At 43.5% G+C, this 72089-nt stretch overlaps 2 protein-coding genes across 2 annotated transcripts in view; one reads left to right on the top strand and one right to left on the bottom strand.

The window, feature by feature from the left end:
* Positions 1-35609: 35609 nt before the first annotated feature.
* Positions 35610-38977, bottom strand: LOC114560664 (putative ATP-dependent DNA helicase Q1). Its single transcript, XM_028586198.1, has 3 exons — positions 38672-38977; positions 38235-38314; positions 35610-38127 (listed from the first exon to the last, which is right to left on the bottom strand). Exons 1-3 carry the CDS (start codon positions 38830-38832, stop codon positions 36914-36916), a joined length of 1455 nt encoding a protein of 484 aa, XP_028441999.1. The 5' UTR covers positions 38833-38977; the 3' UTR covers positions 35610-36913.
* Positions 38978-58073: 19096 nt separating this feature from the next.
* LOC114560159 (alpha-parvin) overlaps positions 58074-72089 on the top strand; it is a 24477-nt gene continuing 10461 nt past the window's right edge. Inside the window, exons 1-5 of the mRNA XM_028585319.1 lie at positions 58074-58591; positions 62888-62977; positions 65517-65587; positions 67396-67498; positions 67767-67907. Of these exons, the coding sequence (XP_028441120.1) occupies positions 58441-58591; positions 62888-62977; positions 65517-65587; positions 67396-67498; positions 67767-67907 (556 nt within the window). The 5' untranslated portion in view covers positions 58074-58440. The remainder of the gene's footprint in view (positions 58592-62887; positions 62978-65516; positions 65588-67395; positions 67499-67766; positions 67908-72089) is intronic.

The raw sequence follows: 72089 nt of genomic DNA, 5'->3' as shown, positions 1-72089 counted from the left end.
ATGCCTGTACTTTGTTACTTTTACTTGAGTAATGAAGTTAAATCAGTACTTCTACTTTTACAAGAGTATTTAGTATCTACTACTATAAAGTATCTGTACTTCTACTACTTGAGTACAGGAAGTAAGTACTTTTGCCATCTCTGATATACTGTAGGCCTAGGTGGTAAATCCATGACATTCTACGATTATCAGATTTAGTAAAGATATTAATGTTTTACATTACTGCCTCCACTGTGCTTGACAGGTGGCATTAAGCATCAGTGTAGCATCTTAGGTGGTAAAATGGGAAATTTGTATAGAGTGAAAAGGGGTCTTGAAGAAGGAAGGCTCGCATACCCACACTATGCAATACCCAGTGGACGGCACTTGATTGGGGGATGGGAAATGGAGGAAACTTGATATACGAACCCTGCACCCATCCCATGATATGATTGTTTGACTGTTTTCCAGATAGTCATCAAAATACTGCAGGGCGAATGTCTGTCTAGACCAGAGGAGGCATCCCATTTTAAATATCAATGACCTGCACAATCAATGACCTGTCCGTCATGCTCGTGGCTTGACATGCTCGTATCTTGTGCTGTAATCCCCACGCTAGTGTGTGTGTGGAGTTTTGAATGGCCTTTTGCTGACAATCCTCTCCAGGCTGCGGTCATCCCTGCTGCTTGTGCACCTTTTTCATCCACACTTTTCCCTTCCACTTAACTTTCTATTAATGTGCTTTGATACAGCACTTTGAGAACATCCAACTTCTTTTGCAATTACCTTTTGAGGCTTTCCCTCCTTGAGGAGGGTGTCAATGATGGTTTTCTGCATAACTGTCAGGTCAGCAGTCTTCCCCATTATTGTGAATTCTACTGAACCAGACTGAGAGACCATTTAAAGGCTCAGGAACCCTTTGCAGGTGTTTTGGATTAATTAGCTGATTACAATATTGAACCTTTTCACAATATTCAAATTTTTTGGAATTTGGGGTTTTCATAAACTGTAAGCCATAATCCTCAAAATTATAACAAATAAGAGCTTGAAATATCTCGCTTTGCATGTAATGAGTTTATATAATTGATTAGTTTCACCTTTTAAGTTGAATTACTGAAATAAATGAACTTTTGCACGATATTCTAATTTTTCAAGTTTCACCTGTATGATATCGTTTCAAAATTGGAAATCGAATGAACAATAAAGTACAGAGGCCCAATTACAGTAACTACATGAAAACTTCATTGTTGTTGCATGAAATGTCGTTTGTGTTTAGCCTACATCATCAGTTTCTATCATCTAATGTGAAACAAGAGGCTATATCAGCTTCGCTACCAGGCTGTTGAGGAGTGACGTAAGCAAAAACAAATGGCTGACTTGGATGTGGGCGTGGGCTGCAGTGAGACGTACTTGTCAAAATTGGCAGTGGACAACAACACACAGGCCAAAATAAAAACAGACATTCCGCCGGAATGGAAATTTCGAAGGACAAAATACTGGCTTTAGCATTGTTGTCAGAGAAGATATTTCCACTTAGCATGTTTCTTTAATATCTGACATGTTGTGGTCAGTTTTTTGATTTAATACAGTAAATATATCACATATTGAAGCTAGCAAGTTTGCTAGCTTTAATATGTAACAGGTTTACCCTGCAGAGCCATTAACGTCACACGGAGAAAACGTGAGTGATGTCATATGTTGTTTTACCCATAGACTATGGACCTTTTTCACAGCAGACATTTTGACTTGTCATAGAAGGAAAAGCACAGCTGAAATTGATAACCTTAACGATGGCTCAATTCCATCAAGTGTCCCAGTAAACTATTTCAGTGAGTCAGCATGCACAATACCAGGGCCTCTCCTAAGTGGAATGCAGCCATCATTAATGAATTTGAATACACCTGTGCTTTTGCTACTTGTCAACATGTCTGCCGTGAAAAAGGTCTATTAACGGTCTATCATGGTTTAACCAGAGCCGTATATTAGAGAGAGTTTGGCCAACTAGGGAATCGAATGTTCTGACCTATCCCGTTATGCGATTGGTTCCGAGGTGGTCACGTGTTTCGTGGACTCTATGTTGGATACCAACATTCATCTGATTCCCATTGACATAGTGCAGGGAATAGTGGAAACATTTAATAACTTATTTAAAAAATGACATAAATCACTAAAAATGCCCAACTGTTGCACTTCTGGCTGTGATGAAACACCGGGAAGTGGCAAAAGATTTCACAAGTTCCCCCGTGAACCAATAAGGCAAAAAGCGTGGGAGCTGAAGGTGAAAAGAGCAAACTGGAGGGCAAATGACTACTCATTATTGTGTGAGGTAAATGTAAATTTCTCTCTTCGACTTATGATGACTTACAAATTACATAGGACAAATATAGTAATGCCATCGTTAATGTGTACCATGCTGTCAAAAAGGTTTTAACACTGCTTTAGAAATGAATGAAGTTTGAAGTTAGCCATGCCTTATGCTAGCATTAGCTTTTTTGCTAGCACTCCATGTACCTAAATAATTCAGATCTTGCCATAGTCATGACTTGAATTTAAGCTAGTCTGACTTCAATTGTCATCTGTAACTCAGATGTAATATACTGTGACCACGCAGGCATGTCATTTATGTTGATTAAGATCACCAAATATTATATACATAACTTTGCCTTGGTTATTACTAAGTTATCATTGCTAGTGTAATAACGTTCAGGGCTGTAGTAACGGACGCTTTTTCTTGTCTCGGACTCACTGGTATTTGGACTTGGACTTGTCTCGGTCTCTGCCACTGGTCTTGCCAAATATGACTTTTGGTCTTGCCCGAGTGCCGGTATCTTTATTATGTTTTATAATATTAGAGGGAAATTGAAACACAGCTTGGACGGGATGTTGTTCGGCTTTTTACAAGTTTAGACAACTAGCTAACACTACACCGACGTTTGCTAACGTTAGCGCAACAGCGTTAGCCTAGCCTGCTAGGTAAATATTACGACTGCCATCGGAGTTTCCTATATCACATAAGACATGTGGCGTTAGTGCTCCTTTTGTACCATCATTTTATTGAATTAAATATTAAGCTTTGCTCCTATGAGATGGGTGGGTTTTTGTTATGTTACACACAAAGCTAACTGGCTATAGTCAAAGAGTATTAAGTACCAAGAGGCAAAACTCTGTTGCAGTTTTGACAACAACCGCTAGATGGCGCTGCGGTCATGCTTTTGCCATTTTGGACTGATACAGAGACGGTTGCTAGGCAATGCTTTACCGTTACAATGTAATAAAATGTAACAACAACTAATACTATGTCTGGAAATAATTGGAAACAAGCAAAACATCAGTTCTGCCATCAACTGCAACAACTACCAGTGTACAACCAATCAACTAGCATTTCATAGATTCCGCAAAGATCCAGAGAGGTAAAGTAGAAAAGTGAGCCAAATGTTAACAGGTGCTGTAACGTTAATGTAAGCTATGCCATAACCGCAGTAACAGTTAGCTAACGTTACGCATTTGGTCAAAATTGAGTCAAGACTCAAAATGGGCTTTTTAAATGGCAAATTACCAGTGAAATATGAACACTTAACCTGGCAAATGACCACTTTATTAGTTAATTGTTATCATTAGATTAACGTTAACGTTACTAAGTAGTGCTAGGTAACATTAGCCACTAGCAAACATTTTAGCCTACCTGCTCCCTTGCAATATCCACTCTGACAACCTTATGATTATCCAATTTATGATCCCATTGATGTTTCTTCAGCTCCAGTAAAGTTAAAGTTAACGTTAACGACAGTTAGTTAGGTGCACCTCCGGAAAGTGAAATTAATGAAATTATGTACAACATTTTGAAGGTGTGCCAGATGGGTGCAGAACCTGAGGAATGCTACCTTGACAGGGATAAGCTCCCAGCAGCTCCATCAGAGCTACAGGGTGTGCAGTGCACATTTCCAACCCACCCAGTTTAAAAGGCCATCAGATGTGTATGTATATTTGAGAATATATAGTAATAGTATATAATAATAGAATACTCATATTGGAAATGTATTTTATAAACATCAAAAATGTTATTATAAAAACAGCCATGCAGGATTGAACTGGAATGCAGTGCCCACTATGGTTAATGCCCCTAACCCACCGCCACCACTTGACATGGAGCAAAAGAGAAAACCACCAAAGACATGCCAGGAGTTGCCACCAAAGAAACGTAAGAGTCTATATTATGTTACAAGTTGACTTATTCTCAGTCTTAATGTCTATCAAATAGTATCAACACCTTGTTCTGCTGTTGAATGATTTAATGTTTTTTTTTGCTGTAAAATGATTCACTTATAATCTAAATTACAAATGTGCTTTTTTTTTTTTTTTTTTTTACAGGGAAACAGATTCACACCACTGATCCATTTTTTGAGGAACGTAGCTTGCCTGATGATGATGCTGTCGCAGGTCCTTCGTCACCACCATCATCACCAAATAATAATGCTATCGCAGGACCTTTATTACCACCACCAATGCAACCAGACCTGACAGCCGCTATTAAAAAACATGCTATGAATATCAGATCTCTGAAGTCACAGATATGCAAGCTGAAGGCAAAAGTAAGGGACCTCACTCGCAAGAAGACCAGCAAGACGGGTTTGATGAATGAACTGAAGAGACTGTTACTAGCCAAGTCCTAGGCTTTTTTCAGCACTCAGTTACGGATGTGCCAGCGCAAGGCTAATGGTTTTCGTTAAAGACAAAGCCTTTTTCTTGTCTCTCCTGCATGCCAGTCCTAAGTGTTATCGGCTACTTCGCAAAGTCTTTTCGATGCCATCTGACCGCACACTGCAGAAGGTCATTAAGTCTCTTGATTTCAAACCTGGTTTTAATCAAAGTATTCTGTCCACCATAAAGAAGGCAATGGAGACCATGACACCCATGGATAAGGTATGTGCCATCATCACCGATGAGTTGTCCCTCAAACAGGCAGTCCATTATGATGAGCCTGCAGATAGAATTAAAGGCTTTGAGGATCTTGGAAAAAGTCATTGTGTCAAGGTTTCAGGGAATGTAGGACCCAAGTGCAGAGACGGCAGACACACGAGTAAGCTCAAGGATTTACTAATCCAACAAACAAAACGTGTCCTGGAACAGCAGGCAAAATACAAAAACAGGAACAGGCAGAATCCCAAAAAGCAGGGACAGGCAGAATCCCAAAACAGGAATAGCAGGGAACAGGAATAACGAGGAAAACTGGTGGACTAACACATGGACCTTCAAAACAGAAATAATGACTACTGCAACTCCCTGCTGCTGCTGATTGGCCTGCCTGCATGTGACATCCGGCCCCTGCAGCTCATTCAGACTGCATGTGACATCCGGCCCCAGCAGCTCGACTTGTCTTCCACCTCCCCAAGTGGTGTCCTCACACTACACCACTCCTCCGCTCTCTTCACTGGTTACCAATTGCTGCCCGCATCTGCTTCCAGGGCATGGTCAAACCCTATACCCCAACCCGCCTGCTCCGCTCTGCATTAGCCAACCTGCTTGCTGCCCCCTCACAGCGAGGAAGAACTAATCACTCAACGAAATCCCGACTGTTTGCTGTCCTGGCTCTGAAATGGTGGAATGAGCTCCCTATTGACATCAGGATGGCCGAAAACCTGTGCATCTTCCGCCGAAGGCTAAAAACACATCTCTTCTGTCTACACCTCGGATAATGAAGGGGAGAAAGAAAAAAAAAAAAAGATATATATACATTACTGGTCAAAAGTTTTAGAACACCCCAATTTTTCCAGGTTTTTATTGAAATTCATGCAGTTCAATGTCTTATTGTACTCTGAAATAAAGAATAGAACAAATGAACAATTTAAGTTAAAAAACAAATCATGGAATCAATTTGTAAACCAAAATGTATTCTAAATTTTTTACTCGTCAAAGTAGCCCCCTTTGGCAGATATAACAGCTGAACACACTCGTGGCATTCTTTCTACAATGGAAATCAAATATTCTTCAGAAAGTTCTTCCCAACTCTGTTGCAGAAGTTCCCATAAATGTGTGGCACTTGTAGGTTGCTTTGCTTTCACTTTTCTGTCCAGTTCATCCCAAACCAGCTCAATGGGGTTTAAGGAGGACAAAACAGGACAGGAGGACAAGTGAGGGCTGTGACCGGTTGCAAGAGAGTTGTGTTTTTAGTCTTCCTAGTAATATTTTTTGTATTGCTGTGCAGAAAGGACCAGTTGGATTTTAAATAAATTATTGAAGAAACCATCCTATGGAGGCTAAGTTTTTTTAATAGTGGAAATGCCTTGTGCTGCTGGTAAAAAAGGACCTCATACCACTCCGTGACATTACCTATTTAAAGCTAATGTAGCTAAGATTGAACGCACTTAATTGTAAGTCGCTTTGGATAAAAGCGTCAGCTAAATGACATGTAATGTAATGACCTGACAACAGACAAGGAAAACACAGAGACTAAATACAAGAGGTAACGAGCAAACAAGGGACAGGTGATACAACAGGTGAAACACATAAGACAATCACAAGAGCGGGAAAACTAAAGACAGGAAGAAAAACTAGACAAGACAAGGGAGAAAACAGATTTCAAAATATAACAGGAAACCGAAACATACAACCATGACAGTAGTACCCCCCCTCAAGGGACGGATCCCAGACGTCCAAAACAAACTGAACAAAAAAGACAACCGGAGGAGGGATGAACAGAGGAACAAAAACTCAAACAGGGCTAGGGAACTGAGGATAGTGGGGACAATGGGACAGAAAAGCAGGGCTGCGGACAGAAGCGAAGATGGAGTCCCTCTGGCGGCCGAACAGGCTGTTGCGGATACTCAGGCGGCCGGCGGCAAAGGCAAAAGCCATCTGGCGGCTGAACAGGACGTCGAGGCTTCTCAGGCGGCTGGTGGCGAAGGCGGGGCCTCTTTGGAGGTTGAGCAGGTTGGTGAAGGTGGAGCCCCTCTGGGTCCCCTCAAAAGACTGCTTGTAGTCGGGGATATCTGCTGAACGGGTAGCTGATGAGCTGACAGACAGAAGGTCAGGGGAGCTGCTAGTTGCTGTACTGGGCTCCTTCCTTCCAGCTGGAAGGCTGGCTGCTTTGTCAGGAATAGAGTCCTTAAACCAGGGCTTTTCTGACATCTTATCTTGAGCAAACAACAAGATTGCCTCCTTCTGGCAATCACTGTCAGCCTCCTTCCACATAGTCTTCAGCTCTATCAGGTCAAACATTAAATCACACAGTTCAACAGACACAGTCTCTGCCTCTCCTCTAGGTGGAGTAATGTCAGGTCTTGGAGAAGCAGGCAAAGGGGCAGACCGGGAAACCGGCAGGCTGGTGGGTGAGTCATTAAGAAAACAATCTAATCTTTTCTTGATAACATCAAGGGGGAGAACAAAATGGCTCACCCAAGGTCTCTCATCAAACCACTGCTGCTGCGAGGAAATCCTCTCCAGGATAGGAGCACGCAGCTGTGGCCTAGATCTCAAAAGTTCAGCCACAGTCCAGTCAAACTGCGACACCCTCTCATTGAAGAGACGCCTCTCTGCTGGGTCCATGACTGGTCAGGTCATTCTGTCAAGGTTTCAGGGAATGTAGGACCTAGGGATGGCTGACGCAAAACTGACGTTCCGAAGCTTTGTCGAGAACCCGAAGCGCAGATGTTTCGAAACACTGATCCAAAGCGTGATTCAAAACACCCATGTCACGTGACTACGGCTAAATGAAGCTTCGGAGTGTTTCACAAGTGTTTCGACAGGTGGCTTGGTCTGCCGAATCAGAGTTTGATTGACAGGGAACAGACCACATAATCACACATCTGTATAAAAGTGAAGTCAATACATCTTGACCTCTTGGGTTTGATTTTGAGATAGCAGATTTTTGGTGATAAAGTGACATTTATAGTGCGATTTGTTTAGTTATATTTAGGCTTACATTTAAATTTACACATTGACTGATAGGCTAGAGACAGAGTATACATACAGTGACACATTGATTGATTGATAGATAGATAGATATGGAAGCTCCGTTTTCCTTTTCATTCAGAGCCACAAATGTCAACATCAGGCCCGTCATAATCAACATCAACACCAGTAGAAACACAGGACAGTTTATGGAATGATCGTATCCGTAAAACCCAGATGATACACAATGCTACAGCTGATGCCACAGTGGAAGTGAAAAAATACCTCAACTATGCATTTTTTGCCCAGAACTCATGATCCCCTGACTTACTGGAAAGAGAGAGCAGTAATCTTTCCTCATTTGTATGTCCTTGCTAAAAGATATCTTTGCATGCCAGCAACAAGTGTCCCTTGTGAGAGGATTTTTTCAAAGGCTGGAGAAATTATCTGTAAAAAAAGAAGTAGGCTAAGTCCTTCCACAGCAGAGAAATTAATATTTTTGAATAAAAATCTATAAAAAAGTGAGACATTGTGGCTTGATTTCTTTTATTAATATTCATTTTTCATGACCAAAATAACATTATGCACAGTGAGTAGCCTACAGGCTTCACATATTAGAAAAATACATTAATACATTTTTTTTTTAATGGCTCGTTGTCAAGGTTGTTTCAGATCAACACCTGCAAGTGACCACTAGGTGTCATCGTTGAGACGGGTGTCGGATTGTTTCGAAGCCTCGACACAATATGGCACATTTGCTTCAACTGTTTCATTGTTTCACGAAGCCTCGATCTGCCCACCACTAGTAGGACCCAAGTGCAGAGATGGCAGACACACGAGTAAGCTCAAGGATTTACTTTAATGAAATCCAACAAACAAAAGGTGTCCTGGAACAACACAGAGACTGAATACAAGAGGTAACGAGCAAACAAGGGACAGGTGATACAACAGGTGAAATACATAAGACAATCACAAGGGCGGGAAAACTAAAGACAGGAAGTAAAACTAGACAAGTGAGAAAACACATTTCAAAATAAAACAGGAAACAGAAACATACAACCATGACAATTGCAGTCCATTTGTCCATATGCTTCAGCATTTATGGTAAGAGGCCTTTTCCGGAAGTGGAAGCAACTGTTTGGATATTGCTTCACAAGTGGGCCCATACCACGTTCCTGGCTTGAGTCCTTGCTGCTTGAGGGAATTTGTGAGCTGAGGAAGGTAGGAATGGAGTGCATAGTCATCTGTGACCAGGGTGCTGTAATCGTGCAATGCTTGCTCACCTTGGCGTGACAAAGGAGCAGCCATACTTTTAGGTAGATAATATCAAAGTATTTTGCCTGTGGGATCCACCTCATTTGATAGAAAACATACGCAACAACTGGCACAACCACGGCTTTGCATTGGATGGACATGAAATCACCTGGGCTGTTCTGGAAGATCTATATGCTTGCTTGTGTTGCAGTCTCACAAAGGAGCATGTTTATCTCCCTCCTTTTGCCTCCATGAGAGTAAAGTTCACTACACAGGTCTTGAGTCACTCAGTTGCTGTAGGAATCAAGACACTGGCACAGATAAAGCGGCTCAAAGACCAACCACCGAGAAACTACATGGCAGCTGCCAAATTCTGCGAGAACTTTGATGGCCTCTTCAACTGCTTCAACTCCCAGCACCTCAAGGATTCTCGCAAGCTTAAAAGTCTGCAGTCTCTGATGTATCCACACATTTTCCATTCTTTGATCAATGTATGGAGTGGCTCCCCCGTCTGAGGCTTATTGGTGCTCCCCCCGGAACCAAGCAGCTCCCATGTGTGGAAGGACGGCAACATAACATCTTGTGCCTCAAAATGCCCTAGATGGATATCCGTGAACGTCATCAGGGGCCTATTGCACAAAAGTAGAATAAAGAAATCCAGGATAAATGAAAAAGCACAGCTTGACTTAGTGTGATCCACTCATCGCGGCTTAATCCATTGCACGTTTGCCGAGCCAGGATAAGTAGGTGAAGCTATGTCAAGCCAGGTGTACATAGCTGGGATAAGTGCACGTTCACGGATTTCTTAAACAGACCACGGTATCGATCACAGATTTACTGATGCAGAAATGGAAAAGTGTGTAGCAGCAGCTTTTAATGGAAATTTACGAGGAGGTGAAACATATAATATGCAAAAAGGGAAATACGGCTGTTATCAAACGGAAAAAAAAGCCCGACAGACAATAGCGGACCGACTGAATACGTATGGATTTAAAAAAAATCTACTTACTCACTCCACGTTTTAATTGCTTTAATATGCATGTTTTATGTGTTGGTTTTATTTATGTTTTTATGCGCTAAATGTGCTGGTTTTAGTGTAAAGTGTCTTTGAGTAGCCTGTAAAGCACTAAAAAAAAAAATCTTGTTCCTGGGAAATTTATAAGGACTAGGCTTAATTTCAAAGCTTATTCATAATGCGAGAATATGTTTTACAACCATATGCACAAATCTCCATAAGCTATGTCTAATTCTAAATATCTTTCTACAGTTAATGTTCATACAGAACAAGCATGACTGGACAAAAACTAGAAAAAGAAGTGACTTCAATACACACTGTAAGCATATCTGTAAAACAATGTAGCCTGTTATTATTCATGTTTTTTTTCTCACTCCCAAGCTCCAAGATGACAAGTGACAGCACCAAAATAAAATGATTAAGAAGCTTTGTGGCATTCCAACACATTCTCACTCCCATTTGGTAAAAAAGGACGTTTGATCAGGTGCCATTGTCGTTGTTATTGATGCAAAAAGTCTGCTTTAAGAGTCCGCTGCACGGTGTGGGAGGATCCCCCTGCCTCCCCGCGTTGCACGGGCGGGGGCACATTTCACGGGGACAGCAGCGAAGGAAAAGCCCATTTCCTCCGTATCGTCCCACTTTTTACCATTACCATCTCAACAACTGCAGTAGTAGGATTTAAATCAAACTCGTGACAGCAATAGTGACAAGTAATGCATGTTAATAAAATGAAGCAGAACACATTCAGAAGACAACGGAATAACTGTTAAACACGTTTATTTCAGATCAGAGTGTCAGCTGATTTAACACATCAGACTCCAGGATTAATCTTAGCCTGCCTGTAAGCCTGCTCTGGACCAGGCTAGCTGCAAAGAATAAATCGCCATGGTTACTTGGCTGGGTTTAATTCAACCTGCTTTTGTGCAACCAAGTCAAAGCTAAATTCATCCAGGATAACCTGAATATCCCGGCTTAATCCCTTATCCTGGTTTTGTGCAATACCCCTCAGGTGTCTTACCTGTTGCCCAATCGGCGGAATCAAGACTGCCTTGAAGATGCATACACATCCATTAGAGGTATAAATTCAATGTTGTACTCAATATATACTATATTCAATTTCAATTCAATTTTATTTATAGTATCAAATCATAACAAGAGTTATCTCAAGACAAACTTTACAGATAGAGTAGGTCTAGACCACACTCTATAATTTACAAAGCCCCAACAATTCCAGTAATTCCCCCAAGAGCAAGCATTAGCAGTGGCTGTTGCGACAGTGGCAGTGGAAGAAACTTCGGCAGACGCAGACTCTTGGTAGGCGGTGTCTGACGGGGCTGGTTGGGGGTGTGATGAACAGTGGCAATAATAGTCATAATAAAGATAATGGAATAGTAACTACAATGGTAGTTGTAGTAGTTAACGTCATAGCAGGGCACAGCAGGGTGTTACAGGATGTAGCGTGGCACAGCAGAGCGTGGGTGGACGCAGCACGAGACAGCAGGACGCAGCCGGACACAGCAGGGCATCGCAGTGCGTAGCAGGGTGTAGCAGGACCACAGCGACAGCTGCACCCAGGACCCAGATGTAACACCGGTATCACACCACTTACTGCACCACTGGACCAGTTCTAGGTTCTAAGGAGTGGGCAGCAAAACAATAATTACACCAGAGATCGTTGCTTTAAATACAAAAGGCCGGCAATTTACTGAATGCAAAACACACATAAAATACAGTACACAAAAAAAAATACCTTGCAGGTTCCTAATAAGTATAATAAATGAAAAAGGTATTTCACTCTTTTTTCTTTAGTTCACCTAAGTTATTTTAGTAAAGCTAATCTAAGTTAGACCAGTTTTTTTCCTAGGTTGCACCTATTTTAGGATTCCTATTTTTCTTCTTGAGGTAACTTTTTTTTTCTCTCTTTTACGGGTAAGAGAATACCTTCTGTTACACAATCAAATCAAAGTGGACCACAATCATTTCAAATCACATTCAAAAACATGAACTCAATATGAAAATAAAAGTATGACACCTTAAATTCAAGTTCAAGTTCAAATGTGAGTTTAATTATTCAGTTCAATGAAGAGTTTCAGTTCGATTCAGTCCAAAAATAATAATTCAATCAGTTTCCAGTTCAGTTCAAAACCAATTCCTGATACTCCTACCACTCTGGCAGCGAGTCACCATACGCAGGAGATTTCCTCACTGATGCGATGGAGAAGATGAGTTCAAGGTCTGGGTCTGGCTCGCAATCTTGAATCCCGTCTGTGCATGTGCACGCCCGCACACTGCAGACCAATCCTCGCTCCGACTGAGCTTCAAACCAAGCAAAAAAACTGACCTGTGTAACAGGTCATAAGCACAATAAATCTCTTTGAATCCTCAAATTACACAAATAAATGTTTCACAGTCTGAGTTGTAACGTTACTGCTACGGTGTTTTTTCACCTCAAAAATGGCGGCGGAGCGGTCTCTTAACTCACTTATTTCTCATTCATCTTTCATTTACACAGCATACATTCACTTTTATAACATTCACAGTCTTCATAAACCCAAAATATTAACTGGTAAACAGTTTATGACGAAGCATTACCTTGTAAACACCTACATTTTTTGCGTTAGCTCTCCGCCAGAAAAAAAAAGGTACAACACTGCAAAAATGCAAGAAAACAACAAAACTCACCAAAACCGGTGTGGCTTAGTTCTCATTAAATCCCCGTCAGTTCCCGACCAGGTAAATCATGTTTTTCAACTGCAAAATCTACTTTTTCACTCTTTTCTCTGCTCATTAACCACCGCTCGTTCTCTCCATAGACAGTATATCCATCCATCCATCCATCCATCCATCTTCGTCCGCTTATCCGGTGTCGGGTCGCGGGGGGAGCAGCTCCAGCAGGGGACCCCAAACTTCCCTTTCCCGAGCCACATTAACCAGCTCCGACTGGGGATCGAGCGTTCCCAGGCCAGGTTGGAGATATAATCCCTCCACCTAGTCCTGGGTCTTCCCCGAGGCCTCCTCCCAGCTGGACATGCCTGGAACACCTCCCTAGGGAGGCGCCCAGGGGGCATCCTTACCAGATACCCGAACCACCTCAACTGGCTCCTTTCGACGCAAAGGAGCAGTGGCTCTACTCCGAGCTCCTCACGGATGACTGAGCTTCTCACCCTATCTCTAAGGGAGACGCCAGCCACCCTCCTGAGGAAACCCATTTCGGCCGCTTGTACCCTGGATCTCGTTCTTTCGGTCATGACCCAGCCTTCATGACCATAGGTGAGGGTAGGAACGAAAACTGACCGGTAGATCGAGAGCTTTGCCTTCTGGCTCAGCTCTCTTTTCGTCACAACGGTGCGATAGATTGAATGCAATACCGCACCCGCTGCGCCGATTCTCCGACCAATCTCCCGCTCCATTGTCCCCTCACTCGCGAACAAAACCCCAAGGTACTTGAACTCCTTCACTTGGGGTAAGGACTCATTCCCTACCTGGAGAAGGCATTCCATCGGTTTCCTGCTGAGAACCATGGCCTCCGATTTAGAGGTGCTGATCCTCATCCCAACCGCTTCTTCACACTCGGTTGCGAACCGATCCAGTGAGTGCTGAAGGTCGCAGGCCGATGATGCCATCAGGACCACATCATCTGCAAAGAGCAGCGATGAGATCCCCAGCCCACCAAACTGCAACCCCTCCCCACCCCGACTACGCCTCGATATCCTGTCCATAAATATTACAAACAGGATTGGTGACAAAGCGCAGCCCTGGCGGAGGCCAACCCTCACCTGAAACGAGTCCGACTTACTACCGAGAACCCGGACACAGCTCTCACTTTGGTCATACAGAGATTGGATGGCCCTGAGTAGAGACCCCTCACCCCATACTCTCCCGCAGCACCTCCCACAGTATCTCCCGGGGGACCCGGTCATACGCCTTCTCCAAATCCACAAAACACATGTAGACCCGGTTGGGCATACTCCCAGGCTCCCTCCAGGATCCTTGCGAGAGTGAAGAGCTGGTCCGTTGTTCCACGACCAGGACGGAATCCGCATTGTTCCTCCTCAACCCGAGGTTCGACTATCGGCCGAACCCTCCTTTCCAGCACCTTGGAGTAGACTTTACCAGGGAGGCTGAGAAGTGTGATACCCCTATAATTGGCACACACCCTCTGGTCCCCCTTTTTAAAAAGGGGAACCACCACCCCAGTCTGCCACTCCTTTGGCACCGTCCCAGACTTCCACGCAATGTTGAAGAGGCGTGTCAACCAGGACAGCCCCTCCACACCCAGAGCCTTGAGCATTTCTGGACGGATCTCATCAATCCCCGGGGCTTTGCCACTGTGTAGTTGTTTGACTACATCAGTGACTTCCGCCTGGGAAATCGACGACAATCCCCCTGTAAAGAAGGACCTGCTATTTCATGTCTGGGGTGACGGGGATCAGCCAATCAGCGCCTTTGTTTTTGGGTCAGAAAGGACGCCTGTGTTGCGCTGGCTGATAAGTTTCGTTTTTGAGTTAGTAGCGAGTGGCCAGGAGAAGCACATGTAGATATTTCTGGGGTGTATTGTTGTTGTCTGTGTCGCCATCTGTGCTATGTGTGCGTTCAGAGACATGTGAGTACATTGGTGTAAATGTTTACATATGTGTATTTCGGTGCCTTGGGTTTTATATGAATGTTATCTGTTCTGGGATGCTAGTTTGAGATGCAGCATGTTAGCATGGAAAATCGCTAGCAGCATGCTAATGCCTAGTATTATTAGTGTTACATTATTATTGGAGTGTTTACAATGGTTGTGTGGTAGAGAATGATGATTGGGCTGTTGTTACTGAGACCCAGCAGTAAGAAGGCTGCTTTAATTTAATTTAATAAGGAGCAGATGTGTGTTATCTGATATTCTTTGGTTATTTGATATGAACAGCTATATGTGTATATATATGCATGTGCATGTATGTATGTATATATATATATGTATGTATGTATGTATGTATGTATGTATATATATATATATATATGTATGTATGTATGTATGTATGTATATATATATATATATATATATATGTATATGTGTGTATATGTATATATACCTGGAGTGAAGGTTATACTAATTACCATTCATTAGCCTTACTAACTGTCAGCACTGTTGTGTTTCTACTTCTATGCTGATATTTCCTTTATTGTTTATTGTAGAACCACACATGCCCTCATGAGGACACAGACAATCATCTGCTAATAAATCCATTGAAGAGCATCACAGCTTTTGACTGCATTCTTACCGATGCACCACAGCGGTCACCTATCCCCAACTAGCCATAGTTACAGTCCTAGTCGTCAATCCTCCATTACAAACTGGTCCTTCGAGCCGGATAGTGTGACTGCTGTGCGTAAGGATGTTCCCATATGGTAGAGGTGAGGCAACGCCACTTCCGGATACCCGCCCGAGACGTCAGACACGTCCGCCACCTTGGCTTGCTGACTATGACGTCTCCCTGCCTGTTGTGGAGAGACCCCCCCAGGCTGCAGCACTCTCCCCACAGCCCCTCCATCAGACGCAGGAGCCCTACTACAGTACTGAGATGATCGACCAGATGTTAACACGCACCTCCCTGCTCTTTGATCCGTGGAATCAGACTGGTGCTCGCCCTAAGTATCCCAGGGAGTCAGTGTACTCGGGACCCCATTATCAGAGCACCCCAGACCCACTGTCTCACAGAGTTGACCCAGGGGCTTCACCCGCAATATTAGATGAGCTGCAAAGGATCAGGGAGGATAACCAGAGGCTTCAACTCATCATAATGGAGATGCAAACACAGCTTAATGCAAGCCGAGGGTCAGATGCATCACATCCCACTGCCCTTCCCCCCGCGGAGTACGGCCTGCATGCTCAGACCGCAGTGCTCGCTGCTGCCACTAGCCCACCAAGGCCCACACCACAGGTTACGGCCCATAATACATTAGTACCTGTGCATGTACCCAGTAAAGTAGAAGTGGACGATGAAGACTGGCCCCTCCCTCACCCTCCAGTGGCAGATGATGAGGAGACGCCTCAGCTATCCACTACCACACTGCCCACAGAGTTAGTGGCAGAGCTGATGACATGCCTCAAGAAGATGGGGATCACTCAAAAGCAGCTTCCTGGAATCCCAGCACCTGACAACTGTAACCTGGTTGCATCTGGTCGGATGGGAAGGTCACTCCAGCCGACGGAGCTGCAAGTCCGTCCAAATACATCAACACATTTAATTCCTCCTGACCCAGGCGCAGCTGCGGAACAGAGACATGAGGACTTTCACTCCCGCCAAGCAACAGAGTACATATATCGGGGTCCTCAACCCACCATCCCAGACTTTAGTAGAGGGGACCCACGCGAGTTTGCTAGGCTAAAGACCTCCCTTGAGAATCTCCTCCCCAAGGATGCCACGGAGAGGTTTAAATATCAGATCCTAGTAGACCATCTCAAATTTGAAGAAGCACTCCTCATTGCAGACTCATACACCAACTCTACCCAGCCCTACACCGACACCATGGCCTCTTTAACAGAGCACTACGGGCAGCCTCACCAGCTAGCATTGAGGCGCATTGCCGAGCTGATGGAGGCGCCTAACATCCGCAGCCAGGACGTCGCTGCCTTTAAAGGATTTGCCCTCAGAGTGAGAGCCCTGGTTGGCATGCTCGACCAGCTTGGAGAGAAAGGCCATATTGAGCTTCAGTGTGGGTCTCATGTCACTAGGCTGATGTCCAAGCTCCCTCAAGATATGCGGTCTGGGTTTATGAGACACCTACACCCCCTGTGCATCCGGGTCCCTACGCTGTTAGACTTCTCCAGCTGGCTGGAGTCTGAGCTGCAGATTCAGGAGTATGGATATGAATCTCGACCTAGAGAGAACCCAGAGGGTAAAAGGGAGAGACGGAAGGACTCAAAGTCTGGCAGGCCAATCACAGTCCTCCATGGAGCTGAACAGTCTTCATGTGGCCCGGCTGTCCCAGGATTCCTAACCACCAGTGCCAATCCACAAGGCAAAGTCACCCTGCCCTGCCCATACTGTACCGATGCCCTGCACTACCTGAACCAGTGTACTAAATTCAACCAACTAACAACTGAGCAGCGCAGAGACTGGGTCAAGACAAACAGGCGGTGCTGGCGTTGTGGTCGCTGTCACCAGGCCGCACAGTGCAGACTAAAGGCCAGGTGCAAGAAATGTGATGGTAGACATGTGGAAGCTCTCCACGACCTTAACATTAGACCAGCCATGGTGACCGCAGCCACAGAGAACACCTCCTGCCTAGTGAGTACTGCCAATGAAGTTCTCTACCTGGATAGGCAGTCCGGCTGCAGTCGGGTGCTCCTGAAGGTGACAAAGGTTGTGCTACATAATGGAGAGCAGGACATGGAGACCTACGCGATACTGGATGACGGATCGGAGCGGACTATGCTCCTTCCAGCAGCTGCTAAGGAGCTTAAACTTAAAGGGGAGCCAGAGAACCTTGCTTTACGGACTGTGCGCCAGGACCTTAGAGTTCTAAATGGTATGTCTGTCTCCTTCTCCATTTCTCCTGCCAAGCACCCCCAAAAGACTTACAATATCCAGAGAGCCTTTACTGCCGATCAGCTGGGGTTGGCAGAGCACTCCCAACCGGTGAAGACGCTCCAGCGCAAATATAAGCACCTGAGAGGCCTCCCTTTGCAAACATTGGAACGTGTCCATCCCATGGTCCTCATTGGGTCAGACTACACACACCTGATCACCCCAGTAGAGCCGGTTCGTCTGGGACCGCCTGGAGGACCAGCCGCTGTAAAGACCAAGTTGGGCTGGACTATTCAGGGCCCAATCAAAATCATCCGACAGCATCTCCAGCCACAGCAGTGTTTGCATATAGCCACACAGTCACCCTCTGCAGAGCTCCTCTATCATGTGGAGAAGCTATGGCAAATGGACGCATTGCCTTACAGGAGTGAGAAGATGGTAACCCGCTCAAGGCAAGATCAAGAGGCAGTTCACATGCTGGAAACCAGGACAGATAGGGTGGAAGTCGACGGAGTCCATCGCTACGCCACCCCGTTGCTGCGTGTAAAGAACATGCCCTGTCTCCACACCTCCAAAGATGCTGTACTGGCGAGTTTACGGAGCACCGAAAGACGTCTGATGAAGGACCCGGCACGAGCATCAGCATATGCAGCAGAGGTCCTGAAATTGGAACAGGCGGGGTACGTGAAGAAGGTATCAGAAGAGGAGCTGAGTACGTCAGCAGAGTCCTGGTTTATACCTCACCACATGGTGAGTCATAATGGAAAAAACAGACTTGTATTTAACTGCTCCTTCACATACAAGGGCTACAACTTAAATGAGCTGCTACTACCCGGTCCCACATTGACCTCCAGCCTGCTAGGTGTCCTGCTGAGATTCAGGGAGCATGTTGTTGCTATAAGCAGCGACATTAAAGGCATGTTCCATCAGATCAGGTTGCTGCCAGAAGACAGATCCCTACTTCGTTTTGTGTGGAGGGATCTGAACAGAGAGGCGCCACCCGGCACCTATGAGTGGCAGGTCCTCCCCTTCGGAACTACATGCAGCCCCTGCTGTGCAACGTTTGCACTAAAGAAGCATGTGACAGACCACAGCCAGCTAGAGGAGGACGTCCGGGTGTCCGTCGAGCGTCACTTCTATGTGGATAACCACTTACAGAGCCTCTCCTCCCCTACAGCAGCCAGACAGCTGGTTGACAAATTGAAGATGCTGCTAGCCTCAGGGGGGTTTGAGCTGCGTCAGTGGACTAGTAACGTCCCCGAAGTTATCAGTCACCTTCCTAAAGGGGCAAGATCCCAGAGCAGCGAGTTATGGCTCACAGAGTCAATGGAGGAGCCACAGGAGCTCGCACTTGGACTCCGATGGCTTTGCGCCTCGGACACTTTGGCATACAAGTGCAGCCTCACTGACCGTCCCACACCAACTATGAGAAACATCTATAGTACACTGGCACGGCTTTTTGATCCGCTAGGCTTCCTGGTTCCCTTCACCACGCGGGCCAAAATCATTGTGCAACACCTATGGAACAAAGGGAGAGAGTGGGATGACCCGTTGCTGCCAGATGACGCCCTCAAGGCCTGGCTTACTTGGGAGAATGAGCTGCAACACCTTCCAGAGATCATCTTGCCACGATGCTACTCGAGCCCCCCTCTGTCCCCAGTTCTGCCAGAAGCCTCCACATATTCTGTGACGCGTCTGAGAAAGCTTACGGTTCAGTTGCGCACCTGCACGCACGGGGATCAAGTGGGAAGGTGGAGGTGGCCTTTTGACTGCACGGTCGAGAGTGGCCCCTAAGCGCCAGCAGTCGATACCTCGATTAGAGCTATGTGCAGCAGTGACCGTGGCTCAGCTAGCAGCGCTGTTGCAGCGTGAACTCACCCTGGTACTTCATGAAGTGGTGCTCTGGACAGACTCCACCACAGTTCTCACGTGGCTCCAGTCAGACTCTTGCAGGTTTAAGGTGTTTGTGGGCACCAGAGTCGCTGAGATCCAGGAGCTGACTGAGGCCCAAGCATGGAGGTATGTGGATTCTGCAAACAATCCCGCAGATGACATTACACGCGGAAAAACCCTAATGGAGCTGGCCGGGGAGAGTCGGTGGAGCCACGGCCCAGCCTTTTTGCCCCTTTCACCTACGCACTGGCCTACTAAGCCAGAGGCTGAGCAGTTGGATGCCGCCGAGCTTCGTAAGGCCGCATTTTGCGGGTTCATCACCACCGCTCCTCTTCCGCCCTTACTTGATGCCAGCCAATATAACGGATTCAGGGATATGATAGAAGCGGTTGTGCAGTCCCGCCAGGGGGCGGCGGGTAGCCAGTCCACGCCAGCTGCACAAGACTATCAGGACGCTGAAAGGGACCTACTGAGACAAGCCCAGGTAGACTGCTTCGAGGAGGACTTTCAACACCTCTCAGAAAGGAAACCTGTCCCCTCCACCAGCCGTTTGATCACTTTAGCCCCTGAATATGACAACCAACTGAAGCTGATCCGGGTTGGAGGCAGATTGCGTCGCAGTGACATGCTGGACCCAGAAGTCATTCATCCAATAGTTCTGGACCCAGCTCACCAGGTGACTAAACTCATTATTCAAGATGCCGACAGAGACCTCCATCATCCAGGCTCAGAGCGACTCTTTGCAGAACTTCGCCGACGGTACTGGATCCTTCGTGGAAGAGAAGCAGTGAAGCGGCACCAGCACACCTGTCCTGATTGTCAGAGATGGAGAGCAAAGCCAGCAGTGCCACAAATGGCAGACCTTCCTCTTACCTGCCTGCGGTTGATGAAACCACCCTTCTTCTCTACAGGAACGGATTGTTTCGGGCCCTTTACGGTCAAAATCGGACGGCGTAATGAGAAGCGTTGGGGTATACTATTTAAGTGCCTTACTACCCGAGCTGTCCACATAGACGTCCTGACTATGCTAGACCAGGATTCCTTCCTGATGGCCCTCCGCAGATTCATCTCACGCAGAGGAAAACCAGCAGAGCTTCTGTCGGACCAGGGCACAAATTTCAGAGGAGGTGAGAGGGAAATCCACGAATCTTTTAAGGCACTGAACCCCACTTTACAGGCAGAACTGGCCAAACATCAGATCAAGTTCAGATTCAACCCTCCAAGTGCGCCCCACTTTGGTGGTGCATGGGAGAGGGAAATTAAATCCATTAAAGCTGCCCTGTATTCAACGATTCAGATGCAGACTGTAACAGAAGACGTCCTGCGCACGGTCCTGATCGAGATAGAGGGCATCCTAAACTTCAAGCCCTTGGGGTATGTATCCAGTGACATCGCAGACCCTGACCCAGTAACCCCCAATCTGCTTGTGATGGGGCGGCCCGACCCATCGCTGCCCCAGGTGCTGTATCCGGAGTCCGAGCTGTTGAGCCGCCGCCGCTGGAGGCATACACAGGTCCTTGCCGACCAATTCTGGAGGACATTTATCAGGCATCTCCCTGCTCTGCAGACACGCACCAAGTGGCAGAAAGAAGTGGCCCCACTACAACCTGGTGCTGTCGCCATGATCGTTGACCCACAGCTCCCGAGAGCGCTCTGGCCTATTGGCCGCATCATAAAGGTTATCCCAGGTGCAGATGGTAGGATCAGGACAGCGGAGATCCAGGTAAACGACAGGAACTACACCCGTCCAGTTGCCCGTCTTGTCCCACTCCCTGCAATACCTGAGACGGAACCTGAGAACAGTCCTTCTCGGGGACAGCAAATTTGACTGTGCAAATTTGGGGGCGGCTGTAAAGAAGGATCTGCTATTTCATGTCTGGGGTGACGGGGATCAGCCAATCAGCGCCTTTGTTTTTGGGGTCAGAAAGGACGCCTGTGTTGCGCTGGCTGATAAGTTTCGTTTTTGAGTTAGTAGCGAGTGGCCGGGAGAAGCACATGTAGATATTTCTGGGGTGTATTGTTGTTGTCTGTGTCGCCATCTGTGCTATGTGTGCGTTCAGAGACATGTGAGTACATTGGTGTAAATGTTTACATATGTGTATTTCGGTGCCTTGGGTTTTATATGAATGTTATCTGTTCTGGGATGCTAGTTTGAGATGCAGCATGTTAGCATGGAAAATCGCTAGCAGCATGCTAATGCCTAGTATTATTAGTGTTACATTATTATTGGAGTGTTTACAATGGTTGTGTGGTAGAGAATGATGATTGGGCTGCTGTTACTGAGACCCAGCAGTAAGAAGGCTGCTTTAATTTAATTTAATAAGGAGCAGATGTGTGTTATCTGATATTCTTTGGTTATTTGATATGAGCAGCTATATGTGTATATATATGCATGTGCATGTATGTATGTATATATATATATATATATATATATATATATATATATATATATATATATATATATATATATATGTATGTATGTATGTATGTATGTATATATATATATATATATATATGTATATGTGTGTATATGTATATATACCTGGAGTGAAGGTTATACTAATTACCATTCATTAGCCTTACTAACTGTCAGCACTGTTGTGTTTCTACTTCTATGCTGATATTTCCTTTATTGTTTATTGTAGAACCACACATGCCCTCATGAGGACACAGACAATCATCTGCTAATAAATCCATTGAAGAGCATCACAGCTTTTGACTGCATTCTTACCGATGCACCACAGCGGTCACCTATCCCCAACTAGCCATAGTTACAGTCCTAGTCATCAATCCTCCATTACACCCCCGTTATCCTCCAGCTCTGCCTCTAACATAGAGGGCGTATTAGTCGGATTCAGGAGTTCCTCAAAGTGCTCCTTCCACCGCCCTATTACCTCCTCAGTTGAGGTCAACAGTGTCCCATCCTTACTGTACACAGCTTGGATGGTTCCCCGCTTCCCCCTCCTGAGGTGGCGAACAGTTTTCCAGAAGCACCTTGGTGCCGACCGAAAGTCCTTCTCCATGTCTTCTCCAAACTTCTCCCACACCCGCTGCTTTGCCTCTTTCACGGCAGAGGCTGCAGCCCTTCGGGCCCTTCGGTACCCTGCAACTGCCTCCGGAGTCCTCCGGGATTACATATCCCGGAAAGACTCCTTCTTCAGTCGGACGGCTTCCCTGACCACCAGTGTCCACCACGGTGTTCGTGGGTTACCGCCCCTTGAGGCACCTAAGACCCTAAGACCACAGCTCCTCGCCGCAGCTTCAGCAATGGAAACTTTGAACATTGTCCACTCGGGTTCAATGCCCCCAGCCTCCACAGGGATGCACGAAAAGCTCCGCCGGAGGTGTGAGTTGAAAGTCTGTCGGACAGGGGCCTCCTCCAGACGTTCCCAATTTACCCGCACTACACGTTTGGGCTTACCAGTCTGTCCAGAGTCTTCCCCCACCCCCTGACCCAACTCACCACCAGATGGTGATCGGTTGACAGCTCTGCCCCTCTCTTCACCCGAGTGTCCAAAACATACGGCCTCAGATCAGATGAAACGATTATGAAATCGATCATTGACCTTCGGCCCTAGGGTGCTCTGGTACCAGGTACACTTATGAGCATCCCTATGTTCGAACATGGTGTTCGTTATAGACAATCCATGACTAGCACAGAAGTCCAACAACAAACAACCACTCTGGTTTAGATCAGGGAGGCCGTTCCTCCCAATCACGCCTCTCCAGGTGTCTCCATCATTGCCCACGTGTGCGTTGAAGTCCCCCCAGCAGAACAATGGAGTCCCCCACTGGAGCCCCATGCAGGACTCCAGTCAAGGTCTCCAAGAAGGCCGAATACTCCGAACTCCTGTTTGGTGCATATGCACAAACAACAGTCAGAGTTTTCCCCCCCACAACCCGCAGGCGTGGGGAGGCGACCCTCTCGTCCACCGGGTAAACTCCAACACCCCGGGCGCTCAGCCGGGGCTTGTGAGTATCCCCACACCCGCCCGGCGCCTCACACCCTGGGCAACTCCGGAGAAGAAAAGAGTCCAACCCCTATCCAGGAGTATGGTTCCAGAACCAAGACTGTGCGTAGAGGTAAGCCCCACCAGATCTAACGGTAGCGCTCCACCTCCCGCACCAGTTCCGGCTCCTTCCCCCACAGAGAGGTGACGTTCCACGCCCCCAGAGCCAGCGTCTGCCGCCCGGGTCTGGTCCGTCGAGGCCCCTGACCTTCACTGCCACCCATGTGGCATCGCACCCGACCCCAACGGTTCCTCCCACAGGTGGTGGGCCCATGGGCTGGAGAGATGGGAGCCACGTAGCTTGTTCGGGCTGTGCCCGGCCGGGCTCCGTGGCAAACCCGCCACCAGGCGCTCGCCGACGAGCCCGCCTGCCTGGGCCTGGCTCCAGACGGGGCCCCGGGCTTCCTCCGGGCAGGGTCACTCCATCTCTACCTTGCTTCTTCATTGGGGTTTTTGAACCATTCTTTGTCTGGCCCCTCACCTGAGACCACTTTGCCTTGGGAGACCCTACCAGGAGCACAAAGCTCCAGACAACACAGCCCTCAGGTTCACAGAGACACACAAACCTCTCCACCACGATAAGGTGATGGTTCACGGAGAAGTATATAATGGACCAATATATCCTGTTGCTCTGGACAGAGACCAGTGAAGGCTATTAGAAGCACTTTTCCGGCGATGGCCAGCTTTACTGCGCAGCCTCCAACTGAGAGAATGTGACCTGAGCAACGTGTCTGAAAGTTGTAAGTCTTCTAGTGGCTGCGCTAAGAGAAATCTCAATCATTCCCAATCTTACAGATACGGAGAGTGTAGGTATATGTAAGGAGATAACATGGGCACAGGCTAATTATTGCTAACTAACATGCTAGTTAACATTAGTAATTAAACCTAAACAGCTCATGTAAGTCAAAACTGCCTGCAAGCTTATCCTGTACTATACGGTAATTCCTCTACTATGTGACACAATCGTTAGCCTATTTTTACAAAAACGTCTGCTACGGAGCCATAACGTGAGGTACAAGGTAATGAAGCCTTATATACATTGTCGTGTTTCTTTAGAACTAAACAACGGACAAATAGAGTCTTTAAACGCTTCAGATGTAAAGTTATTCGCAGTCAAGTGACGGTCAGCGGAATGCTAACAGGAGGTGATGGCTTTGTAGCAACAAATGGCGCCATAGATGGCTCGAGTTCTGAAGCAAAGCTTACCCCCTTGGTTCTCTCCGATTTCTCCTCTGCTCTCTCAGGTCTCTGCTGCAACGTCAGTGAGGTGCTGCGTCTAGCGTCACTAGTCCCTTAAAGGGGCAGCGACATGATTTTTCTGTCAGCATACTTTTAATCTTAAACATTAAATTATTGTTGTATTAACATTTTTAATTTACTGATGAATTAACTTTCATTGTCATAAATCACTTTCAAACTTATTTATGCAGCTTTTAAACTATTTATTCTTATTTGTGTCATATTTTAACATGGGTTACACAGATCTTGGTGCCACGGAAATATTCTGGGCCAAAAAGAAACAAATGGACTCCAGGGAGTAAACTCCCCAGAGCTAGGTTAGTAACAAGCATTCCTGGGACAAGGATGCACACTAAAGGAAACTATGAAAAGGAGCGAGCAGCTCAGTGTGTCATAAGAAGGAAGGAATTTCCCCGGCAGTCTAGAATTATAGAATTATAACAGCATAACTAAGAGAGGCAGGTTAAGGAGAGGAGCCTGGTCGGGCAAGAACTCTCCCCAACCGGATCGGGCTGTACTGGCCTGCCTCCGTCTACTCTCAATATATTATTAATTATATGATAGATGAATCCCTGCCCCGCCGGTCTAGGCGTACGCTGCAACTCCTCACTCACACACCTAACTATAAGCTTTATCAAAGAGGAGGGTTTTCAGTTTATTCTTAAATGTGGTGACGGTGTCTGTCCCCCGAACCCAGATTGGGAGCTGGTTCCACAGGAGAGGAGCCTGGTAGCTGAAGGCTCTGGCTCCCATTCTACTTTTAGAGACTCTAGGAACCACAAGTAGCCAGGGGCGTCGGACTAGGGGTAAAACCGATACTGATTACCAGGGCCCAATGGGAGAGAGGGCCCTTGAAAAGTCTGTAATATTTATATATTATTTTCATTTCCTAATTAAATTTCATAATGCATGTCAGATGAAATGTAAAGTTAGTGTATTATCTGAATAACTTGGTTGACTTACTACATTTTGTATACAAAATCTATCTAAGGTCTCACCCACCCCTTGCTAATGCGCCAAATGGTTTAGTCCATCTGCACGCATTTTGTTTACGTTAGCTAGTTCAGTTGAGCGTCTGGTGGAGCGCAAACTTCTGCTGTAGACATGTCTTTCTCAAAGAAAGCCAAATCATGCTACCAAAAAGAAATTAAAGACAGGAGAAGGAGAGAAAACAAAATGAGGGGAAACAATTGGTAACTGACTTTTCATAGAAAGGTGAGCACAAACTGAAAAACGAAATCCATGGTGCTAAACTGTTCGAATATCTCCGTGACTATTAGTGCTAAAAACAAACAGACAACCTATATAAAGAGCAGAACATACACTTTCAAATGATAATTTGGTTATACTTGTAATCTGAGGTAAAGGCTAAATAAATAAACTACACTAACAATGCTGTTTGCATACAACACACCATTGTAATAGCCTAATTTAAAACATGTTTAATTTTAAATGAATAGGCTATAATGTCTATAATTAGCAATAATAGGCTAATCAGTGTCATAGGTAGCTTGGTAGCTCATCGGTAGATACATATCTTGTCAACATGATAGTTACGTCAGATTTAGTAGAAGCAGATGTTAACATTGTGAAACACATGGCCCTCAGTTTCAGAAACTGTCACAGCAGGGAGCAACAGACCCCTCATCCTCCTTTTTGGATTTGAAACAAGGGAAGCTTATATCAAAATTAAAGCAAACCATGTTTAGCCATTTTGACTGAAAGGTGTTAAGTAACACTAATATCTTAGTGTGTTTTATTATATTAGGTTACAATTAGGATAAGAGGTTAATATCAAATGTATCCTTCATAGAGAAAGATGACAGAGAACATCTGATTGAGGATGATGGGAGTGAAGACAGCAGGGAGCATGAGTGTTGCTCTGAGCACAGTGTGGAAATGAAGAACTGGAAACTAAGCAGAGCAGTGCAGACCAGTTTTTGCCAGAGGATCCAAGACTATGGCAAGATAAATGCATTGAGAAACATGGGGGCCCATCAGGACTGCCTATGCATAGGGCCCAAGGTCTGGTGCTACGCCCCTACAAGTAGCTCTAAATTCTGGGAGTGCAGTGCTCTAGTGCAGTGGTTCCCAACCTTTTTTCCTTGGTGCCCCCCCTACTCATGTCTAAGAAAAGCTGAGCCCCCCCCCACCCGAAACCGAAGTTGAGGTAACTCTCGAGATAGAGCCTCTCTTTCTTTTTTGATACAGAGGAGTTATCAGCACTGTTTCTCCGGCATGTTTCATTCATAAGATTGTGATGCCGTGGCGGCAGGAAAATTGAGGATACAACAAAATATATAGTTTTCATACAGACTTTTGTATACATTAGATATTCTAGTGTATTATAATTTGTTTAACATGTGCAAAATTTTTTTTTTTTTTTACCTCAACCTCAAACCAGATAAAGACTCGCGCCCCCCCTGTGATCTTTGCCGCCCCCCCTGGGGGTGCCCGGACCCCAGGTTGGGAACCACTGCTCTAGTGGGACAATAAGGTACCAAGAGCTCTTCTAGATATGATGGTGCTTAACCATTTAGAGCTTTGTAGGTCAGGAGAAGGATTTTAAAATCAATCCTGGATTTTATAGGAAGCCAATGCAGAGAAGCTAGTACAGGAGAAATATGATCTCTTTTCTTAGTTCTTTACAGAACACGCGCTGCAGCATTCTGGATCAGCTGGAGAGTCTTAAGGGACTTATTTGAGCAACCTGATAATAAGGAATTACAGTAGTATCCTGATCAAAAATAACTCCTAGATTTCTGACAGTAGTGCTGGAGGCTAGGGCAATGCCATCCAGGGTAGCTATATCTTTAGATAATGAAGTTCGGAGGTGCTTTGGGCCCAGCACAATAGGTTTTGTTTGAGTTTAACATAAAAACATTCTAGGTTATGTAACAGCTGCTTTTAAAGAAGTTTGCTACTTTTAAATAAAACTAGATTCCCGGGCCACACCAACACAGCAAGAAATGACCAGACAAAAGATGTATATATAAAAGTCATTTATTGCTATTAAAAGTTAAGTTTAAAACATCAAAATAACATCTCAAATAAAACCCAGGAGACAATTAAACCCAAGGAATGATTCAATGCTCTGTCCCAGGGTAAAAGCCTATCCAAGTTCAGTCCAGACTGGAATTGGCTCCGGGTTTTCCTCTGCCGCCAGTACAGAATGTCTCGCTCACACGGTGCTTCAAGTAGTCCGTTCCGTATCCAGAAGTCCTGGACCAGGAATTCTGGGGTGCCGCTCTGCTTCTGTCAGTAAGGAAATTATAAAATCAATCGCAGCCCGGCTCGAGCTCAAATGCCAGAACAAGCTAAACATGTATCAGTGCGGGATAACAAGGACCACTTCCCTTCAGTAGGAGTTTTGCGAGCGTTGACATTGCAGAGTCTAGGGATCGGCTCCAACAGGGCACAGGAGATCCAGCCAGCAGTGACTCAGAGAGAACAGAAGCTCAGCAATCCAATCCGCTGCTACTCCGTACAGCACACAGCACGTACATCCATCCAGCACGTCCCTCTGGTAAGAGATCTAGCCTCCTTTTATTGGGAGTGGTCTGATCAGCTGGCAAATCAGAGCTGATGAATGGGGTTCTACAGGTGTGTCAATTAGTGTTTGTTGTTGCAGTTCGTGATAGAGGGGAAAAATAAATAGTCCACAGCAACATATAATAACGTAAAACCACAGCAAACAATATAAGAAAATCACAGCAAACAATATAAGAAAACCACAGCAAACAATATAAGAAAACCACAGCAAACAATATAAGAAAATCACAGCAAACAAGAGTTTTAAAGCAAAAAATAAATAAGTATACAAAATAAACTAAGCTCAATCACACTGCTCCACTTATTTTATATTATGACAGTTATCCAGGATTTTATATCTTTAATGCACGCTTGAAGTTTAGCTAACTGACTAGTTTCGTCTGGCTTGATTGACAGGTATAATTGGGTGTCATCTGCATAACCGTGAAAGTTGATTGATTGTTTCCTAATAATATTGCCTAGAGGAAACATATATAAGGAGAATAGAATTGGTCCAAGCACTGAGCCTTGTGGAACACCATGGCTAACTTTAGCGTACTTGGAGGATTTATTGTTAATATTAACAAATTGAGAACAATCAGAGAAATAAGACTTAAACCGGCTTAGTGAGATTCCTTTAATGCCAACTAAATGTTCCAATCTTTGTAACAGGATGGTATGGTCAATAGTGTTGAATGCAGCACTAAGATCTAATAAGACAAGTATGGAGAGAAGTCCTTTGTCAGCAGCAGTTAGAAGGTCGTTAGTAATTTTCAAGAGTGCCGTCTCTGTGCTATGATGCATTCTAAATCCTGACTGAAAGTCCTCAAATAGACTATTCCTATGTAGAAAGTCACATAACTGATTAGCGACTACCTTCTCAAGGATCTTTGAGAGAATGGGGAGATTAGATATAGGTCTGTAGTTGGCTAAGACCTCAGGATCGAGGGTGGGTTTTTTCAGAAGAGGTTTTATCACAGCTACTTTAAATGATTGCGGTACATAACCTGTTAATAAAGACATATTGATCATATCTAGTAATGAAGTGTTAACCATGGGTAACGCTTCTTTAAGTAGCCTCGTTGGGATGGGGTCTAAAGGCGTTTTTCCATTACATGGTACCTGCTCGACTTGCCTCGACTCTACTCGCCTCGACTCAACTCGACGCACTGTGCGTCCACTTTCCATTGCAGATTTTAGTACCGCCTCAGCGTGGCTGGTCGTCATAGCAACTGCCGTGGGCGTGGCGTGATAGCGTTGCATTTCCCCCGACTCATTTCCTGGTTGTCCTTCTCCATAAACAACATCAGATCAAGGAGAGGGTTAACTTCTCCTGCTCCAGATCTCCCACCGTGGTCAGAAAGAACAGGGGAGACTCTTTGTTTCTCTCACTATATGACTCACTACTCACTCTGAAGATAATCACCATCACTATCTCACTGATCCCTCGCTCTATCACCCACTTCCCACACACACACACACACACGCACACACCAGAGGAGAAGTATAAACATCAGGCCACCTGTATGCTATGGAGAAAGCTCTGTGTGGAGCCTCCGCAGGACCAAGAAAAACTTTGTTTCAAAAGAAGCTGGAGGCAGCAAACAACCACAGCTGGCTAAACTATTTAAAAATGCTGGGTTGGTTCAGGACCCCCCCTTCCCTCGTCTGTCGCTAGCGGGGTGTGCAGACCACTCTACCTCTGCCTCCCCCCTCCATCAAGTAGGCTACATGGTACGGTGCGTACTGCACACTGCACACTCACATGCCAAATCACTACTGGTCAAATGACTTGAAAGGGCCTCTAACTCACCCAGTAAGAGCGTGAGCCCCATGTAGGCTGAGTCCTTTGCAGCGGCCCGGTTTAAATCCGACCTGCGGCCCTTTGCTGCGTGTCATTCCTTCTCTTTCTCTCCCCCGTTCCTGTCTATCCACTGTCACTATCGAATAAAAAATAATAATAAAAATAAAGATGAATGACTAGTCCAGCTGAGCAGGCATCAAGTATGCCTTTCCAGTTCAATAAACCAAGTACAGCCATCTGACTCACACATCACAAGACAATGTTACAATGAATTAAATCATACCAAAGCATTGTATGGCTCAAGACTATTGCAATATAATGTTCACTAAAAATCACCCAAGCAGAAAGCACAATAGTAATTCTGAAACGTGATTGACTGAAGATACAACAATGCCATCACACAACATAGCTGAGTGCAGGTTGCAAAATAACAGTCACTTAGTCAGCTGCAACTTCACAAACTGCAAAAGACAGCATATACTGCACTTGACAACTAAGTCTCACACCAACATGGCATCAGCATCACAAAATTATGATGCAATACATCTGATATGCATGGCATTTCAATAAACTAAACAAAATATGTACATTATCTGGTCACACGGTCACAACAGATTATATTAGCCTACTCAATTTACCATCCATCTTCTTCCGCTTATCCGGTATCGGGTCGCGGGGGGAGCAGCTCCAGCAGGGGACCCCAAACTTCCCTTTCCCAAGCAACATTAACCAGCTCCGACTGGGGATCGGAGTGCGTTCCCAGGCCAGGTTGGAGACATAATCCCTCCACCTAGTCCTGGGTCTTCCCCGAGGCCTCCTCCCAGCTGGACGTGCCTGGAACACCTCCCTAGGGAGGCGCCCAGGGGGCATCCTTACCAGATGCCCGAACCACCTCAACTGGCTCCTTTCGACGCAAAGGAGCGGCGGCTCTACTCCGAGCTCCTCACGGATGACTGAGCTTCTCACCCTATCTCTAAGGGAGACTCCAGCCACCCTCCTGAGGAAACCCATTTCAGCCGCTTGTAACCTGGATCTGCTGCAAACCGATCCAGTGAGTGCTGAAGGTCGCAGGCCAATGATGCCATCAGGACCACCTCATCTGCAAAGAGCAGCGATGAGATCCCCAGCCCACCAAACCGCAACTCCTCCCCACCCCGACTACGCCTCGATATCCTGTCCATAAATGTTACAAACAGGATTGGTGACAAAGCGCAGCCCTGGCGGAGGCCAACCCTCACCTGAAACGAGTCCGACTTACTGCCGAGAACCCGGACACAGCTCTCACTTTGGTCGTACAGAGATTGGATGGCCCTGAGAAGAGACCCCCTCACCCCATACTCCCGCTAACCTGACTCCGCCAGATGGATTGCTTTGCTCAGCATATCCATCTGGGAACTTTCCGTTGGAGAACTTTTGGGAAGGGGCGGAAATACTGGTTAGCTGATTGGATAAACCATCTGTCTATCACCACCTATGTTGGTGATAGACGTGCCAATTCAACCAATCAGATTAACGAAGCGTATGACGTACTAACAGAGCGACGACGAAAACACAACCACAAGCCGGCTACCCGTTCTGCTGCAGGCAAAGCATGGTTCGTTAGCTCAACAAGTAAACAACATGTCGTTAAAGGATATTTGCCGTTTGTGTAACGAGAATTTACGAATAAAAGGCACCATTACAGGTTCCCGTTTGATATTCCAAACGAAGGATCCTAGAGAAAAAAGCATTAGCGAGCGGCTAACAGAATTAGGGCTACCGCTGTCTGAAAATGTGTCTAGATCTGGTCGGATTTGCATGCGTTGCTTCCGCTTACTTTGTAGACTGGAGAATGACTTAGTCGTTTTTAGAAGATGGTAAGAAGCAGCGAAAGAAACAAGCCCAGCAGAAGCATCAACTTCAACCGTCACGTTACAGGCAAGTGCCGTATCGTCAACCGTAGGCAAGAAACGCTCAGAAAAACGGGACAGAGTGCCAACCCCTTCCAAGATGTGTCCCCAACCCCCAACACCAAAAGCGCCTCCAGCTCCAAAATACTCGAGGCCGACTACAGAGAATGTAATCCCAAAGACGGCACGGCAAAGTTTGACGGAGGTAATTTCAATTAAATGTGAAACATAACTTGTATTTGGTTAAGTCTGTTATTGTGACATTGACATATCAAAGTGCTGAAAAGACTGATTTAACGTTAGGCCTATTATACGGGCAGGAAATGTAACTACTAGGATCCCAAATGACTAAAAAAAGATGATCCTGGAGAACATCAAACCCCATTCCCTACACAGTAGACTGTCAGAGAATCTTATTAAGCCTTGATTGTTTAACCCCCATGTTTTTATTATTTATTATTTATTATAGTTATAGCATATACACGCCCATGATATTTATATCCATATGACATGCACAAATCACCCACACCAGTATGTTATCTTTATAGTGTATAGATTGGCTGTAATTAAAAACTGCCTGATCTGTAATGAACATGGTTGCCTTGTGAGAACATCTTTATCTCGGGAATTTAGCTACATTGTTGCTAAAGGCTTGATGAATCTAGGTGCTGTATCAGGATTTGGCTCCCCAGGATAACATATTCCTAATTTTATGAATCTGAGTATAATAGTTGTTTACTAATGAACCCTTTGGTTTGTGTTTCAGGTTATTATTCACTACCCATCACATCCAAAGGGTGACAGAATTGTATGTCAAGCAAACACAGCAGGCATTGTGGAAAACATCGCAAAGCAGAATTGGAGACGGGCTGCCAATCAGTCAAACTCTTAGAACCACTTAAGCAAAACATCCTTCAAGTCATCGAGGATGAGATCAAGTTCCTTTGTGACCTACTCAAGGGTTTCATGCTTTGGCGGACATCAGCTGATCATTTGAAGGCATTTTCTTTTGCAAACTTGCAGTCAGATCTCAAGTCTATGGCACCACTCACATTTTCCATATTTTCACAAATCACCAAAGGATCTCCCCATCCCGCTTGTGCTTCTGCTGCTATAGCCTTGAAAAAAATGGAACCACGCTTGTCAGCCTTTGCCTACTATGTGAACAGTGTGCTTCAGTATGGTGGGGTGAAAAAAGCAGTTTACAAAAGGTTAAGCAAACTGGGCATAACCACCACGCACATTCATGCTGTTGGAAAACAAAAGCAGTTAGCAACAACCTGCGGCGAAGACTTAAAGCTACTGAAAGTAGGCTATGAAGTCTTCCTTAACTCCCAAAAGTAACATGGAGGCACGGATGTGGATGAAGGACGTGCTATTCCAGGAGCGGAAAACAAACACAGGGATATGGATGCAGAGGGAGCTAGTGCAACAAGAGCACTAAGTGACACGGTGGACCTGGACACAGCTACGCAAAGCATGGAGCAGTGCATCTTAACAGGTGAGAGGGACCAGCCAATAAGGTTGCCAAATTGCTCTATCCATGACAATTGTCAGTGATCTTATTAATGCTTTTGGGGTATTAATGTGTCAGCGCTCAATGCTAACTTGTGTAGCCCACTTATCCATTGTGTTGATTTCTTTTTTCTTTGTTTCTCTACAGATGAAACTACTCAAGGCACTTCAGTTGGTACCATTGCCACACAGGGAGCTATTGGCTCCACCACCAGAACTTTACAGACGGATCTGCAGACTGACCAGGGGCCTGCCGATGGCACACCTGTGTTCACCTTCAGTTCTCTAACGGATGAGGAAATTACACATCTGGGTGTTGGAGTTTTGCCTGTAGAAGCATCACCAACATAGTCAACTCCACCACCTACATATGCTATTATATTTGACAATCTAGACTTTTTTGTTCGCACGCACCACCAGTCTGTCGTCCGAGGGAACAAGTCACTTCACTGGATCCACCACCTTGCGGTCGAAGACAGAGTGCCTTCATATCACCTCAGCAAGGACAAGCCAACTCAGCCAATCATGGAGTACGACATTGGGGACTCCCTCCCTGGCCCTGAAACCCAAGCCCATATGCGCCGTGAATATGTAGTCCTTGCCAGCCGGATACTCACACAGCACTTGGATGCCTTCAAGCCCTTCTCCACAGTCGTGGTTCGTCACATCCCTCACAAGTTTTCAAAGATTATGTCGGAGGCTTCCACCCACGTAAGTATTTATGAAATACACTGTATTGTGTGTTGGACATTCATTTAACTTTGTTGCTTAAGAAGTCACTAATGTACAGGTATGTTTTTTAAACACAAACCTTTGTCACTACAATCCATGCATTCTGTCTTTATAGTACCCTCTTGGAATTATTTTCAAGGATGAAAACAAATCTGGAGACTTGGTGGATGTTCTACAGCAACTCCAGAAAGAGTAAGTGTGAACTAAGGCAGCGGTGGTAAATTTCACAGTGGGCATTTGGAACTGGATAGGAGAAATACTTTCAGCTTTGTCTGAAGGGAAGTGTACTGATAAAGCATGTAAATCTACTTATGTGTCATGTAGGTATACTCCGAAGTTTGGTGAGCATCTTTATTTTCTGTTCCATACTATTGGATGAAGTGGTTAATCAGGTGTGCAAGCACCATTTGCCAGTAGCCTATTGCTTTAGCACTCTGTCTTTTCATTCATGTTTATCTATGCCTTTAGATCTATCACAAGGTCTTCTTCAAAGAAGGCTCTGAAAGAGATCATGGGACACTGCTTTCTAACATGAACAGGCTGAGGTCTGTATATTTGCCTATCATGAATCACACCATGAAAAAAAGTCATTTTAATTGTAGAGTGATTTGGACATTTTTCTCTGTGGTCTTATTTGTTCTTCTTTGTATGTGTGTTTAGTATGTACGCATATTCTGCATGCTGGTTTTTGTGTCGGCATTGTCTGGCCATTTCTAACTACCTTTTTTAAATTATGTTTTTCAGGGTTATACTTTGTGCAGATGAACTCCAGCCACCATGAATTAAGGCTTGGTACTTGTTTTGGTGAGAACTTACTTGTGTACTGTGAGTGGAGATGAAGACCTGCCACCATGAATTTGGCATGAGTCTGCTCCAAAAACAAAAACAAAAACAATTCACATGCAATCTTTTTCTTTTTACAGGAGCAGCAATGCAAAACAAGGCCCACATATTGCATTCAATGCATACAAAGAGTTTGTGCAGAAGGACACTGCTGCTTTCTTCCTGGCTGCTGCGATGGAGCATTTTGGACTGAAGGAGTTTGCTGGTACGAGTTCTTCTAGAAAAACTGCTGTGTAGACCTCAGTTTATCCAGTCATTGTCATCACTAAACCCACTTAGGCCAAAAATACCTACCAAAAATGTCTGTAAAACCTAAAAACCAATCCTACAAAATGGCAAACGCTTTCCCGGCCTTAATGGTAAAATGACAATGCTTAAATGGGTTAAACAGTTGAGCACAATCATGGTTATACACAGACTACCAGTGACTGGTCACTATATTTTTTCGGAAGCAAATTAAATCATTTATTTATATGTAATATTTATAATTCTCATTTTGTCATGTCTGCTGCCTCCAAAAATATGTATTTATCATCATTACTTTTTTGTATGTCTCATCAGATGTCCCAGAAGGCTTCATCCCCGAACACATCCAGACTGGTTCACTGGAGGTGAGAAGGAGCTGGCTGCATGACGTTGTGTCCCAAGTTGTGGACAGATTCGTTGTGTTTCCGGACTCTGCTGACATTTTAACTGGTGCCAGAGACCTGCCTCTAAAGGGACAGGCGCTCCCATGCCGCATGCCAGGTGGTCTACAAGTACTGGAAAGCAAGGGAGAACCATGAGAGGAAACATGGCTTCGCTGTAGCTTCAGTGTCTGTGCCAGATACAGCCAGGCCAGGTTCAAGGGACCACAAAAAAGAACACACAGAAGCAAGACTCTGCTTTGGCTTGTTCCTGTCCAACATGCAGGATGCAGTGAAGGAGAGAGGTTGTTGAGGTTGTATACTGTAGCACTCTTGTTCTATAAGGCATACAGACATACCCAATATGCCTACAGCACACTCCTACTGACCTTGCAGGTCAACGCCACGCTCTCCCCTCACTTGGCTCACAGTCTCACCTGGAACAGGTTCTGGAATGGGAAGGGAGGGGCGGGAAAGAACATCTCACTCGATTTACACCTGGAACACCTCAACAACTTTTTTAAATCCTTCTTTAGGCGCATGGGTCCAAACATATAGCAAGCAGCAGACAGGATCAGCAAGTCCATTGGTGTTCTAAAGGACTTGATGGACACCACCGACAAAGAGCTGGAGGTATCAAAGTCCAGTGGCATCCACCATGCTGATCGCCAGAGTCAGGACATCCTGATCCTGGTTGAGGTGATCAGAGAGGCAGAGCTGTTCAAAGACCAATCAGGCAGAGAGTTCACAGCCTTCCCAAAGTTCAACAGAGACCTTCTCTCAAAACTGCATTACAGTGAGTTGCGGGGATGGATGCGGTCCAAATTGAAAGAGTGGAGAAACCTAACCATTTGAAAACTTTGTAAATATGTGTTTAACTGCACTTGCACGTTGCCTACCTCTGTCACTTCTGAAACTTAAATTAAAAAGAAATAAAAAGGTACCATGGGTTATTGTTTTATTATCACATAGTAACATATAGCAAACTTTTTTTCACAATGATGCAAGTATCAATCTATTTTAACAGGTGAAAACAAACAGTTTTGAGCAACAATGACACTCAGCTTTAATCAATTATATTGGTTCAAGAAACTGTACATTTCAAAGTAAAATCTTTACAAAATCTAAGAGCACAACCTAGGTTGAGTTCAAGTTGAGTAATATTCTGAGTTGTAAGAGACACTAATGGCCCGCACCTGAATGGTGGTGATAGTCAGAGTCTGTGCTGCTGTGTTGGGTTCCCATCTCACTTGAGTCCTCATCCTCATCAAAATAACCTGTGTAGTCAATGTCTGGCTCTGTGAAGCTGTCCTTGTGGGAAGTAGGCTCTATATCCAACTCAATATCACCAAAAACCTCACTAATTACTAGTAAAATTTCTCTTGCATGCCGTGCTCTGAATACTGGAAGGTTAGTAATAATGTAAGCCAAGTCAAATATGTGTTTGCTGTGTTCTACCACTGCCTCGATAAGTTCAGTGCTAAATCCCGTACAGGCTGACCTGCTAGTGAAGAGACGAGCAGTGTCGTTAACTAAAGAGCTCCTGTATTCCTCCAACATATCCCGGACTAAGGTTTTATCATCTTCTGTTACCGCTCTACATTTCAGATCAATGAAAACATCTGGTTCTAACAACTCATGTTTAGGAATAAGCTCTCCACAAACCTCAGATGCACATGAACATACAGAGTGGCAATATGTACAGCACAGATGTCCTGGCTCAACACTTGTGGTGTGCTCCTCAAAATTGCTTAATAATGCTTTTCTAAAGCAGCTGTGTGTGCCTGTGCCAATCACATCTTTAACTGCTTTATCAACCTTGATGGACTGTTTAATAACATACAAAATTGCATGTGATTGCAACCCATTTCTGCCAGCCCGTCCAGCCTGTTGAACAATGTCCTCTACATCGTCTGGTGACCCATACATGACAACATGTGAAACATTTGGAAAATTCAAGCCCATCCCGAGAGCTGTTGTTGCTACAACAACTCTGCAGCTCCCCTCTCCATTAAATGATAACAGCACTCGTTGTTTATGATGTGTGAGTGTCTTACTATGAAACATTCCTATCAGAAGGTTTTCAGCCTTATGATCCTGGTCCCTGTCAATCCAAGCATCTTCACCAAGTTCTGCTTTAATATAGCTGAACACCTTCCCTACTGATTTGCAATAAATAATGATGGGGGACATTGACAGTGCCTTATCTTTGACCTCCTTCACTACCCAGTCCATGCAGCTGAAGTCATTGGAAGGAACCTGTGTCAGTCCAAGTCTGAGGTTTGTCCTGTTTGGGCTCACAGTCACTTCAGTTGCATTCTCCATATGCAGCAGCTTGGTCACCCGGCGTCTGTTCTTTGTATCCGCAGATGCTGTCAACGCTAACACTGGTGTACCTGAAAGACAAAAAGGCAAACACACATAATAAGAAAAGGTAGAAACACGACGGATGACTACAGAGCTTCACTGCTTTGGCCACCAATAACCATTTTAACTAGCTTACCGTCTTTGGCAATGGATCGGAGTTCTCCCAGCCTGGCAAAGCTCTCCCTGAAGGCAGCCTCTCCTTTTGCACCCTCTCCCCTGGTTGACAGAAAACGAAATCCAACAATAAGTCTTACTGAGTAAAGGTTAAAAAACATGCATAGGAAAATTTACAGCAAGGGCAATGTTAAGTTAGCTAACGCTAGCTAGCTTATCACTATGGATAGGTTGTTTGGCATTGACATACAACATAAATATAGAGGTTTATGTAACACAAAAACATTTCATCATTTTGTGACTGTAAGCTGATAGTACTAGTTGTTAGCTAGCTAGCTGACTTGTTAGCTAGCTAGCGTTAGTTTGGCGTCAAGGACTTTGTGGTTCTTCTAATGCCATCGTTTAAAATACAATTAAGTTAGGTAACGTAGCAAACGTTAGTAACGTTTTTAAACTTACCATTTGTATGTGACATGAACATCATAAACGACAATCCCCACCAAGTTGTCACGGTACACTTCTGACGAAAGCAAATTCCTCCATTTCTCATTCAGTAACCAAGATTCAGGTCTACCAAACACCAACTGGAATCGGCCGTGGAGAATGTCCGTGTCGTTCATTCCTCCCAGCTGCAACCAATGGAGACACTACCACCATTATGGGATTCTTCACCTTTCCCATTTTCTTCACGACTAGAGGAGCCAGTTGATATATCAAACTCTTGCCGAAACCAGTCGGGAGAAGAGCAAAAACATCTTTTCCTCCGAGAAAAGCCTCCAGTGCCGTTTTTTGCTCTGCTTTCAATGAATGAATACTTTCTAATTCGGATAAAACTTGCGCGATAGCTACTGTTAAGAATTATATAAGACGTGTTCTTCGATTTCTGGAGGAGGAAGGAGAGGCTGTGGTCGAATTGAAAGTTAAGCAAAAGTTTTAATAAAACAACATGAAGACGACAGTCAAAACACAATCAAACATAAAACATAAAACACTGCCAGCATCAGACTGCAAACTATGCTTCCCCTGTCGGGTCACAGTCAGCAGCCATGCGACATGACAAACAAATGTTACACTGCAGCTGACAGCGGACTGAATCCATGCATCTCCTTGTGGAGTCACATCGAAACAGTCATGTGACATGACAAACAATACGCTGTAAACAGCGGACTTCAACGTGCTTCCCCTGTCGGGGTCACAGATCGAAGTGCCGACATCACATCAGTTTCCGAATTATATTCCTGTGGAATTGTGGGTCTCTGATTAAAGACACACCTCTGATTTTAGGTTTACCCCAGGTCACAGACAAAGGTCGTTTCACATGGTAGTGCCGATTCTGTCTAATCACGCCTGGCCCTGCAGGGAGTGGCTCCCCAAAACCAGAAACAATAGTTACCTTTCCTGTGGGGACAATGAGTCTCCTTCATATGCTAAATGTCAGACATGACCTGATTAATTCTTTAGAAGCTAGGTTTTAGGTGAGACACTCAAATGCTGTATTAGTGTACTTGATTAAATTTAGCTGCAGGCCCCATTAAACATTGTTGTCAAAACATGAGCCGGGTTTTAACTTTTTAACTTCAACACTACGCTCATCTCGTCCGTGGCAGCCGCCATGTTGTTTAGACTGAACATTCGCTTCTCCTTGCGTCACACCTAAACCCGCCTCAAAACCAACGCTGATTGGCCCGGTCGTATGGCTAACGGCTCCAAATTTTCTCTGCCTCAAGATGCCAGACTGATCTGCGAGTGGAAAACTCTGGAGCTCGCAAGATCAGGATGGTCTCACGAGGCTATACTCCCGCAGCACCTCCCACAGTATCTCCCGGGGGACCCGGTCATACGCCTTTTCCAGATCCACAAAACACATGTAGGGCATATTCCCAGGCTCCCTCCAGGATCCTTGCGAGAGTGAAGAGCTGGTCCGTTGTTCCACAACCAGGACGGAATCCGCATTGTTCCTCTTCAACCCGAGGTTCGACTATCGGCCGAACCCTCCTTTCCAGCACCTTGGAGTAGACTTTACCAGGGAGGCTGAGAAGTGTGATACCCCTGTAATTGGCACACACCCTCTGGTCTGCCACTCCTTTGGCACTGTCCCAGACTTCCACGCAATGTTGAAGAGGCGTGTCAACCAGGACAGCCCCTCCACACCCAGAGCCTTGAGCATTTCTGGACGGATCTCATCAATCCCAGGGGCTTTGCCACTGTGGAGTTGTTTGACTACATCAGTGACTTCCACCTGGGAAATTGACAATGATCCCCCATCATCCTCTAACATAGAGGGCGTATTAGTCGGATTCAGGAGTTCCTCAAAGTGCTCCTTCCACCGCCCTATTACCTCCTCAGTTGAGGTCAACAGTGTCCCATCCTTACTGTACACAGCTTGGATGGTTCCCCGCTTCCCCCTCCTGAGGTGGCGAACAGTTTTCCAGAAGCACCTTGGTGCCGACCGAAAGTCTTTCTCCATGTCTTCTCCAAACTTCTCCCACACCCGCTGCTTTGCCTCTTTCACGGCAGAGGCTGCAGCCCTTCGGGCCCTTTGGTACCCTGCAACCGCCTCCGGAGTCCTCTGGGATAACATATCCTGGAAAGACTCCTTCTTCAGTCGGACGGCTTCCCTGACCACCGGTGTCCACCACGGTGTTCGTGGGTTAGCGCCCCTTGAGGCACCTAAGACCCTAAGACCACAGCTCCTCGCCGCAGCTTCAGCAAGGGAAACTTTGAACATTGTCCACTCGGGTTCAATGCCCCCAGCCTCCACAGGGATGCACGAAAAGCTCCGCCGGAGGTGTGAGTTGAAAGTCTGTCGGAGAGGGGCCTCCTCCAGACGTTCCCAATTTATCCGCACTACCCGTTTGGGCTTACCAGGTCTGTCCAGAGTCTTCCCCCACCCCCTGACCCAACTCACCACCAGATGGTGATCAGTTGACAGCTCCGCCCCTCTCTTCACCCAAGTGTCCAAAACATACGGCCTCAGATCAGATGAAACGATTATAAAATCGATCATTGACCTTTGGCCTAGGGTGCTCTGGTACCATGTACACTTATGAGCATGCCTATGTTCGAAAATGGTGTTTGTTATAGACAATCCATGACTAGCACAGAAGTCCAACAACAAACAACCACTCTGGTTTAGATCAGGGAAGCCGTTCCTCCCAATCACGCCTCTCCATGTGTCTCCATCATTGCCCACGTGCGCGTTGAAGTGTCCCAGCAGAACAATGGAGTCCCCCACTGGAGCCCCATGCAGGACTCCAGTCAAGGTCTCCAAGAAGGCCGAATACTCCGAACTCCTGTTTGGTGCATATGCACAAACAACAGTCAGAGTTTTCCCCCCAACAACCCGCAGGCGTAGGGAGGCGACCCTCTCGTCCACCGGGGTAAACTCCAACGTAGCGGCGCTCAGCCGGGGAGTATCCCCACATCCGCCCGGCGCCTCACACCCTGGGCAACTCCGGAGAAGAAAAGAGTCCAACCCCTATCCAGGAGTATGGTTCCAGAACCGAGACTGTGGGTAGAGGTAAGCCCCACCAGATCTAACCGGTAGCGCTCCACCTCCCACACCAGTTCCGGCTCCTTCCCCCACAGAGAGGTGACGTTCCACGTCCCCAGAGCCAGCGTCTGCTGCCTGGGTCTGGTCCGTCGAGGCCCCTGACCTTCACTGCCACCCATGTGGCAGCGCACCCGACCCCAGCGGTTCCTCCCACAGGTGGTGGGCCCATGGGATAGAGAGGGAGTTGCCACGTTGCTTCTTCGGGCTGTGCCTGACCGGGCTCCGTGACAAACCCGGCCACCAGGCGCTCGCTGACGAGCCCACCATCTGGGCCTGGCCCATATAGTCGGGTAGTAAGAATTCGAAAGTTATTAAAAAATGGTCTGATAATAAAGGATTCTGCGGAAATACTATTAAATCTTCAATTTTGATGCCATATGCCAGCACAAGGTCGAGGGTGTGGTTAAAACAGTGAGTGGCCTTATGCACACTCTGACTAAAACCAATTGAATCTAGTAGTGAGTTGAAAGCAGTACTAAGGCTATTGCTATCAATGTCCACATGGATATTAAAATCACCTACAATTGTACAAGTACTTTGTCTGATTTAAGGACTACACGTGATAAAAACTCAGATAAAAATTCTGAATACGGACCTGGAGCTCGGTAAACAACAACAAATATAATTGGGTGTAAGGTTTTCCGTGTTGGATGTTGAAGATTAAGAACAAGGCTTTCAAACGAGTTATAGTTTAGTTTTGGTTTAGGATTAATTAAAAGGCTTGAGTCAAATATGGCTGCAGTTATATATGAGTATAGTGTAATACGGCTGCAACTATATATGAGTGTATTGTATTCAACTTGCCTTACACGTTATTTACTTGTAATCACAAATGTTCTGTAAAAATATTTTTTTATTAACAACCACACCACTCATTAAGATTGAAGTGTATTCAGTATTCAGTAAAAAAATATATAATATAATATGCCTCAGTACCAAATTTAATTAAAGCTGCAAGCAGCGATAACGGGCCCTCGCTTCTTGTATCGGGGGATACTGGCAGATGCAACATCACATGTAGACCACACATTCTAAGTTTTGTGTAAATCGGAATAACTTTTGTCAAGATACAACCGTTCCTGTTTCAACAGCCACCTACAGGAACTTGGTCCTCCATAACTTGCGCATTGCGTTAGCTATCAAAATTCTTTTGATAACTTTTAGTCATAAGGGTCCACCGAGTTTATATCCAAGTTTTTGTGCAGATCGGACTCACGGCCCAGGAGGAGTTAGACAAAGTAGGTTTCCCATATATCGCGATGTGGCTAATTAATAAAAAAAATTCTAACAGCGCCATCTAATGGCCAATACACTCATTGATGCTCAAGCCCCTATGCTGAACAACTGTGTTATGTTTGGTGGCAATCGGAATAAATCTTGGTAAGATACGCAACTTCCTGTTTCGACAGTCCCCTACAGGAAGTTGGTCCTCTGTAACTTCCGGATTGTGTTAGCTATCAAAATTCTTTTGATAAGTTTTTGTCATGAGGGTCCTCCGAGTCTACGTGTACATTTTTGTGCAGATGGGCCTCATGCTCTAGGAGGAGTTAAAAAAAGTAGGTTTCACTCAAAGCGAATTTGCTAATTAATTAAAGAAATTAAAACAGCACCATCTACAGGCCAATTGATGGCATATTTGCCACAGCCTCAGAGGCACATGAGGAGCAACTGTTTTAAGTATTGTGTCCATTGGAATAGCCGTTGGCAAGATACAACCATTCCTGTTTCCACACCCACCTACAGGAAGTTGGTCTTCCATAACTTGCGCATTGTTTTAGCTATCAAAATTCTTTTGATAACTTTTTGTCACATGGGTCCTCAGAGTGTATATGCAAGTTTTCGTGCTGATGGGACTCACGCCCCAGGAGTAGTTAGACAGAATAGGTTTCCCATGTATCAATATTTTGCTGATTAATTTAAAAAAATGAAAACAGCGCCATCTAATGGCCGATTGCCGTCAAGTTTGACACAGATGCTAAACCGACCTTGTCAGGTGTCGGGGCAATCGGAATGATTGTTGCCAAGATAACGCAACTTCCTCAGACAGGAAGTTGCTGTAACTTGCACATTTTTTCAACTATCAAAATTCTCTGGATAAATTTTCGTCATGAGGGTCAACAGATACTACCTGCAAAGATTCAAGAAGATTGAAATCACGGGCTAGGACGAGTTCGAAAGAATGTAAAACACCTGAAAAATGCATAATTAAAAATGGCCGCCTTCCCGTTGGACGGAGCAAGTGAATGTAAATGGGAAATATGTCCGCAATGATTAGAGCAATATGTGTATTAAATCTGGTGAAGATCAGAGCAACTATGTCCAAGTTAAGGCCTTCCACGCCTTAGGGGGCACTATGGAGCCTGCTTCCAGGTACGAGCGTAATCGCTGTACAGTCTCGCAAAGGTGTTTATGTGGGCGCCAATTTTTGTGAGTTTTCGTATATATTGAGGCCGTCAAAAAATTTGCCCAAGTGTTAAAACCAATTAGGGGGCGCTATAGAGCAACCATACCACTGCCAAGCCTAAATGTGAATTCAGATGAAAGAGTTTAATATTCTGCACATGGCTGCAAAAGTTTGAGAGTTTTCGTGAATCCTAAAGTCCTCAAACAAGTGTTTGTAAAATTAAGATTTTTTCACGAAAACCAAGATTTCGGAAATTTTAGAATTTTGTTATTTTTTCTAAAAAATAGCACCATGGACTTCAAGTTGAGACCTATGTTCCCTCAAAAGTTGGTATATTAACTTATTACTTTTGTCGGAATTAAGGCGCACGTTAGGGGGCGCTATGGAGCCCCCTGGCAACGCCCGAGCCCAATTACTACAGTACTTTGCATTTTTCACCAGTTGTGACGTGTGCACATTTTTGTGAGTTTTCGTGCATGCTAAGCCCCTCAAAAACGTGACGAAGGACTCGGAAAAATAATAATAATCTGACGAAAAACAATAGGTTCCTTCGCACTTTCAGTGCAAGGCACCAGTGGGGCCTTGCACTTTCGTGCTAGGGCCCTAATAATAATCTGACGAAAAACAATAGGTTCCTCACACGTAGGAATTTAAAATTGTTGTAATTGTAATAAAAAGTTGTAATTGTAATTATTGTATTTAGCATGGTGGTGTGTATGTTTGTTTCAGCTCGTGGCGGTAATCGTGACAATCCTGATTCTGTCCAGTTTGAATGTGAATATGTGGCCATAGCCACAGGACTGATGTTTAATAACTCTGAAAGACCAAGTGTGAGCAAGATCTTGATGCCTTCCTACTGCAGTTCAGCACATATGCCTCCCAGGAGAGTCCCCAGGTCATCATTGACACAGAGATGGTTCTGAAAGAACATGACTACAGTAGAGTGGCTGCAGATAGTGGGGTGGCTGAGAGAGGCGCCCATTCAATACACAGACAGTGTTGTTCCCACCAAACAAAACCATGCTCTGGAGACCATGGTAAGTAATGTCTTTTTACTTTGTATATTAACTATTGCTAATTAACTACTAATGTTTGCTTACTGTATATTTTATTATCCATAAATAAGAGATGATGGATTGCACTGAGGTCAGGGAGAGAGAGGTTCCCTTGATCTATGAATCCAGGGAAGGGGAAAATGCTCAGCCAGGACCAGCTGTCTACCTCTAGTAATGCTCAGGATCTCAAAATCCAGGGAAAGGGCTCAGCCAGGACAAGCTATCTCCAAGAACATGAGCAGTGGCGGATCTAGAAAATTTTACATGGGGGGGCAAAGGGGTAGTGAGAGATCTTGGTAGGGTGGCAGGGGAAGACGGTACATGGGAACCCCCATACGTAAACTGCTATGCCCTACTACGCCCCGCAACGCCCTGCTATGCCCTAAACTGCTACGCCCTAAACTGCTACAACTATTATTTCTAGTCATAGTTCCATTATCTTTTTTGTTACTATAATTACCATTATTATGAATCATAATTCTCTATATCTGTATATCTGTATCCATCTGTATCTAACCGGCAGCGGCCACCAAGACCCTGGATCTGTCTGATGTTTCTGCCCAAAAGGAAGTTTTTCCTTGCCACTGTTGCACCAAATGCTTGCTCTTGGGAGAATTGTTGGGTCTTTGTAACTTAAGGAGTGTGGTCTAGACCTACTCTATCTGTAAAGTGTCTTGAGAAGAGTGAACTGTTGTTGTATATGTAAATATTTACATATCTAACCCTATAACATATAAAACAGAATGGAAATAGCCATTTATTATGTAAGGAGAATATAAACCAACCATATGGTCCAGGGGTAACTGCAGCCTGCTCTTCCTCTCTGTCATCGTCATCTGCCTCCTCCTGATCACTCTCTGCCTCTGTCCCTCTCTCTGAACCTGCAGCCTCCTCTTCATCCCTCACAGTCAATTCTTCCTTTCCCTCTTCTCTTTCACTCATTTCTGCATCTCCTTCCGTGGTCTTCTCCTGCTCTGACCTGCCTGGTCTCTCCAGTTTCCTGTCTTCTCCTTCTTCATTTCCATCCTTCTCTTCCTCTTGTGTATTAGTCAGAATTTTCTTGGCTGGCAATATCCCCACTTTTAGGCTTCAACTAATATCTCCAGCTACTCTGGCCTGCAAAAGTCAAGATGTGAAAAGCTCTTGTTATTCTTGTATTACATTACATTGTATGGCCCTGTAGCTAATAAGTAGCCTAAAAAACATAACATCAGATGAGATTTATTACATGCACACATCAGTTATGTTTAGACTAGCCTTCTTAATCCCGTTGTATTTGTTGTTTTCCCAGTTTGACAGTAAAGGATGTCGCCTGGTTTAATTTGTGCAGCGTTATTGCCTTGATATGTGAGAGGAAGATGATACAAATACATATACAAATGATCGGTCTCAGCAAGCACTGTGTAGTGTGTTGTAACATAACGCCACCGAAACGGCGACCCTCTGTAAAAGTTATGAATTCAAACATGCCAGTTTGTAATATTTTGTAGTATGCTCTTCTTGTCTTTACTGAAATCAAACTAATCAAACAGCAGAATGCGCTTACAAACAACGAGGGAGCGATTTGACTTTTGGCTAACGTAATAGACGCGCTGTTGTTGATGCTGACTCGCCTTTAGCATACATTATAATTATTACAAATTTAACTTTACATGAAACGTGTGTTTTAACTTCACCTGGGGAAACTGACTTCACTTTCAGAGGCTCGGGGGGGCAGCTCGGTCGCTCCAGTCTTTGCCGGGATGCAGGGCCACCACACCACAGCAGACTCGCTGTGTGCGAGCCAGACTGTGCGAACGCCGCTCTACATGTTTGATGCAGGGACGTAGCTAAGTATTTGAGGGGCAGGGGGCTGAGATTACATCTACAATTATTATTTACTATTTATTAATTATTAAATTAATTGTTTGTTTCAATGTTTTAAGAAGCCTGTGCACATAGTGGCAGTTTGTTTTTACAAGCAAAGTTTTTTGAACACCAAAGTTAGGGGGGCAGCTGAGGGGGCAAGCCCTATAGTGGGGGGTCAGCTGCCCCCCCCTTTGCCCTCCTGTAGATCCGCCCCTGAACATGAGGCAGCCTTGGCAACTCAGAATCAGAACTGGTTTATGGAGAAATAAATTTGCTTTGGTTAACAAACTAGAAATGTAGGGGAATACAACTTGTGGAATATGCACACTTATATCAGTAGATTGGCTAATATTGTTATCGTTTTTGTTCTTAGAGCAGCAATGCTGTCCTGGAGCTTGTCGACGCCCCTGAAGATGTGCCTGTCATCAGTGCCTGACTTTCACCACAACGAAAATGTGCTGGTGTACATGGCTGGTTACATTGGCAGTAAGGTGGTGGGAAAATTTGGTGACTGTAATGAATGTTCACTTTTCACTACAGCTGTTTCCACTATCCCTGATTCGAGGTACACTTTCCTGAAAGAAAAACAATAAACTGACCTCACTTTGGGGGGGAAAGGCCTAAAAGTGCCCAGCACTGAACTGGTAGATTTCCTCATAGCCCTGGAGTCAAACTTTAGGAGAAAAATAAACTCAGTCATCCACACAGTTGGTCTGGGAAGGAAGCTATTAAATAACAGCATGAGGTGTACAACAGTGAGTGCAGGGAAGTTGTGTGTGACAAGGAAACGTGCAAAAACACTCTTGTATACATGGTGAAATTATTCAATAGAGCCAGAATCCATCATATATTACGGACCCAAAAATCAACAACTCTCACAGCCCAAACTGAATTTATTTTTAAATCTAAGTCATCTGTAAATCTGTACATTAACTCTCTCTTTCTATAGCAAATGTAACATGTGTTGTACAAAGTTCTTATCAGTCAAGATTAATTAAATTATAATAAAACTAAAGACTAAAACATATAGAACAGCTAATATACTTACCATTGTCATTCTATTTGTAGTAAAAATGTGTGCACTTTACTTGCACAATGTTTGATTTGTTTTGTGTAGGCCTAATGCAGGCAGAAATGATGTGGTGATCTACTTACCATCACCAATTTTATTACTGTAATGATCTTCTATTACTATTAAATATTCTCTCTTGACTAATGTGTTCTCCCTTTCATCTACTCACTGTTCATTGTGCTTTGGCTTTTTCAAGGAATTTGTCAATCATTTCATGAGGAACACAGGCTGTTGTTACTGGTGTTGTAAAATTGTGCTGTGGCTCCTTTAAGAGATATCCATGCAGTCTTGATGCAACCTAAGCAGAGTTTATTGTAGCCTTTATTGTTTATTGTTGCCTAAGTAAGTTTATTGATACAGTGTTGTAGGCTACACAGTGTGTGCGGCGTCAGCAATTAACCCCCTAGACCAAAAGCCAAACCCTTGTTCATTTGCTAATCACCTGCTGGCTGAGGAAAACAGGAGTTATCCACAAAGTTATTGGGGTAAATAAATAGCCTATTTCACAGCTTCATGCTCTATGACGAATTATTTAATTATAAACGGATCCATAAGCATTATTGTAGTAGTATATTGTATAGTTGTGCATTATTCAACACGTTTTAGTTTAGGCTATAAAGATATTAAAAACTAGAAACTACTATTTAGTTCCCTTAACCACTTTTGAATTGGAACCGGTATCGTTCAATTCTATGACAACTGTGTTGTGTCCAAGATGGCGGAGCTGCAGCTCGGTCATGGGTGCGTTTGTTGCAATGGAACGTTCTATTGAGTTTCGCCTCTTGGTACTTCTGTACTCTTTGCTATAGTTAGCCTGTATGTATGCTAGCGGACATTAGGTAACGTTGCCGAGCCACCCAGCAACTTCGGCAGTAGAGTTTCGGCGAGCTAACAACGACAATTTTCACCATTGAGTAAGTTTAACCTGTCCTCGGCGATGGATGAATTACAAAAGGTTACGTCAGTACTCGGGAGACTGAAGAGAAAAAGAAAGGTAAATGCTGTTCAGAGACTTAAGGTGTTTCTCAATGTCAAGGATCCTTCCTTGACATTGAGGAACACCTTTAGTCCTGGTCACTCACAATGGAGTATGTAATAGTGATGTGCGGATCGATACTAAAGTATCGATATTTACGATCCCAACGTCTCTTGCTCTAGTATCGATTCTCTTATAAAAAGATTGATATTTAAACTCAGTAATTTGGAGTGAGTGTTTATGTTATCATAAGTAACTTGTTGTCACCAGAAAAGTCTAATTATATCCGGTTAGGGGAAGGAACTACTTCTCTTTCCGCCGGTCAGTTGTGTGTGCACTGCGGCTCTGTGACGGAGCCGGCCGCTCCAGCAGCCCTTCTATAATTTCCTGCTACGAAGAAGACTGCAGACTGCAGTCTGCACAGGAGTGTGTGGAAAGACAGTGAAATACAGTGGTAACACTACAAACCTCGCTAAACATCTGAGTCATAAGAGTGAATATGATGATATAATATAGCGTCAGTCTGAGGAAGAGGTCCAGGGCGAGAAGACGCAAGGTGCTAGGGCAAGACATACTTAAATCAGAGAGTCATTTGGCAGCAGCGGCAGAAGTTATCCAGGTACAGGGAGATAGCGTGATAGGCTCACTGACTGGGGGGAAGTTATTCACGCTGTTAAGGCTTTAGTTTTTTAATGTTCAAGAGTTCCCCGGAATCCCAGCATTCTTACACCAAGTTAACAGAAAGCAGTTTGTTCTGAGATTTTCTTTATAATTAAATAATATGAGAGTAGTTTATTGTCTTGTCATTATGCAGCTATAATTTGGAATTGGTAAGCCTACAGCCTACTTTTTTACTTTACTTTAAACTAGTTGTCACATCACACTACAAATAAAATACGTAAAAAGTATTGGTATCGGTATCGGCAATACCAGCCTGGGTATCGGATCGAATAGGAATTAAAGAGCAACGTGCAGGTTGAATTCATAACTGAATTAATACTTAATGTTGTCTGAAGAGGTCTTTTAAAAACACATAAGTAGAAATTTCTATGTTACATAAACCCTAAAGCAGAAATTTTGATGAAAGGGTGCCCATTTTTAAGCTAGGCTCTGAAATAGCCTTTCCCGCTAGCAACGCGTCATATGACGCAGAGGGTTTCTTCTCACACTACAGTGGTGAGAGAGAGAGACATAGATATAGAACAATATAGAGAGAGAGCTATAGAGAAAGTTTATGTAAGTCATAATGGTAAATTATTGTGTTTGTGCTGGTTTCTAGTGATGGCGAACTGAAGCTTTCTGAAGCAGTGAAGCTTTCAAGCCAATTGTATCAAAAAAAGGTTCACTACTCAAAGCTTCAGAACTCTATGAGGACATCTGGTGGTGAAGTTAGGGATAGCATTGTGTCACAAACTGTTTCACAGTTATTAGCCATGAATGTCTTTAGAGTAAGCCCGACCCAACCCGAGCCCGTGCGCGTTGTGTCCAAGCCCGGCCCGACACTCAACTGTCTGACGTTCTCATACAATTCAGAGTTGTTTGAACTGCAGAAATCTGTTTAAAATGATCTTAATGAATAATGCCACAAGGACGAAGCATGTAAACTGCGCTATTTGTTTATTCAGAATGGAACGGATCGCAAATGGATCTGAATGAAGAAACGTAAAAAAAAAAACTCAACGTATTTCTCTGTGAGGGCTTGCCTCGCCCTCACGCTTGGAGAAGTAACAAATGAGGACGTTGAAGGCTGACTATCATCTTTTCTGCCACGGCAAGCGTGCTTCATGTGTCTGTTCATCATCCAAATCCCCGATTTGCTGTTATAGGCGACAGCGTGCCGCACTTAATGCACTCAACAAAGCCGACACATATTGTCACTGCCCACGACTTGTTTAAAATGGTTCCATACCTCCGACTTTCCTCCAAACTTGCTCAAAGGTAATTCTCCTATTTCTGATTATAACATAGCTTTCTCCCCACCCAATTAGGCTATAGGCCTAGTAAAAAGCACAAAAGCTTGATCAAGGGCCTGGCCTGGCCCGGCTCGGCCCAGGATAGTAGCGGAAAATAACGGCCCGGCCCGAAAGTCTGGCGGGCTCGGGCTTGGGCAGAGAATCTAAACTCTACTTCAGAGATGAAGATGAACACATTTTAAGTATGAATTCATTGATAAATAAATAATGACATAAATAACTAAGCCTATATGTGGGACCTTGCATAAATAAAAATGTAATTGCCTTCTCCGCCAAAAAAAAAGAACTATAAAGTTAGGATTTTGGTTGTGAACTGTCTTGTGTTTGAAAACAAATACATCAATTTGGGCGGGAAATTAATGAAGAACACATTGCACACTCATTTCTGTGATTAGGCCTATGTAGCCTAAAGCAACATTGTCTCCTCAGCCAAATAGGTGAGATAGGCAGTGCAAGGCACTCTAAACTCTCTTTTATAAACTCTCTACTCACTATAAAATAGGCTACTCGCTATGAACTTTCTTACTGGCTATAATAATCTCTCTATTAACTAACTCTCCTGACTCTCTACTGCAACAACCCCAGCCCCGTGTCGCGCTGCTCGCGCAGCTTTTGAATTGAACTTCAAAGCAGTGACGTTGGTGTGTGTGAAACAACACGTGATTATCTCCAAACGAATCGAGCTCCGATACAAAGCTTCATTCCAAATTGGTTCATGTTTTCGATACATGCCTCGAAGCAGAGGGTTCACGGGTAACATCACTACTGGTTGCACAAAGTCCAGCCTGTCAGGAAATCGTGTACATCATTTTCCTTGTAGGAAAAGCAAGGTTTTTCGTTTTTGGGTGCGTTTTGTGCAGGTGAAGTGAGCAGACTTCACTGCCGCGTCTGTCACCACACACTCGGTCGTTTGTGGCGCTCATTTCACTCCGGAGAGTTATAGACCTGGAGATTTGTTGGAGTCTCGGATGGGATTTTGGAGTAAGGACCATGTTAGGCTGATTACCGATGCTGTTCCCTCGGTGCACTCGATGGAATCAAGTCCACCACCATCAAAGCTTTCACCTGAATCTGGAGCGGGCAAGACTGGAGGACCAAGTGCTAGCACTTGCAGAAATTCCATGCACCGAAAAAGAGCTCCTAGCAGAGTAAGTCTTACTTTTAATTCTTGTAACTCTTAATTTGGCTGATTTCGTAATGTTTTAGTCTAATTATTTCAGAATAAAGAAGTGATTTGAGTGTGTATGTATTGGGCAATGTTGAGGTTTAAAAAAGTTAAAGCCAGGCTATGTTTTGAAAACAATGTTTAATGGGGCCTGCAGCTAAATTTAATCAAGTAACTACACTAATCAGCATTTGACTGCCTCACCCAAAACCTAGCTTCTAAAGAATTAATCAGGTCATGTCTGACATTTAGCATATGAAGAAGACTCATTGTCCACACAGGAAAGGTAACTATTGTTTCTGGTTTTGGGGAGCCACTCCCTGCCGGGCCAGACGTGATTAGAACAAAGGAAATGCAAACTCTGTAAACTTGAACAGAATCGGCACTACCATGTGAAACAACCTTTGTCTGTGACCTGGGGTAAACCTAAAATCAGAGGTGTGTCTTTAATCAGAGACCCACAATTCCACAGGAATATAATTCGGAAACTGAGGTGATTTTGGCACTTCAATCTGTGACCCCGCCGGGGAAGCACGTTGAAGTCCGCTGTTTACAGCGTATTGTTTGTCATGTCACATGACTGTTCTTCTGTAACTCCGCAAGGAGAAGCATGATATCAGTCCGCTGTCAGCTGGAGTGTTTTATGTTTTATGTTTGATTGTGTTTTGTCTTGTCGTTTTTATGCAGTTTCATTAAACCCTTTGCTTAACTTTCAATTCGACCCCAGCTTCTCCTTCCTCCTCCAGAAATCATATATAACATACATGTTAGCTTGGCTATTGCATTAGCAAACATTTGGTAGCTGATGATTTGATGACGGGAGTAGCTAAAATTGCGTCTGAAATCATTCCCTCATCTGGATTAAAAATGCGCTGACTGCAAATTCCTAGCATCAGGGCTTCAGTATACAGAGAGAGGGAGAGACTGAACTTTAGAACAGGTTTTCGTAATTGTCTGCCTTGAAATCAATGCAGTTTGCATTAAGCTAGCTATGAGCTGTTGGCAGCTAGCTAGCCCAAACACCCCCGTTTCCCCCGCATTTTATTAGGCTAGCTATGAGCTGTTGGCAGGCAGCTAGCTAGCCCAAACACCCCCGTTTGCAAAATTACGAATCCCACTATGGCCACGCCAAGACCCGCCCTACGAAGCAGCTCGATTGGTTGTGGTTAGGCAATTCACCTCGAGTGGTTAGGGTTAAGGGATTGGTCAGGGGATAGGATCTGTACATGTAAGCATGGACGCCTAGCTAGCACAAACACCCCCGTTTCCCCCGCATTTTATTAAGCTAGCTATGAGCTGTTGGCAGCTAGCTAGCTAGCCCAAACACCCCCGTTTCCCCCACATTTTATTAAGCTAGCTATGAGCTTTTGGCAGCTAGCTATCACAAACACCCCCGTTTCCCCCGCATTTTATTAAGCTAGCTATGAGCTGTTGGCAGGCAGCTAGCTAGCACAAAACTCCAGTTTCCCCTGCATTTCAATTCAGACCATTCTCCCGCACGATTTTGTATCCTAGTAGGCTACTCTCTGGTAATTTACAAAGTCCAAATTTATATATTAATCAATATGCTGAAATCTCCTAGATTTTGCCACTAGAGGTTTTGACACGTCAGAGCTGTTTGGTTTTATTTCTCTTTTTTATTATTACTGATCCAGTTGGTAACTAAGCTTGTATCCTATTTTTGTGAGTGATTTTGAACCTCTGTGTTTTTCAGATTTTGGCAGAGCGTGCAGCCAGTAATGAAGGGATAGATGCACCTGACAGAAGGCTTCTCTCTACAGGATCCTGGACCATTAGTGCTTCGTCGTGGGTCACAGTTCAACATCAGATGTCTGCAACGCTCATCAGGTAGAGTAACTTGCATCTATAATTAGCTGCATATGACACATAAACATTTACAAATTACTTCTAATGGTAGGAAGAAGACATTTCATACTGGACTGTATTAGGTTGTGTAAGGATGTATGTGTTGTGACCACTGACTATGTGATGTTGTGCAAACTTTTTTTTTTTTTTTCGCCTAGCAGTTTTCCTTGGACTAGGGTGGCCCCTAAATCATGGCTGCAGCTGTCGCCGTGGTCCTGCTACACCCTGCTATGCCGTGCAGTTCCCTGCTACGTCCTGTAACGCCCTGCTAAACCATGAACAACTACTATTTATAGTCGTAGTTCAATTATCTTTATTGTGACTATTATTGCCACTGTTCATCACACCCCCAACCGGCACCGTCAGACACCGCCTACCAAGAGCCTGGGTCTGTCCCAGGTTTCTTCCTGAGAGGGAGGTTTTCCTCGCCACTGTCACACTGAATGCTTGCTCTTGGGGGGAATTGCTAGAATTGTTGGGTCCCAGTAAATTATAGTGTAACATCTCCAAATTATAGTGTAAATTATACCTACTCTATTTGTAAAGTGTCTTGAGAGAACTCTTGTTATGATGTATTAAAGTTGATAAAGATGAGACTTTATTGATCTGGTGGTGAAATTCACAAGCTACCTGCCAAGTCAAACTAAAGTAATGCAAAAGTAGTGTAAAGCATTACAATTCAGAGACAGTAATATTGTAATATAACTAATTACTCTGAAATGACAATAACTAGTAATCTATAATGAACTACATTTTGGAAGTAACTTGCCCAACACTCCTAGTTACTATCAATGAAATTATGAATACATTTTATACAACAAGACACTTTGTGATTGTGTTCATTTTGTGAAAACAAAATATATTTATTGATTGCCTCCCTTCCTCTGGAAACTGCCTCCTGATTGCGGCCACAACACAAGCTGGTATCGCCTTCCTGATCTCCCTGCCCAGAAACCCATATGTCTATCGGACCACCTGCCTGTAGGCAGTGTATCAGAATTGCCTAGAGAATGATAGGGGTGAAATGTTGATATTGATAATCCTGTTAACATAGTCAATATGACCAAGAGTGATAGACTTATTTGATGTAACATTTTCAGTTATTCTATTCCATAAAGGTATGTATGCACATCAGAGTTTAAAAATCTGCTAAACCCTCAGCATCAATAATGCACATTAGATTAGATTAGTTATACTTTATTGTCATTGTGCAAAGTACAAGTACAAAGACAACAAAATGCTGTTTGCGTTCAACGAGAAGTGAAACAAAATCAAATATGTATAAGTAAGTAATGAACAACGTGTACAAATATGTGCAATGTAGTAGGAGTAACATAGTAAGAATATAGATATATATGCAGGGTATTAACAGAATATATTATAAGAAAAACGAAATAAATACGGATATTCAGTATGAACCATATAGACAGATATGTGCAGTGTGGTAACAGTACCATTGTAGTGCAGAAACGGTAACGTAAGAATAAGTGTAACTGTATGTGCAGGAGGAATAGTATGAAGAGCAGTAGAATATGGCTATATATAAGTAGTTACGGTATGTACATTAATTATTTTGATACAGTGTATTTGTGTAGAAAACTGACGACTATAATAGAAGTGTATAATAATATAATAGTGTTATAAATTAGTCTTATCTAAACATACTGTGGTCTGCTGGCTTGGAGAGGACCATACCCCTGCCTGAAGTTGAGGTATGCTACCTGCAGCGAGAACGGGTTGAGGCAGCAGGCATCAAAGCCAGGATGGAGCGTCAGGCAGGTAATGTCCGTGGCCGGGACTAAACCCTCAACTAGTGCCCAGTAGGCATCCACCTCTCGACAACACATGCTGTCCGCCACCGACGCCATAGCCTCACAATGTCCGCACAAGCACCTAGCCAACAAAACGATTCTGTGCTAGTGCTAACCTGCTTCTCTTAATACATCCATGGCTTGGATGGACTCCACAGCTGTCTGAGCGTTAAAATCTTAGCTTGTAGAATATCACAAGACAAAAATTTGCTGGCTTAAATTAAGACAATCTACATGTATGTTTAATCTAAAACATCGTCGAAAGTATGTTTGCTAAAGCAGTGTTATTGTATAACACCAATGTACTAGCCTAGATGAACCAGAGTTAGCCACCGTACTACACAGTAACTCACCAAGTCACTTGCCCTATTCGCCAATGGTTCGCAACTCTACTTCTCTCTTCTGCCCATTGTTCCTCCCCCTGATCTCCCCCCTAATCTCCCCCTGACCTCTGTCTCTCCTAGGAGGCTCATAATTATAGGCCTGTGGGCCATCATAGGCATGCTCGCCAACGTTGGAAAGCTCGGTTTCTTCATCCACATCCATTGTAATTTAAGCATGAACTTGACCAGACTCCCTCGCGTTTACGTCACTTCCGGTCATAGATAGATAGATAGATAGATAGATAGATGCTGAAGTTATTTTATTACAATTTTATCTCAAAATATTGTTTATGGCGGTTATATATTCCTCCAGTTTTGAAAATATAGTTGTTTATCCTTAATATACACTATGCTGTATAGGGGTGTCCAACCTGCACTGCTCTGTAAAGGCGCTTTTCCATTACATGGTACCTACTCGCCTCGCCTCGACTCTACTCGCCTTTTTTGGTTTTCCATTACGAAAAAAAGTACCTGGTACCTGCTAACAGGTACTTTTTTTAGTACCTACTCAGTCGAGGTTCCAAGCGAGCTGAGGCGAGCCGAGAAGGTGACGTGAAACACTGCAGGCTGCTAATTGGTCGGAAAGAAACGTCACTGATCACTGCATTGCTAGCGAGAGACGGCATTTTTAAATAGTTTAGCCAGCGGTGTTTTTTTGCTGCCGGAGGCTCCACGCAGAGCTTTCTCCGTAGCATACAAGTGGCCTGATGGTTATACTGGTGCGCTGGTGTGTGCATGTGTGATGTGTGTGTGTCGAGTCGCCCTATGTGTGTGTGTGGGGAGCTAGTGAGCGAGGGAGAAGTGAGAGAGTGACGGCGATCTCCGCAGCGAGTAGCGACTCTAGAGTCATATATACAGTATGTGAGAGAAACAAAGCGAGTAGCGACTCTAGAGTCATATATATGTGACCACGGTGGGAAATCTGGAGCAGTAAACGTTAACTATCTCTTTGATATCATGTTGTTTACGGAGACGGAGAACCAGGAAATGCGTCGGGGATATGCAAGGGGGTAAGCTTCGCTTCAGAACTCGAGCCATCATGGCGCCATTTTGTTGCTAACTGGCCATCACCTCCTGTTAGCATTCCGCTGACCGCCATTTTTTTTTTACGTTACTTGACTGCGAATAACTTCATTCAACATCTGAAGCGTTTAAAGACTCTATTTGTCCGTTGTTTAGTTCCAAAGAAACACGACAATGTATAAAAGGCTCCATTACCTTGTACCTCACGTTATGGCTCCGTAGCAGACGTTTTTTTTGTAAAAAACAGGCTAACGATTGTGTCATAACCAAGTGACTTACTGTCGCATAGTAGAGGAATTACCGTATAGTACAGGAGAAGCTCGCAAGCAGTTTCGACTTACATGAGATGTTTAGGTTTAATTACTAATGTTAACTAGCATGTTAGTGATCAATAATTAGCCTGTGCCCATGTTATCTCCTTACATACACCTACAGTCTCCGTATCTGTAAGATTGGGAATGATTGAGATTTCTCTTGGCACAGCTACCAGAAGACTTACAACTTTCAGACACGTTGCTCACGTCACATTCTCTCAGTTGGAGGCTGCGCAGTAAAGCTGGCCATCACCGGAAAAGTGCTTCTAATAGCCTTCACTGGTCTCCGTCCAGAGCAACGGGGTCTATTGGTCCATTATATACTGTCTATGAGCTTACCCCCTTGGGTTAGACTGACGATGGTATCCAATATGGCGCCCATGATTTGAGTTGGCCAAACTCTCTACATATACGGCTCTGGTTTTACCTATGTAACATTTAGCTATCCACACTCGTTGCGAAGCATGGCCTCTTGTGGTGTATATTTACTTCCACTTTTTGGGACCCCTCTGCTCTCCTCCTCCTGGTTCCCCTCGGCCAGCAACTCGTGCCTCTTGAACCCGATCACTCCAGCTCCCACTTCCCGCTGCCAGCAACTGCCTAGTCCTGCCTACTCTACCAGCCCTCCTCTACAGAGGAGGGGCCACTCACTTCAGCCAACCTCGGGAGAAAATGTCTGGAATCCGTTTCCGGTGATTTCTTTGTTTTTTACTTAACTTTGCAAACAACTTTAATTTCCACGACAACTTGTGTTAACTGTAGGGGATTGAATTAACGTTACGACAATGGCTTCTTCGCCTCAGAAGTCCCCGTCCTCTCCGAAATCTCCGTCGACCAAATCTCCGACGCCCAAATCCCCATCTTCCAGAAAGAAAGACGACTCTTTCCTGGGAAAACTTGGTGGAACTTTGGCAAGAAGGAAAAAGGCTAAAGAAGGTAACAACTAATGTTAAAAAGAAAATAAGCAGTTAGAAACTGACAGAATCGTTTGAGTTCTAACAATATTTTTACATCATAACCGACAGCTATAAAGATAACCAGTCTTCCAGTGTAGGAATAATCCCCACACATTTAACACTTTTAACGTTAACGTTACGCACCCACATTTCAGAGAGCAAACACGTTTACACTAATTTATACACATTGTTTCGAACATATTTATCACAAAGAAACACTATTAACAACAGTGTGTGTGTGTGTGTGTGTGTGTGTGTGTGTGTGTGTGTGTGTGTGTGTGTGTGTGTTTTCTCCTGGTCTTGGGCTGTGTCTGTACCCATGTAAGGTATTGGATCCGCTACTATTGTAATAAGTGAGGAATGAGGCCGGAGTAAACATAGGCCCGTCACAGACTACCCGAGGCTCCTCAAACACCCTCCCCGATTTAATACTTAGGCCTTCTTGATAGTAGGCTACTATCCAGCTGCAGGAGCTCATAGGGATACACCGTCTTGCTCAATTTACCTCACTTTCCTTCATGTTAGTTATAAACCTAGCTATGTTGGACTTTAATTACAAAAAGAAGGTGCTATAAATAAGAATATTCCCAAAGTCTCTTACGTGCTTAGTTCAGTTTATAGCCATGCAGGGTTGATTTAGAAATAAAGTAGGCTTCAGAGAGCATGGCATTTATTGTTAAATGCCAGGTTTTTATCACCAAATGAGAAAGGTCTCTTTCAATTGGATGATTACTTTGTCTCATTCAGGATACCGTTGCACAGCTGAGCCCCATTTTATGTTGCCTCTGCCTACAGGACATGCATGCAATCACATTATATTCATGCTGGTTGGGTGTGTAGGGTGTCTGCAAGGTGTTCCATGATTTCATGGAAAACATTGTCTGGTCGCTCTTGCGAAGATCATTGATTTAAATTTAAGTCCTTGTGACGTTTATGACAGTTGCTGCATGTGCTGGGAAGAGAGGGGCTGCCGGCTTTAACAGGACTAAAGGCAGATTGAAAAAATAAAAAATTAAACGGGCTATAGAATGGGGAAGAGATTGTATGAAAACAGAGGAGTAGTGAGGGCTATACATTACATACAGACGGACACAAACTGTGTAGATATAATGCAGACAGAAAACACAGCACAGATCAAGAGAGGTACTATTTAATTCTATTCCACTGTGAAAATAGAGCAAATGCAGAATTAATATTAGGATCAGGTGTTATATTAGAGACTAGTGAGCTCAGCCTGTGGACGATGAGCTGTAGTGGAGAGAGCTGGTCCTGCTAGCCAGGAGGGTGCTTGAAACTGGGGGACGGAGACAGAACAAATCAAATATGCACTGAACATATACAAATATGTTAATAGAGGTGAGCAAATGTATTTTTAACACTCAAACTGATGCAAAAAAAAAATCATAGCAGACTTGCTTGACATACCAGTATGGAATCACAGCTTGTAAGTAAGTTGACTGCAGCAATACCTTGCAGTGTTTCCTGTAGGATTTATTTCAGCAGCAGGGGTTATAACGGTTAATGTCAAGGTTGAAATTTAGTGGGGGTGCACTAGTACATTAATTTTTTATATCGTATAGATATAAAAAATAAATAAAAGATAGAGAGAAGAGTACACAAACCAAAGCAGATGAGATCCTAACTGCACGGAAAGACCGTAACCAACACTTTTTATCAACTCGGGACCCAGGTGTGTGGAGCCATGGTCCTTATCTTTTTTTCTTCAAATATCTTTATTGAGTTTTCTCTTTGTTCTATCTTAAAACATTCTCAATCCAAACTCATCCATGCATTCATCACCTCACTACTGGACTACTGCAACAGCATTCTGTACGCCACACCCACCAAATTCCTCAAAAAACTACAATACCGTAATTCCTCAAATAAAAACCAGGGCCTTTATTTACCTGAACTGCAGAAGGTACCAGGCTTTTATTTGAAGCAGGCTTCTGTTAGAGGCAGGCCTTTATTTCTAATTCCATCTGTTTGATAAGTATAATTTTTTAATAAATAAACAACTGCAATAAATTAAAAGCCATAGTGTTCCAATGGACAGAGATCATTCATTTTTTAAGAAACATTTGCAAAAATATCACCATATACAACATCAGCCAGAGGTGCGACAAAGCAATTTGGGTCACAATTAATCAAACACCACCAGTCAGTTTGAGCCCTGTAAATGTACTTTGTATTTATTTGAAATACACTACGGTATTGCTGATAGATTACAATAAGAGCATACAGTAGTTTTGTAAAACATATCGCTGGTTTGCAGCACACCAGTATCTGATTAACATTACAGACTGTAGCTATTTGTTTCTGGCTCCAACTTTTTTCCTCCCACCTCCAGCTAGCCGTGCTCTGCTCTTGTCGGCTAATCTTGTCAATCTTGTTTCTTCCAGTATCGGAGTCTCCTGGGGTCAATTCTGAAATGTCTTGCAGCTTTTTCACCCGAGTTTTCCTCTGCATACTTTAAAACTCATTTCGTTTTGTTGTTGAAAAGTCCGTCACTAGCACCAGAGCCCGTCATTCTCTGCTAGCACTAAATGAGACCCGTGTTACATCCAATGTAGCTACTGCACTCTATTGACACTTGTACGTTACTACAAACTACACTTGGCTGAGTGTAACACGTACAGCCGCATTGACCAAACTACTAGTAGGACAATAATACTTTACGAGTACCATAATCCAGAAAAACAAAGTGTGGAAAAAAGCATGAATATATTGTTGAATCTGTTAAATTAAATTGGTAGAAATGTACATTACGATGAACTTGAATTTAATTTTTTACTTAATATTATTTTATTTGTCCGTGTTGACCACGCCCTCGACCACTATCAGAGGCCCGGCTTTTAATTGACTACCGGTTTTTATTTGAGGAATTACGGTATATCTCAGTAACCTTGCCCCCTCCTACCTCACTGACCTGCACCGTCATACTCCCACCCACAACCTCAGATCCACAGATGCCAGCCTCCTTTACCCTCTCACCCGCCCCAAGCATCAAACTTGGGTGGACAGGGCTTTTTCCGTTACAGCCCCCTACCTCTGGAACTCTCTCCCCCAACACCTCAGACTTTCCACATCACTTGCTAACTTTAAAACCGCACTCAAAACCCATCTGTTGAAAGCTACTTTTAACCTGTAACCAACTTAGCTGTTTCCATTTGTTTCTATGCTGTTTTGCTGCACCTTTTTTAATATGTATCTCTTGTTGTTATTGAGGTTTTTATACTGATCTTGCTATTGTTTTTCTTTGTTTTTACCAAGTGCTTTTGAGTACCTTTTTTAAAGCGCTATATAAAATAAATGTATTATTATTATTATTATTATTATTATTACATGTTTCATACAGTCATCATTAAAACATTAACTCGTTTAATTGCACCATCCATCCACATCACCACAGCATCATTCACATATTCACTTGTCATTAATACCAACATTCCATTATGGCTTCAGTATTATTTTCTATAGAGATAATTGCCCCTCTTTTTTTCTATATTATCAGGGTTTTTCCTGCATAGAGGAATTTTTGGTTCCCCTGAATAGGTTTTAGCCAGCACCAAAGGAAAATCACCAGTGCCTAAATGATAATAATTGAGAATAAAAATAGCAATTCAGGTCCTATCCGAGTGTGTTTAATAGCCAGTAGTTTTCTATACTTTCAGTAGTTAGTATCATTCAAAGTGATCTTCAACATAAATAAAAACATCATCAAAATAGATTAGTCTTAATAGATTAGAGAGGTGGAACGATTCACAAAATTTACGGTTCGGTACATATCACAGTTATGGGGTCACGGTTTACGGCACAGAGCCAATTTTAACATGCTTTTAATTTGTTTAATTGGAAAAAAGCCTGGTAAGAACATAAGGAACATAAACACTTCTTCATTGTTAAATCGTTATTAAAAGAATAGGTTTCATTTCATTAGTGCAAACAAAAAATGCACCTTTGTTATTTTTTTATATATGGCCACATTATAGGCTAAGGGCATCAACATAAAGTGAAGCTCAACCAGCATTATATTTAAAACAACAGTAGCCTAAATCATGTCAGTTCTTCATGGAATTATTAGTTTTTCCAATTTAAATTAAAATTCAGTACTTTAAGTATAATGAAAGGAATATGTCTGGATGTTTTTATCAAAAGGAAGAGTGCCACTGTGTTTACAACAATTGCAACATAACCCACGGCTCAAGTAACGTTACTATTATCATATGCTTTCTAAATTGATCTGATGATAATGTTTGTATGTCTTTTTTCATAGTGTCTGAGCTTCAGGAAGAGGGGATAAATGCCATAAACCTTCCTCTCAGCCCTTCCCACTATGAGCTGGACCCTGAGGACACCATGCTAGGTAAACAGCTACACTGTTCTACACTCATAGTCCCTCTTACACATATTTATATAAGATTGCTTAAAGGCCATGTGGGTACATTTATTCTCATTTTATTTCTTCTATAGACTATAGTAGAAAAAGTTGAGTTAATTAAAAATAGCCTCTTTAAAGACAGGGACAAACATTTATAGTTTACAGTGCATTCCATTTGTACACGGAGGTCGGAATTTCCAAGGTCAAAGTCGGAAACCCCCAACTCTGATTTCCGAGTTGGGAAGTCGGACAACCTCGCAGTACACCAAGCTCAAAATCCAACATGGCTGCTGCGTGCATCAACAGCAGTGAAAGCTGTAGTAACATACAGTTTATTAGCACTTCTGTCTTATTTGTGTCTCATTAAATCAGTCGTACACACAGCCCTGTCTAACGTCTATCTGTGGACATGTTGCTATGCTGTTTGTATGCACAAAAAAACAGCATAATGCATTGTTATCAACTGCTAATGCTAACAATGGATAACCTGGCTAGAGCCAGCTCCATAGTGAAATCCGACTTCTTAAATGAAACACGGTCAACTCGGGTGTGTTGCCATTCCCTGCTCTGGCTTCCGAGTTCAGACTTAAATGGAACACACTATTAGCAAATCAAAAGACATTTAAATAAATATCTTAATGACCTAAGCCCAGAGAGCCTACTAACTTAACCATTGTGTTGAATTTTTGTTTTATATCAGAAAATATGTAAAGAAGAAAAATTTTACAATTTAAAACGTTGACGGGAAGACAACACGAGGGTTAAGTCAATTTGCAAAAACACATTTTTGACTGGTACTGAAATAACTAGCATACCTATGATCTTTTACATGCATACAATCATGTACAGTATGTACTCACTATGTGCTTTTTCCGATTTTGCCACAGTGCCAACTACAGTGCTTAAAGAGATGGTTCGGAGTAATTTCACCCTAGGGTCCTTTCCACCACGACCTCGAGCCAAACACTCCAGAAGCTTTTTTCAGCTGGGTCTAACATTGGACGAGTTGTCGTTATCAGTTGAATAGCTTAGTGCAGGTGCTAATGGATCCAATTCTGTATCTCGTAAATGACCCCACTAATGATGCCCGAAATGATACCAAACTTCTACAGTAGTACAAATAGGTTATGCACTCATAAAACGATGGATTGGAAAGTTAGTAAGTACACCAGGAGTTTATTTAAATAACACTTGCCTGTTGGCTTCTGCTCTCTGCTGCTACTGCTACCGGCAGTAAGACGAGTGCTTAGGGACATCTACAAATTACAACACCGAAAAGAGATACAACAAAAGTATTTATTAATTTAATGATTAAATAAGGTAGTGTCTCCAAACTTACCTCAATTATAACTTGTCTCCTACTAGTTGTACTACAGCACTTACTTTAAAAAAAATAAGTTAAATTAATAAATATTTTTGTTGTATCTCTTTTCGGTGTTGTAATTTGTAGACGTCCCTAAGCACTCGACTTACTGCCAGTAGCAGTAGCAGCAGAGAGCAGAAGCCAGTAGGCAGCTGAAAAAAGGCTTGAGGTCAAGGTGCAAAGGACCCTAGGGTGAAATTACTCCGAACCATCACTTTAAGTGTAATGGCTATAGCACTGTGTACTCACAATGGACAGATCACATGAGCCATCTGAGTAGATGATGTATGGACAGGCAGGGGTGTCGGACTGGGGGGAAAAAGGGGGCTGAGTATCCAGGGCCCTCATGTGAGTAGGGCCCAAAAAGATGCTAGAATGAATAGCTGTGGATGCGGGGAGGGGCCCATAGAAAATGCCTTTCTACAAGGCCTAGAATTTTGTGCTACACGCCCCTGTGGACAGCTGCAGTAGGAATGCTGAGACCTTGGTGCGCTCAAACAAAAGGGCAGATAGGAGGGATTTCCAGCTTCCAGATTTCCAGACAACCACCCATAGACACACCGACATACTGTCAAAGCTTTCTGTAGGGAACACACATGTAGCAGCTCCACTGCTGTAGACCTCTGTTCACAGATAACCACAAACACACAGGGAGGAATATTTGCCACAGCTCTTTATTTGATGATTGCATCAGCAATGAATTGTCCCACAATCCGTCTGGAGCTCCCTTGCTCCCACTTGGCCCGAGGCTCTCGGTCGCGAGGGCCAAACTTGCGCTGTCCAGCCCACCACACAGTGTCCACATCTCCTCTCACACTCGGCCATCAAGAGCTTGCTCCGGCTCACTTCTGCTTTAAAAGGAGAGCATGATTAGCAATCATGTCTCCCTGCCTGCTCACCTGAGCCACCACCTCCTCCCCACACTCCCTCCACACCTCCACAACACACTTTTGATTTTGTGATCCATATGTGCCAGGATATTAGCGTTGTGGGACCATTACAACTATAAAAAGGGTTAACAAACAGAAACAAGTCAAGTACAGGCTGAACATCCCGTACAAATAGTGCAATATGTTGCTCTTGTTGTTCTGTTGCTATTCTTCCCTATTTAGAATACAGTGTTTCTTCTCAACATTTATTCTGTTTCTGCTCATCTTTTAGAGGAGAATGAAGTACGCACCATGGTGGACCCCAACTCCAAGAATGACCGCAAACTGCAGGAGCTCATGAAGGTAAGGTTAAAATTGTTTCCATTTATTTTTATTTATAGTGTAAAATCATAACAGACCTTATATCAGGACTGTGACGATAACTGCATCACCGCAATACTGAAGTGACGTACCCATTTGTTGTTTATTTATTGTATGAAAATGTTTTGCTTGTGAAAGTTACATGAGTGATATGAAATGCAATAAACACATTAATTATTGTTTAGTTATCATCATTGGCTGTCTTCTATCTTATATTCAAGAGATTATGGAGAGAAAAAAAAAACATGCTCGTCATTTTGGCTTTGCTCAAGTGGATGTACAGTCCAATTATTACCAATTATTTCTAGGCTTGAGTACTTGCCATATCTACAGGTAATGTTTAATATAATACACAGTGAAGGCAAGGAGATTTCTCAGTTCTCAGCTGAGGTGGACATCATAGCGCTGCAGTGTTTTACCATTGCACTTTACACTGCATACAGCCTAGCAACTAGCGGAGTTTCCTTTTGCTTAAAGCTTATTCCTGAAAAGACAGCACAGTTGAATTTTAGTCTGCTGAATGTTTTTGTAGCCTGAAATAGTGCAGCTTATATTGGTAGAGAGAGCAACATGTTAGAGGACTGCCAAAGACCCCTCTCTGCTCTCTATCTGCTCAGCTGCTAGACCGCTGTGATGTGGAGCCTCTGCTCTGCTGTCGGCAAACCTTTTTATTTTTTCTTTATTGACAATAGAACTTTCTGAACTGTCTGTGAAATAGATCAAATGAGAGGAGAGAAAGCAACGTGATTGTAAATGACAGCAAAATGCAGTTAAGACTCTCACATTGACCTGAAATGGAAACACTGTGTTGCAACATATGTTGTGAGGTTTAAGCCAATGCTTTTTCGGAGGTAACACTCTTCACTTTACTGGCAGTATTCACAACATATGAAGCCATTGTGTCTTGAGAAGCTTGTTATTGTTCACTTTTAACTCACTTTACATTATCTTTGCCATCTCGTTTTCCTCACAGCCACACTCACACGCTACTCTCACAGTCACTGCTCTCCACACAGGCACTAACGTCACTCACTCAACTCACATGCCATTCTTGCCATAACTAAGTCTGCATTCACACAGCCTGTGTCGGCCGTTAGACAATGCAGCAAAAACGCAGGTCTTTCTATTCATTTTTAATTGGACTACTGGGTTCGGGCTGCGGCGGGGGTGTCACAGGGGAAGTTGAAAAAAAACGCAGCGGCCTGCGGCGAAAAGTTGAGACCAACTGAACTTTTGGAGAAACACAACCACGTACGCACGTCACGCTGTGGTGGCCAATCATGTAACTGTCGATTAGACGTGTCAGTCGGTTTTGAGGCGATGTGAGAATCCCATACAGCAAACAGGAAACATCACTGCCTCTATTGCTGCCACAATAAAGTTAAAACACAAGCACTGAACAGCCCAGGAGTGATTGTTTCCTGCAACAACAAAGAACAGTCCCTCCGTCTCTTTTCCTTCTCTCTTTCTCCAGGAAATTAAGCTGCCTTCAATTGTTGTCGGAAATGTTGAGATCTACTGTATAAACGATCTGAGGGAAAACAATAATTGTCAAATATAGTCTTTAAAAAGTATTTAAAAACTCAGAAAGCTCTGCTTGTGCTTGAGTTTCCAAAATGCTCGGGGAAATTTAGCTTGTTTTTATTTTTTTTTAATTTAGCTGTTTATCTAGACATTGAATAAATTACTTAATAAGAAATTTTCGTTACAACATGACATTCAAGATTACTTAAAAAAAATAACTAAGCAAGTTCTAATATGAGTAATTAGTCTTTTATTTTGCCATGTAGGTGTTGATCGACTGGATAAATGATGTTCTGGTTGGGGAAAGGATCATTGTGAAGGATCTGGCTGAAGATCTGTATGATGGACAGGTCCTACAGAAACTATTTGGTGAGGAGTTGAACCATATACATGTGGATAGAAATGCCACTGAGACAAAAAACACCATCGTTTTACAAAGGGTTGACTAATCATCAGCAATCATCATCAATTAAAAGATACCTTTGCCTTAACTGTCTTTACATTAATCCATGTTGAATTATAATAATAGTCAAGGTTAACAGGTAATAAAGGTTTCATTACTGAACATTTATATATATAAGTATTATGCTTATGAATATGAATTTGTCTGTCTCTCTGTCTGTGTATTTTGCTTCAGAAAAGCTGGAAGGTGAGAAACTGAACGTGGCAGAGGTGACTCAGTCGGAGATTGCCCAGAAACAGAAGCTGCAGACCGTTTTAGAGCGCATCAATGACTCACTCAAACTCTCCACCAGGAACATTCGCTGGAATGTTGACTGTAAGTTTCTAATATTTTGCTTTTTACTTTGTATACCACTATAATGCTGTAATCTATATTTATGATTTTAATATATTAGGGAAGAAATTTTTGTTTTAATTCAAGTTGGCCGCAGAGCATGTGAGAGGAGCACGAGGGAGCGGAGCGTGCAAGGGGGAGGATTTTGGATGGAGCGCAGAGCAGATTTTATTTAGAAGTTGGAGCATTGCCTTATCTCCCGCTCCATCCTGCTCCAATTTCGCTCTGGAAATTTTAGAATTTTTGTGCATCCTAAAGTACTCAAACATGTTTATAAAATGAAAATTAACACACAAAATCCGAGATGGCTGACTTCCTGTCATGCGAAAATAAAATGCAAGTAATATTTTCCTCAAGATGAGAGCAACGCTCCCACCAACTTTCGTGAACATCAAATACCAACCTTGTGCGTGTTTGGGGGCGCTATGGAGCCTGCTGGCCACACCTGAGCCCAATTACTGCAGAACTTTGCAATATACCAGGGTCCGTTTTATGAAAAAAGCGCCACCTAGTGGCCTATTGGATCCATATCGTACAAAGCCTCAGTAGAACCTGGGAAACTACTGAGTCAAATTTCCTGTAAATAGGAGTAATTATTGCCAAGACATGAAACACTTCCTGTAAAAAACAAAACAAAGCACCACCTAGTGACCAATTGGCAACTTCTGAGTCGAGTTGCGTGTTATTTGGAGTACGCTTCCTGTTTTGACTGTGACATACAGAAAGTTGTCCCTCTATAACTAGCACCTTTTTCAGATTATCAAATTTATTTTGACAACTTTTGATCATGAGATACCACAGAATCTACATGCAACTTTCTGTGCAGATCGGATTGACAGCCTAGGAGCAGTTGACAAAAGTTGGTTTCGCATTTCGCAATTTTGTGATATAAATTGCGCTATTTGCTGGAGCTGGCAGCCGTGCTGTGCTCTGATACACTGGTCATTATTGTTCTGCAGCATGCATAGTATAAGAGCTATGAGCAGTAAGCATAGAGCCACTATAGCAGAAAAGAGATCTGTCCCCTCCATACATCATCCAGCCAAAACCAGCAGTGGTTAGATTACATTGGTAATACTCTGTTCTGTGACACTTTCAAATATGATATACACTATAAAGGAAATGAATAAAGACTTATGTTAGGACTTAAAAAGGTGTGCACAAATTTTGTTTATTGGCAGTTGTTATTTTCATATATTCTTTAATTAAATTGTATCCTTAAATGTGCTTTAAGAATGAAATTGTCCTAAATCTTCTCTCAAATAGTAAAGTAGTAAAGTAAAGTAGTATCACTGCTCTTTGACATCCAGTGGAATACATGTGAATAGAATACAACCCTATAAAACAAGCCTAGCATTTAAATCAATATGTCACATCAGAAAGCAGAATTAGCAACTGCAATTCAAAGCAGTGATTAAAGCAGATTGGACGATATTGGTTTCTTGCAGATACTGTATATTGATATTGGCATATAAAATCTTGAGATATCCATAAGTAATATAATTTTGGCAAAAGTGGCGATGTTTTATTCTAAAAAATACATAGTGCAAACACATCTGTGTCACGTTTTACAATATGATATGACCATTTATGACATAAGATACAGTAGAATTATGACTGAAATAGCATTGGATTGATTTGGTCATAAAACCCCTTCATCAAAAACAATGTTTGTCTATTGTTGTCGTGCATCACTGTGATTGGCTCTGCTGTTTTAGAGCATCACATCACTGGTTTCATAGTGATGTGACTGGCTGAGAGTGTATTTATTAATCACCACACCTTCTGATCTATATTCCACTTTACCAAATCCATTTGCACTGCTGCACATACATGAACCAAAATGGCAGGTGTGCTTGGAGATTCACACTCAGTCTGTGCACCCAAAACCTACAGCTTTGCGCTGGTTATACCGCTTGCATGAATATGATAAGGCCCTAAAACTGATATTTGGATATTTGTATAATCTATAATTGTAGTTAAAAAAGGTTAGTTTGTATGATATAATACATTTGAACTCCTTGCCTGTTCTTAAAAATAGAATACAAAAGAGTGCAATGCTTACAGTTTTACAGTACTCTTATCAGCCTTTTTCACTGATATTTGTATTTGTCAAACATGTGTAAATAATAACATTAACAATTGCTACATTGCTTATTTGTACACTGGTACTGCTAATGTATTACCTGCTATGATGCTGTGAGAAGTTAAAATCAGCTGGGAGTATGCTCAATAGCTAGGGTCATGAGAATTTGGGGATGTGAAAATGGGAACATGAGCCAGACTATAGTGAAACCCTATTATATTTAAATTATAATTTTGAAACTCCACCTGTACTTTCCTGAAGCAAAGTTGACTTTATTAGTTGAGACAATAATCATTTTCACAAAATAACAATCAGGTTTTAAGGGGCTTTCATTCTTTTATCTGACACAGAGAGTAATAATTACTATCATGTTCCCAGCAAACTGCCTTTTACTTATGTCATTAGCTGTAACATGTATATGTATGTAGCCCTTGGATGAAATGTTGAGTGAGAGAAACCGAGAAAAGATTTAAGATAAGGAACAGAATTGATTTTGTAAGAGTAGTGCAGTAGAAAGAAGGCCATATCAAATGAAATTATTTAAAACCAAATTATTGACATTCTTAAATGCACCTCTGGTAGAACTTGCACCTCTAGTCCTTGAAAGCGATTTGTACAAGATTGGAAAATGCTAAAGAGAACAGTAGATAACATGCAATGTAATTGATTTTGCAGTCCTTTCATTTGAGGAACTCTCTTTTAATCAATTCACTTTTGTTTGTCCCCTATTTTATTCCCTATTCAGAAGCCTTACGGAAATACTCTTTCCTGGTATATCTTATTTTGATCCTCCATATTCAGTGAGGATCTTATAGGTTTGTGAAAGCTTTTAGCTTACTCTCTGATTTGCCATTGCCTTGGGGTACAATCAAAGGCTTGTTTTAGACACTTAATTAATCCTAATTGTGTATCCAAAGTAGGGATAACGATATTTCGTTTCAGCATCAACATCATGATGCTGAAATAGTGCAATAGTCACATCACAGGACGTGTGATGTAAACGCTACAACTTTTTTGCTGCTTAAAACAAAAGGAAAACTTGGACGCTTTCCATTTTTAATGACTTTTTAAAATTAATTTTACCGGTCAACCCTTCCCCTTTTAAAGCGTGATTTATGGTTCTGCAGAGACTCCACGCAGAGCTTACAGAAGTGGCCTGAAGTTTCTACTTGTGCGTTGGTGTGTGCGTCGAGCCGGTGTGTGTGGTAGAGCGAGGGAGAAGTGAGAGAGTGAAGGCAATTAGCTTCGGAGCGAATAGCTACTCTAAAGTCATAGTGAGAGAAACAAATTTTCTCCCCGGTGCTTTCTGACCACAGTGGGAAGTCTATATCAGGAAAGTTAACCCTCTCCTTGGTTTCATGTTGTTTAAGGAGAAGGAGAACCAATAAATGAATAGGGGGAAATGCAACGCTACCAAGCCCCAATGTGCGTCGCCACGACATGTAGTTAAATTTTTTCGAAAGGTGGATGTCAGGGCCGTAGGGTCCGGCGTAGGTTTGTGTCTCCACGTACCTACGTACATAGCCATGGCGTAGATTTTTATGCAGGAGCAAAAATCACGCTTAAGACAGCCGTCCAAGTGTGTGTAATGTAATCTGGCGTGTTTTTTTACGGGAGGTGAGACTATGGCAAGTGGATTGTGCCATGGATAACATAGCGAAGGAGACTGTTGTGTGACTAGACTACACCGTCCCCACTGTCCATCGTTGTTGATAAGTAGGCTATGCCGCCACACCTACGCGTCGTTGCCAGACAAGACCCCCCAACTTTATCCTTCCAGAACCGTGCATGAAGCGGCGCTCTGCTAAAGGTCTATTTTCATGCGAACGGTGGGCAGCAGGCCATTATAACAATTATACAACATTGCAGATCGTTTTTTATAAGGACAGTGCCAGAAAAGAGAAAGCATTGAGTTTAATTACAGGACTGCTTGGAGTGGAAGGTAGATACTAGCCTAATAAACATGTGCTTGTTCTGTAAAGTACTTGTAGAGACAATATAATCTGCGAGTCGGGCAGGGAAGACACTCCGCTTCTGAGACACTCCCGGTGGTATGGCGTGTGGAGGATGGAACAAAG

This window comes from Perca flavescens, chromosome 8, assembly GCF_004354835.1.
Source record: "Perca flavescens isolate YP-PL-M2 chromosome 8, PFLA_1.0, whole genome shotgun sequence".
Classification (NCBI taxonomy): Eukaryota; Metazoa; Chordata; class Actinopteri; order Perciformes; family Percidae; genus Perca; species Perca flavescens.
This window is presented reverse-complemented; position numbering and strand designations above follow the sequence as displayed.

What these genes read in the sequence shown, in the direction of transcription:
- LOC114560664 (XM_028586198.1), bottom strand. Translation starts at nt 38,832, where the DNA reads ATGAACGACACGGACATTCTCCACGGCCGATTCCAGTTGGTGTTTGGT. An exon ending in GTTCATGTCACATACAAATG is followed by an intron (nt 38,315 to 38,671) that starts GTAAGTTTAAAA and finishes TCTGTCAACCAG; the next exon opens with GGGAGAGGGTGCAAAAGGAG. An exon ending in CCGATCCATTGCCAAAGACG is followed by an intron (nt 38,128 to 38,234) that starts GTAAGCTAGTTA and finishes TTTGTCTTTCAG; the next exon opens with GTACACCAGTGTTAGCGTTG.